Source organism: Durio zibethinus, chromosome 9, assembly GCF_047325235.1.
Source record: "Durio zibethinus cultivar Kanyao isolate XHJ-2024 chromosome 9, ASM4732523v1, whole genome shotgun sequence".
NCBI lineage: Eukaryota > Viridiplantae > Streptophyta > Magnoliopsida > Malvales > Malvaceae > Durio > Durio zibethinus.
The window spans coordinates 28,758,057-28,830,145 of record NC_143170.1 but is presented as its reverse complement, the minus strand read 5'-3'; the positions used below and the strand labels follow the sequence as shown (position 1 = coordinate 28,830,145).

Sequence of the window (72,089 nt, the reverse complement as noted above, 5' to 3'; positions counted from 1 at the left end):
ACCAATACTAATTGCTAACTTGGATGATCTAGAAGAGAAGGAAAAGTTAAAGCTAAGGGAGAAAAAGGCTTAACAAGGCTCAAGAGTTGAATAAAAAATGAACTTGTTAGAGGACAGGTTACGAGCAATGAAAAGAATTGGTTTTTATAGTTCAGTAGATGCCATTGGGCTTCGTTTAGTCCCATACGTGGTTATTCCTCCAAAGTTCAAGGTTTCGAAGTTTGAAAAATATAATGGGACAAAGTGCCCAAAGACCTGTATTACCATGCATTGTCAAAAAATGGTTGTTCATGCTAATATGAGAAACTATTGATGCATGTATTCTAGGATAGCTTTACAAACTTTGCTGCTAGGTGGTATGTCCAGTTAGACAATACTTGTATTTATTCTTAGAGTGATATGGCCCATGACTTCATTAATCAGTGCTGATATATCATAGATCTAGCCCCTGATTGCTTATCTTTATAGAATATGAAAAAGAATGAGATTGAATCATTCAAGGAATATGCCCAGAGGTGAAGGGACATAGCTACTCAGGTGCAACCTCCTTTGACTAAGAAAGAGACCACAATGTTATTTATCAGCACTTTGAAATCTCTTTATTATGAAAAGATGATAGGGAATACAATAAAAAATTTTGCTAACATGATGATCTCAGGGGAAATCATTAAGAATGCCATTAAAAATGACAAGTTGAAAAGAGGGAAAACTAAGAAGGTGTTAGAGAAGAAAGAGACTAAAGTTCAAGTCATGAGCTTTGACAAACAGTTTAGGGGATATCAACCTTATCCACGATGGGTTACTCCTTATACTATGCTGTTGTGAACAATACCTTATCCTACCTATACCAGCCAGCTCCACAACCATTTTATCCATTAACATACCAGCCCGTTTTTAGCCCATAAGCTTTTATATATAGCCTTAACATTCAATCTTTCGTAAGACCCCAGATTCATCCTGCTAACCCAACAATTGGTTCACGAGAGCCACGAGCTACCCGAGAAAAACTTTTATTTGACCTAATCCTTATGACTTATACGAAGTTATACTGAGAGCTCTATAATAACCACTTGATTGCCCTCAGTCGTCTGGAGCCATTCAAGCCACCTTATCCTAAGTGGTATGATCCTATAGCTCATTGTGACTACCACTATAGAATTATCGGTTATTCTACAGAGAATTGCACTGCCCTAAAATATAAGGTGCAACGATTGATCAAGGATGGAATGATAAACTTTGATCAAGGAGGGGTAACATCACCTAATGTTAATGGCAATCCATTACCCAATCATAATGTCAATGCTTCAAGTGAAGATTAAGAGCGAGTGTTTTTTAAAAAGACTTAGTGAGCTTCGATGAATCAAGGGGGTAAGATGTCAATAAAAATCCTTCACTTGATTACATAGGGGCATAATTTTAAGAAAGATAAGGTTGGTTGGAAATTGCTTGTCATTTTATGTTTTCTTTAAAAGTAATGTTAGGAATTCTTTCATGCAATAAGATTTCATTTGTTATCATTTAATAAAAGACAAGTTGATGCATTTCATTACATTTTCTCTTTCATCCTAACCATAATTTCGTACTTTGTTATTTTCATATCTTTTTATTCCCATTCTTGAATTCATAATGATGAATGTTTAGACAATGATAACAATAATTATAGGTTTTAATTTTGAGAAGTCGTTTACATTGATTTGAAAAGATTATTTAAAAAAAAAAGTAAGTTGTTGATAAATGTGAAATAGATATATCTTAAAAATGTGCAGTCATTTATAAAGATCCATGGGCTTGTTTTTGTTCAATAGATGATTTTCATGGAAAGCATTCATATTTGAGATGAAAAATGGCCATATTTCCTTTACCATTCAAAAAACCATTCATTGCTACCCTTTTGAACTTATTATGATTTCTTTTTCTAGAGAACCCCAACCAAGGATCACCCTCTACATTGAGGGTTATTTTTGAAAAAGAAAAAGGTAAAAGATCACAAAAGGTCTCGAAGATAGCAAAAGAGAAAAAAAGAAAAAAGCAAGAAAAAAGAGAATGCCACACATGAGTTGGGGTAAAGTAATGAGAATCCTTTTGTGAGGAATAAGATGAGTGAAAAAGGAAAAAGTAGTGAAATAATATGGAATGGGGAAAAATGCCAAGTTGTTCAAATGATGAGAAATGATCATTTAGTTTTGAACCCTTTAAACACATGTTTTAGGTCTATTTTATCCATTTCTTTCATGGCCCTTCACCATGGGCTACATTACAACCTTTAAAAATCCATTTGAATCAAATGTGAGTGCTCGAATTAAATGATCATATTTGGGCTAAGGCATGCTCATGATGGAACAATGGAATTGTGCTACATTGCTCTAGAGATTAATGTATGAGAGATATCACTAATGGATGAAAAAAATGAAAAAAGGAAAAGTTCACTTAGCTCAAAATGATTTCAAAAATCAATGGAATGAGTTTTTGAGAAAGAATTCTGGACTAATGCTAAGAATTGTCTAAGTATTCATTGTTTGGATATTGTCACACCATTCAATAAAATCTTTATTGATATGCTTCGAATTCATTCCTTTGCCAATTTACTTTTACCAAATTCACTCTTCATTGATAACCTATCATCTAATTCACCTTGTGCTCTCTTATTATTGTATCCCCAAAATAAATCGAGCAAATGTATGAATGCATTAAACTTGGCATGATTTGAAATGATGATGAATGAATGACAATGTGCATAAAAGATTCTTGCATTCTTTTGAAAAGAAATCAAAGATGATAGGGGATAAAAAAATAAATGAAGAATGGAAAAAACTTTAAAATGTGGTTTAAAAGAATACATGGTGAGACCAAATGATGAATATAGTAATGGGTTGGTCAACATAACTTGTGAAATGTGATCAAATGATGAAAATGATATGGATCAGTTGATAGAATTTATTTTGAAATCGGTAATCCTAAGAAACTTGTGAGTTGTTATTAATATGAATCGATGGACGAAACTTGCTTTGTGATTGCTGAAAAGCCTATGAATGGTGAGCAAGTGATGAAAATAATGAGGATCGGTTGACAAAACTTCTTCCAAAGTGTTGAGAAGCTAAACAATGAAAAAATGTGAGATGGTGGGGTCTTGAGAACCATGTTACCATATTTAATTGGAATTTTATGACATTAACATATGCATTATAGGCATTGCATTTGCCTTATTGTTTAGAGAAAATTTAAAACTTTGGTTTGCTTATACGCTTGCATCAGGCAATGGACATATAAATCATGATTTAGAATGTGGCATTTGTAGTATTATGAAAATCTAAACAATTATATTTGCATCATTAAAAGATATTTGCATTATTATCATGACAAAGTTTTGACTTGGATGAAAGATTGAGAATTTTCATGACAAGAGATTTTGAATTTTTGAAAGAAGGACTGACATTTGCATAGCATGTATTATGCATAACATGCATTACATGTGAAAGTGTCCAATGCATGAAGTAAGAATATTTCAAGATTCCCCATGGAGAAGATAAATATGAAAACTTTCCAATAAAAAGGATTTTAACTTTTCATTTGAAAAAAAGAAAACCTCTGAGGTAAGATTTTAATCCCTAGAAGAGGACATTTATCAGTATTAGGAATGATTTGTAAGACCTTCGAGTATAATCTCCTAAAATTCTTTCAGACATGATTTATGATTCCTTTCGACATGATTGCCAATGAGCTTTTATTTTTAAAAGTTGTTGTGCCTATGTTTAGAAGAGCTTTTTATTTTTCAAAGTTTTTAAGCCTCTGTTTAGATGAGCCTTTTATTTTTTAAAGTTGTTGTACCTCTATTTAGAAGAGCCTTTATTTTTCAAAGTTGTTGTGCCTCTGTTTAGAGAAGCCTTTATTTTTTAAAGTTGTTGAGCCTTTGTTTAGAGGAGCTTTTTTTTTTTTAAAGTTGTTATGCCTCTATTTAGAGGAGCTTTTATTCTTTAAAGTTGTTGAGCCTTTATTTAAATAAGCTTTTATTTTCTAAAGTTGTTGTGCCTCTGTTTAGAGGAGCCTTTTATTTTCTAAAATTGTTGTGCCTCTGTTTAGAGGAGCTTTTATCTTTCTAAAGTTGTTGAGCCTTTGTTTAGAGAAGCCTTTTATTTTTTAAAGTCGTTGAGTCTTTGTTTAGAAGATCTTTTTATTTTTCAAAATTGTTGAGCCTTTGTTTAGAGGAGCCTTTCTATTTTTCAAAGTCGTTAAGCCTTTGCTTAGAGGAGCCTTTTATTTTTCAAAGTCATTAAGCCTCTGTTTAGAGGGGCCTTTATTTTTCAAAGTCATTGAGGCTCTATTTAGAGGAGCCTTTTATTTTCTAAAGTTGTTGTGCCTTTGTTTAACGGAGCCTTTATCTTTCCAAAGTTGTTGTGCCTTTGTTTAGTGGAGCCTTTATCTTTCCAAAGTTGTTGAGCCTTTGTTTAGATGAGCTTTTTATTTTTTAAAGTCATTGAGCCTTTGTTTAGAGGAGCCTTTTATTTTTCAAAGTCGTTGAGCCTCTGATTAGAGGAGCCTTTATTTTTCAAAGTCATTGAGCCTCTGATTAGAAGAGCCTTTATTTTTCAAAGTCGTTGAGATTCTGTTTAGAGAAGCCATATTTATTATTTTCAAAAGTTTTAAGTCTTTGCTTAGGGGAGTCTTGTGTCATTCAATTGGTTCAAGCATTTGGTTTTTAAAAAAATGAAAAAAAATAAAAGAAAAGAAAAAAAGTGAATATGTTAGGGAGGATCATCTGAATAGAAGGGGTGTCTACATCTTTGCACAACTCTTGTTTCACAGAAAATATGTAAAGAAGGGCAGCTATGATACTCATTTTGGACTAGGCCCATACCAATTAGGCTTGGTTCCATAGGGTCCAATTCATCTAGCTCAACTATTTTTTTAATTATTTATTTAATTATTTTTTGGGTTAATCTTACTTATCTGATTTTGTTTTTATTTGTTTTTGGTTTTCTTATTTAATTTATCTTTTTTATTAGATGTTAAAATAATAAAAATGAATAATAATTTTACCGTGAATTAGAGGTTGGTAGGGTTGGAGTTGGATTCAATCTGTCTAAGGATTGATTTCATGTTTTTTGATAATATAAAAATCCTATCTAAAAGGAGAGTCAGGGTTAATCAGAAACTCTTCTGATTTCACCTTATATATACCTATGGATTAGAGAAATATAGATCACACACAAAGCAAAAAACATATCAGAAATTAAAGAAAAATTAAAAAAAAAACACTCACGAAAGGTAGTTAAAAATTTGTTGGAAGGATTTTGGGGTGAAAAAAAAAATTTTTTTAAAAGTTTTTCTAGAAAAATTTTGGTTTTTTGGTGAATTTTTGACCTCGGTTGAATTTTTCAGTGAATTTTCAACCTTAATTGAATTTTTTAAAGAGTTTTCTACCACATTCCCAGATTTCAACAAGCTTCCCAGTTTTTAGTGGTTACTTCTCGAAAATCAATGAACTTTTTGATGAACTTTTGGCAAATAACCTAGATTCTGATAAGATTTTTTTGAGTCTAGTGAAATTTAACCAGTGTTCTTGGGGGATTTTAGAGAGACAAGGAGAGAAAAAGGGGTGAAAAAAAGAGAGGGGAAAGAAGAGGTCTAAAGGAAAAGTCGAGATTTGGGCTTATATACTCTCTAAAAACGACGTCATTTTGGCATTAAAAGACCCATCAGGATCCGCGTTTCCATTCAAGCGACCTGACCCGTAGTGCTTACCTGCTTTTGACCCACATTTGACTTGTGTACTAGTCAACCCCTTGAGTTGAGCCAAGCTCTATTCCCCAAGCCGTTTTTCATGCTTGGAGCCAAGTTGAGCCGAATCCTCCAGTTGAGCTATTTCATTTTTTTTGTTATTTTTTGTTTCTTTATTTTTAGGGGTATTATTGTATGATTAAATTTAGGAAAAAAATAAAATTTTTTGAGATAAGTATTAATTATCCAATGATGGAATTTATAAAAATTTTAAATGATAAATTTCTGTAAAAATTCCTAGGTGAGAAATTTTGTCTGAATTTGTCCCAAATTGTGGAATGATTTCGATAAAATTTCAATAACAATAATTAATATTTATTTTCAAACAAAAAAATTAAAAAATGTTAAAATTTTTGAATTAAATACAAATTACCCAAAGATGATACTCGTAGCAATTTCAAATGGTAAATTTCTAAGAAATCTTTAGATGAGAAAGTTTTTCTAAATTTATCCCAAATGGTGGAATAATTTAGGTGAAATTTTAATAAAAGTAATTGTATTCTTTTCCAAATAAAAAATTTTTGGTTGAAAATATTTGATAATTATCCAATGATGAGATTTTTAGAAATTTCAAATGGTAAATTCCTAAGAAATCTCTAGATGACTAGGTGAGAAATTTCTTTAAATTTGTCCCAAAGGCTGAAAGAATTTAAATGAAATTTGAATAAAAAATAATTGCCATCTTATTTTCTTTCCAAAAACAAAAAAAAAAAGAAAAAAATTTTCTAAAGCCCAAATGGTGGAAAATTTAGAAATTTTAAAAAAGAAAATATTTCTAAATTGACCCAAGTGGTAGAAAATTTAGAAACCCAAATAAATAAAAAAATAAATAAAGAGAATTTTTAAATAAGCCCAAATAGTGGAAAATTTAGAAATTCAAAAAGGGAAAATATTTCTAATTTGACCCAAATAGTGGAATAATTAGATATATTTTTGACAAAACCAACAAAAAATTTTTTTTCCAATGGTGGAGCCTCTTTAAGGAAACAAATGGGATCTTTAAATACTCTTGAGGTGAGAAAATATCTTTAAGAATTCTACTAGATTGATGGAGAATCTTAAGAATTATTTATAATATTCAATATTAAATTTTAAAGCCATTAGAACCATGACTTTAGGATAAATTTAAAATAAAATGGTACTATCCTTCGGATGGGCATGTGGGAGTGCTATAAACTTTCACACATGTAATCGAACTCCTGAACCTTGTTCTAGTTTGTAGGCCCAAACCCATTCTTTTAGGGACCCTTAGTTAAGCTTAGGAGCTCCTTAAAAGGATAAATTCCTTAGATGGCCAATCACACCTAGTGAAAAAAATTGGTAGTGACTCCATTTTGTTAAGTGTAGCTATAGATTTACCGATCTATATGTTATGACACTATTGATATTTTGCAAGATGATATCAAGATACTGTATGACAACCAAGGGTAATAGCTTTGGAAGAAAGATAAATATGAAATACAAAATGGGGGATACAAAAATTAAGTTGACAAGACATATTATTGGAATTAAGAAGTTTAAAAGCTTGCACTTCTCCCACCCCACCAACAAAGTATGGTAATGACAACATTCTAACCTACTTTTCTCGAATAATTATGCACACACCATCTTACAAGCAAAGCATTAATATTAGACCCTACAAACTTTTGTTAACTAACATCCTATTTCAAACAAAAAAGATACATCATTATAACTAAACCTAGTCCGAGTTCTTATAGAGTAATTAGTGATCCAGCCCATAGGTATCATTGGTAAAAAAGAAAAAAAAAGCTAAAGGAGAAGAAAATAAAAAGAAAACTTATCAATAGTTTTTGTCGATAGCTTTCTCGGATAAGAAAAAAAAAAGATAAACTTTAAAAATCACTCGAGAAGAAGATGAAATGAAGAGATAGGGCAAATCAATCCTAGAAATGATTGATTAATATAAGATTTTGCTTAAAACTCTTAGAAATATCAAGTTTTATGCAAATTTCTAAAAATTTCAACCTATATTTTTATATTTTTTCAACTTCAAAAATATTTTGGCTACTTTTCGATGGCAATTCGATGAAATTATAGGTACTAATGGAAAGGTCTCTTCAAGACCTTTCTAATGGTATGTGTAACACTTCATTTAATTGAGTAATTTAAGAGAATTTAGAATTTTAAATTTATGATTTTTAGGTTTCTAACAATTACAGATGCCCGACTTTGAATTGTCAAAATTCCTTACTCTGGTGGTCGATTTGGTCAAACTTTAGGTATTTTTTATAGTACAAAAAGTGAAATTTCGAGTGGTATAATTGATTTGTTTAGATTATTTTGATAGGCTAAGAGAATGGAAGCCCTAAAATAGGCTTCATGAATCTAAAACCTAAAAAATCTGGGGTTGGAAATTAGGCTTTTGGAAAAAATTTTGGCCATCGAAACTTAGGCTTTTGGAAATTATTTTTGTTGAAACAAAATTCTAGGTTATAGTATTGCATCCTTACTTTAAATTCGTGCTTCCCTTTGCCATTAGGAATTGCAAGATGTTCGAGCTTCTGTGGCTCAAAGTAAGCCAAATGATCACAAAATATGAAAATTTTAACATTTAGAAATTCTTTTTTTAATTATTTTAGAAATTATTTTCAGCCAATATTTGATGTATTTTTTTATAAATTACTTGTATTTTAGTTATATTATTTTTAATGAATTTTTATTTATTTTAATATATTTTTATGCTAATTTCATGTTATTAGTATTGTTAAAGGGTTATTAAATTATATTTAGATTTACAAAAAGATGATTACTATTAAATGTTAAAAATTGAATATTTGTAAAAATTTATATTGTTATTAATTTTTTATATTTTAATCCTTAATTTCATATTTATTCTCACTTCTAGGCATTTTACTATATTAAAAAATTTTTTGTTTTATATGCTAAAAAAATATTTTTAAATAGTTTCGAATTGTTAGAAAGGTTACCACACAACCCAATTTGCTTAGGGGTGACCCACGAAAGGTTTGCCTCATTAAATTTATGTTTTTGGGTTGAATTCTAATTTTTGAATATTTTTTAAATTATTAGGATATTAAAAGAATTGAGTGATTTGCTGCAAAATTTTAATTTAGCGTATCAAGTAAGTGACTTAATATACCTTTGGTTTTTATGTCCCTAAAAATTAGCCTTAATATATTTGGAGTTGAAATATATAATATATATTGTTCTGCCTATTTGTTTTGTAACTTGGGTTGAGCATGCTGTGAAGACCCACACCAAACTGTAAAGTATCATTCGATTTGACTCAAAAGTCTTACGATTTTATCTCACAAAAGGCGTCTCACAAGTTTGAGTTTAAATCTCTACATATATATCATATCATATCCACACATTCTTTTAATGTAAGATTTGAGGTGTTACAATCTCTCTACCTTTAATGCTTGATGTCCCTGTTAAGTCGAGTCCAACAACAGGACTAAAATCACACCAGATGTTGAAATTTAGTGACTCCTATGGCCTTACCGTGTAGCACTTAATGACTCATCTAGCCCTACTATACAACACTTAGTAACTTTCATGATGTAGCACTTAGTTCCTGCTGACTAGTAACCATTCTGATACTATTTGTAGAGACCTGCACCTAACTGTGAGGTGCTATCTTCTTTGATTTGAAGGTCTCATAGTTTTGTCCTACAATAGGTGCCTCTCAAATTTGAGTTTAGATTTCTACGTATATATCATACCATATCCACACATTCTTTCAATGTAGGATTGAGGCTGTTACAATCTCTCCACCTTTAAAGCTTGATGTCTTTATCATGCCGAGTCCAACCATAGGAACAAAATCACATCAGATGTTGAGATTTTAGTAACTCACTTGGCCTTATCGTGTAGCACTTAATGACTCTCATGATGTAGCACTTAGTTTCTACCGACTACTAATTGTTTTGATACCATTTGTGGAGACCTGCACCCAACCTGTGAGGTGCTGTCCACTTTAATCTGAAGGTCTCATGATTTTGTCCCACAAAAAGTGCATCATAAGTTTGGATTTAGGTCTCTACATAGATATCATACTATATCCACACATTCTTCCAATGTGGGATTGAGGGCGTTACACATGCAAAATGTATATATAATTTCTTTGCTATGAGTTTGGAATATGGTTTTATATTATTTTGATTTTTTAATATTATTTTGTAATAATATATTTATATATCCATTGTTTGTCAAAATATGAAATTTTTCTTTAGAATGATTATGGAATTTACTTTGTATGGATTATGTTTTGAGAAAATTTAAAACTATTGAATTTGTATATGGTAGGCAATATGAAAATATATTTTGGCTTTTGTCTCCTAGTATAACTATATTCTGACCTTGCCAATAGGTGTTAATTATTGGCTATGTCGATATATTCTTTGTGATATTGATATCGATTTCGAACCATACCATCGATTGAGAATAGTAATTTTTGTTTACCGTGCCACTGGTGATATACTTTTATGCCATTGCACTAAATGAATTACTATGATTTTTGTTCTATCCCATTGCATTAATGGATTAATTAGGATTGTCAGTGCAATAATCTAGTTGCTTCTGATATATTTCTATCCTATTGTATTGGAGGAAAAATTCTGATTTTGACTTATGCCATAAGGGTTAAGTTTGATCATAGTATGTTACGAAAGACTAAATAAATTTATAATTTTGTGATATTTGATTCTGTTTTGTGATCTGAAAATCTAGTTTTGAGAATATGTTTGTAAATACAAAATTACCCAAAATATTTTTGAATCATTTAGTTAATGTTTTGGCCTAAATATTTTATGGAATGCTTAATCCAACTAAGGGGATGTCAGTTACTTGCTTAGTCATTGTACTCATTCTTTTATTTTTCTTTACTTTTTTAGATTTTGGTATTTGTGTCTTGGAAGACTTAATCTTGACAACTACTTGGATTAGTTAGATTAGCATCTATCTTTAGTTTGTTATTACTTTTGAAGTGAGTATTTTATTATTGATTATAAAAGATTTGTTAGTAAGAACTTTAGTATATTCGACCAACTTGCAAAAAGTATAATTTTGTAGACTTAAGATTCTGTAGAGTATTATTTTAAAGATTATTGGAGATTTTGATTTAGTTTGACATATGTCGCCTTGCATGTTAGTGAGATTCATCTCATGAGTTTACAACATTGTTACGTTCTAAATCTTTGAGTTTGGGATATAACAAATTAGTGGTATCAGAGCCCAGGTTTGTGATTCTAAAGATTTTGAGTTATTTTATTCAATTAAATATGAAGGTATTAGTTTTGAAAATTTGTACAAAAAAAAATTAGATTAGTTTGATAAAGAGTATTGGTGGTTGTAAGTGAAATGATTTTGATGTGAATTTGGTGAAAATGATATCTTAAGCTCAATGATTATTCTAGAGAATGATTTTAATTTGTCAAAATTTTATAAGTTTGAGACAAATTAGATTTTTGATCCATGGAGATTTTGATATTTTGTGATTTTTTTGGGTCATAGATTTCTTAATCCGATTGATTTTTAGACATTAGTTTTGAAATTATGATGAGGAAAAAATTTGGTGAAGTTGATTATAAGTAATGATAAGTTGTAAGTGATTTTTATATGAAATTTTGATAAGATAGTTACCTTAAGCTTAAGTTGATGGTGGATTTTTTTATCTTTAGAGATCCTACAAAATTGAGGTTGAAATTTTCAATTTTTGGTGGTTTGTTTTGTGTTTGCGTATGGGTTTTGATGAATCTTTAATCATGATATTTATTATACTATTGGAGCCAAAATATGAAACATTATACAAGCGATGAAGTGATATGCCTTTAAATGAAGTGACTTGGTGGGATTTTTATATAAATTGGACACTTTAAGCTGAAGAGTTATTGTAAAGAATGATTTAGACCTTTTGAAGTGTTATAGTATTGAAGTTAAATTTTTGATCAATTAAGATTTCAGAGTTTTGTGATAAATTTTTATTGAATTTTTTTATTATGGATACAAATTATTTCTATTAAGATAAAGTAGGAAAATTTAAATTGATAAGAATTGATATGAGGGTTTGAGATATTTATTATTATTAATTGTAAATTTTTTTTATGGATTATGATCTTTAAACTTACAGTTAGAGCTAGTAAAAATTATGATACAAATAAGGATTACGATAATATTAGTGTGATTTTAATTTCAATGAGTTATATATAACTTGATGGTAGGAATTGACTTTTTGAGAATTTACTAGAATTAGATTATTATATAGGTATGGTATTGTAGTTTTAGAATTTATCTTAATGGATTTGATTTATTATATTTATTGGTGGTAAATACCGTTATATGCATAAATAAGGACATTTGTCTATATTGATATATTTTATTTTATTGGAAATTATTTATCCTTGATGACAAGAGTTAGAATCTTATGTGATTAGCCTAAAGTGTGAAAGATTACAATTGTACTTGGAAGGCAAATGATTTATTAATGGTCATGTGATAAAATAACAATTATGATTTTTTATTAAGATAGAATATGAATTTGTTTGAGTAATGTTAATCGAGAATATCACATATTATGGACATATATTATGATTCTTGCATGGAAACTAAGGTTGCAGTCATTGAAAAATGTCATTAAAAAAAAAAATGGATTTTGGTTGAGTATTAAGAAAATCGAAATTATGTTTTGCTAAGATTAAATCGTTGTGAAATAAGCATAGAGGATATATTGGACTACATGGAAATTTTGGAATATTATGATGCTATAAGCCTATAAGTTTGGTGAAGATTTTGATTGTTATTTGCTAATTAGCTCATTGAAATTGAAAGCTATTTAGATATGAATTTGGAGTTATAATGGGTATTCAATGGACTATGTTGAATTTGTTTGCCAAGGAACTTAAGGTATGATCTATAGCATTGTCTTGATCATTGTTACAATCTATGATTATATTGATAAGAAATATTTTGTCATTCAAAAGACGAAATTACGAACATGATTATGTAACTTGGTGTTCCAAGAAATTGTTTGAAGTCAATCTTTCTATTTTTACTTTGGAATGGTTGGAATTTGAAATGGTCAATGTGATTAGGTTATGATTATAATTTCAAATTCAAAGGCAATATGAGAATTGATCAAATTTTTTTATGGAGATTACATTTTTCATGGGCTTATGATATATTTTATGTATAAAAACTACATGTTATAAGTACAAAGAAAGACTTTTATAATAATATGGTCAACTTTAGAGATGATTTTGTTGTTCGGTAATTTAAGTATGGATGTGATTTCGAAGAATTTAAGAAAATAATGGTATAAAGTGATATATTTGGGTGGTTTTACAATTGTACTTTTGATATGAATTATAGTTTTCAAGTATATTGATTGAAATTCCAATAAAAAGATTCCTCGTCATAAATAGACTTTTGATATTGACTTAAAGCTAATAAATAATGTGCTTTTTTGAAGGAAAATTTGAGATATTAGATTGTTATAAGCTTGTTGAATGGTGAAATGGATATGTGGAATCTGATCATTGAAATTTGGAAAGTAATAATATGTGAATAAGGAGTTGTATCACAAACTCAAAGTTTTATGCTTTGATTTTTGCGTTGAATTTATGGATACAATCAATTGTATTGGTTTGACATTTATCACAATCTTACAATGGTTAAGTAAAAATTTTATTGTAGGAGAAAAAAAGAATCAGTATATGATGTCATTGAGGTAACTAATTGGTGATGTCATTACTAAGATTTAAGGATATACTTGGACATGTTTATAAGAATGAATTAGAAGCTTTATTGTAAGAGGTATGATAGACAAGTAAATAGTTGATTAAAGGAATAAACAATGAAAGCATCACTGTTCATCCTGAATCGTTTAGTATGCAAAATTTGGCTGACCCAACCGATTGGGCACCAAAACCAATTGATCCCTTCTATTGTAATGATAAAAAATTAAGTGAAATTCAAGAACCAATTGATCCCTTGTCAATACCAATCGATCTTTTCATCCCAAACAAGCTCCAATTGCTAGTTTCAAAGGAAGAAAACATGGTTTTTCATTTTCCAAGCATTTCCAACTGTTATTTCCTCAATTCTTTTATAAATTGAGCATTCTAACACATTAAAAAGGTTGATGAATTAAAAGAGCAAGATCAAGCAAGTTATATATTCATTCTTTCAAAGAAATTAAAAGTTTTAAAGCTTTAAAGTCTATATCTTTTTATTTGTTATATCCAAATCACTGTTGTTGTTCATTCATCAAATTTCTTTTTACTTCATTAGCCAAACACTCAACCTTGAGAGGCATTTTAGTTTGCAAAAATCATTTGGGTTGTTTTGTAAGTAAGAGGTGATGTATTGTTGTGATTGTTTAAAGGTAGAGGTTTCTATTTCAAGCCTTAAGAAGAAAAAGATAGGGTTGTATTCTCAATTCAAAATTAGTGGATTGAAGCCTAGGTGTGGATAACAAAGAAAAATGATGTAGGTGTCTTGTGAAGAAGGACTAAACCTTTATAAATCATTGTGTTTGATTTCTCTATCCCTATCTCTTTACTTTGATTATAGTTTATATTTGCTTCAAGTTCATCAATTTATTATTATTTGCATAATATTTTAATATTGGTTTTAATCTTTCATTGAATTATATTAAAATCTATTTTTAGGAAAGAATTTGGAGAAATCTAATTCACTCTCTCTCGGATTACTATTTCACCTAAAACTAACAAATAGTATTAAAGCTTTTGTCTCTTTTTATAGGTTTAACCACTTTAAGTAAAGATCCTATAGCTCACTTTAGGTTCCAAGATAGTGAGAAAGTCCTTAAAACTCTCATGATAAAAAATTTTGAATTTTGTGAATAGAAAATAAGAATAAAAATGTTCATAATGTCACAAAATTTTGGATCTTGGTTAATGATAGAAGGTTTGGAATTCGTTTAAAATGATACAAACTATTTGAGGGAAATAATGGATGATGCAAAGGCCAAGTGCTTACTCTATGAAGCTCTTAACTACCATAACTTCAACTTAGTCTCAAATTCTTACACTTCAAATGAGATATGAAGGAAGTTGGATGATCTACATGAACGATAAATTTTCAATCAACATACATCATGTCTCATGGCTATTGAAGAATCGAAGGTAACTTCTAACTCTTGTAATTCAAACTCGTATACTTTTGATGAGTTACAAGATACTTATAGTGATTTAGTAATTAAGTTTGAAAATATGATTTGAAACATAAGAAAATGATTTCAAAATTAAAAGTTGAAAATGAATTTAGAAACCTCTAAAAGTAGTAATGAACTTTTAGAAAAAGAAAATTTTGATTTGAAAAATAAATTTAATAAGTTAATGAATGAAAAACATAATAGTGTCAATAATTAAAGTATTAAAGTGATTAAATGTAATTTTTATCATTTTTATGGTCATACTATACATACTTATCCCATAAAGAGAAAAGTTTCATGTAGAATTAGGCAAGAATGGTTTCTTGAAGGAATAAGAGACTTGATGACTAACTCTCAAGGACCCAAAGCAATTTAGGTACCAAAAATCAAATTAGGTAGTCCCTTGTAAGTGTGCTACAGCAAGAAGTTGTGATGTGATATTTAAGATTAGAACTCCAAACACATAATGGAGATAGGTAACCTCTAAACTTTTATGAATTTGAATTTGGTTTCCTATTCTTGATGAATTATGAGTGCTAAATTGTTATATGCTTTATTAATAGTCTTGATTGATTCTAAATTGTTTTGAAGGAAATACATGCCCACCTATGCTTGTTGATATTGTGTTTAATGCTTGAGATATATTTTATATATGCTTGATGTGATTAATTGTGTGCCAAATTATTTTTATATTTACGCACAAACTTAGGAGGAGCACTCAAAGCTTAATGAATTTGAAATATTATGTTTTAATGATTTTTGCTAGAGTTAAGCCTAAAAATATGCAATTTTATTTTAGTGAGTTTTAAATTGTAAAATGAATTTAAATATCTTGAATTTAATGATTTAAATTTGCTCAAACAAAGAAAACTTGATAACTTGCAATGCTTTCAATTTTTCATAAGTGCTACATGTAAGTTTTAAAGGATTTTAGGTTTAAAATATCAAATCTTGTTTTTGAACATATATGGGCATAAAAAACATTTGTAGTTTTTCAAAGTGTGATATAAAACTTTTCTAAATGGTTTGAAGAGCTTAAATGTGAGTTTAAACATTTTTGGCCATCTTAATAGCCTTTTTCAAAGAAATATATGGTTTAAGAATTGACTTTTTGATTTTCTTGTTTCTAAGGCCAAATGATCACTTTAAAAACTTTGTTTTCTCATTTGATACTTGTTGAAATAGTTAAAGATGGTTAAAAGTGAATTTGACTCATTTTGAAATTTATTAAGGTATTTTTCAAGCAAAAAATGAGTTTTAAAGTGCAAAAAACAAAATCTTAGACATAATAAGCTTTGAATGGATTATGCTATTATATTTTGCCTAAATATATTTGTTGGTATGATTTTGGCATGATGGAAATGATTTTTGTGATTTTTTATGTGTATTGATTTGTGATTGTTGAACATGCTTATGTAACCATGATATTTGAAATTGCTCCACTTATTGGGAATGGATCTTGTGAAATATTATTTAAACTTAATTATTTTATTCACAATTATTTTAACTCTTGATTTGTGATTTTAAAAATTGATGATCATCTTGCACTTAAATCACATATATTGATGTTTGATTGTTCATCTGTTAATTTTTTATTAAATAGTCTTGAAATATGTTTTAATTTTTTATCCTTATTAATTCAAGATTTATTTCTTCTCATATTTTGATGAGTTGATGAACTTCATGTACTTAAAAGATATACATTGATTCTTTGTTCATCTACGTTTTTGGTCAAGATATGTGCTCATATGGTAATTAACTCAACTTGACCTTAATATTTGTGATTTAAAAGTGCTTAAATTGTTTATTTCTTAATTTGTGAAATACTTTTATGATATAGTTAGTCTTGTGCTTAAATGTTTTATCTATTAGTTTGTGTTTTTACATTGATGAACTACTTGTTTTTAAAATGATGTATTGTTGGTTCATCTATTATTCTTGTCAAATGTGTGCTTATATTAATATGATTGAGTTTTACTTGACATGCTTACAATACGACTTAAGTGAGTGTTTTTCTTATAGTATTTATTTTTACCTTAAGTCATTGTCTGTTTTAGCCTATAATTTGTGTTGACATATTTATTTTTTTTTAATGATGAGATTTTTTTAAATTTGTTTGGGCGATAAATTTGTCTTCCTTGAGTTTTCAGTTTTAACATGGCCTAAAATTTGTCTTGTCATATTCTTGGTGATTTATTCAATATGCATTAATATTAAATATGTCTTGTTTGTGTTCATTATTTTTAAATAATCTAGAAAGGATTCATGTTTTGCACATTGCTTGAGAACTTTTGCTTTAATGCTAATATTGAGTTATTTGATGTTTGATTTGATACATGACCTTTAACATAAGTTTATAAAGTATTTTTGATGAAATATATCTCTCTTGCAATTAGCAACTTGTGCTTAGTAAATAAATTTGCTTTTATCTATAATGACTTAGAATATGGAATTCATTTTTGACAATTAGTATAATTTTTATCAATTGATTTTCTTGATGTTTCTAATGAAAATCTTTTGTCACAAAATTTTCTAAGTCTATACAAGGAGAACTTGAAATGAGCATGAAAGGGTCAATATTCTTTTTGAAGTTTCAAGTATAGCAAGTAAAGCATCTTCATCAATTAAGTCAAAGTACATCAAAGATTTGCTCAAAACATTTGGAATGAAAATTCAAAACCAAATGAGCACATCAACATAGCATGATAAGGATGGAGGTAATTGTATTAACTCTATGCTATGTGTCTATACATGCTTGCTTTGATTGTGTGTGAAAATGAGATATTGTGCTAGAACATATGAACACATTGCACAAATTAATCACCAAGTTACTTGGTAGATATTGTTTTAATATTCCTAAAAGCTTGGATTAATTAATTCACCTTCATTGATATTCATGCCTAGTTCTTAATTGTTTTGATGAGATTAATAGTTTTTTTATTACATAAATATTTGTGTGAGATGAATCTTTGATCATGGATATGAGTTGAATAAATTGATTTCTAGAACTTTCAATTGCCTTGACTCATGAATTATGAACTTACATTTTTGAAATTTTATATACATGTTCATTGATTGAGTCCATTAAGATAGCATGTAACATATTGTGTCTAAAGGTTTGCATTTTTTTTTTGGTATATTGCTATAAGTGATTTAAAATGTTTTGGCATATGCTTGCATGATTTTGATTGAAATATATATTTAGATACTTGCACATGTTTAGATTAAGTTCATTGCTATGCATTGAAATAAATAAGAATATATTTGAATAATTATGCTTTCATTATTTCTTTGTTATAGCAGATGTGTTTATCATGCTAGAAAAATTATGCTCATATAATTCTTTGCTATAATATGATGATTGAATATTTGTTTTCGATAGGATATGCTTATGAAAGAATACTATTATGCATGTATTGATTTAACTTTTCATATGTTTGACATATATTGTGATCCCTGAAAGTTTGTGAACAAAATAGCTAACAATTGGTATCAAAATTACTAAAGAATTTTTTTAATTTTCATAGACATTTGTTTATGTGCCTATCCTTGATATAGTTTGTACCTTTTATGCAAAATTATGTGTGCCTTAAATTGATTACTCCTTATTTAAAAAAAATCGTAGAATACAATTTTGCTTGGATTAAAATGCATTGTTTTGTGATAGCAATTGGTATGCTTTAATGACATATCTTTAACAATTGGTATCCTTAAAATTTGGTATAAGTTTAAATATATGTGCTTGAATTTATGTTTAATTGCTATTAATATTTTATGTTCTAAGCACATCTACAATAACATGATTTTTGAGTAGGTTGCATATCATTCATTATACTTTACTCATAAATTTCATGTAGTAAATTTGAAGACTTGTGCTAAAATGCTAAAATTGGATACATTATAATACTTTTTTGCTCTTGTGTTTGAATACATGTATTTGAACTTGATTGTGAACATCACTTGATACATGCATTCAAAAATACTCTTAATATTATTGGTATCAAGTATTTTGTCACATGCTTTGAATTGATCTCTCTTTTTTTTGCTATGACAAAAAAAGAGAGAGTTTATGAATATTTATTCTTGTATGCTTATAGCAATCGGTATACGAGTTTTAACATTTAGTATAAAGAGCTTAAATGAAAATGGGGAGAAATATTTCATGAATATATTTGTTAATGATGCCTTTTGTATTTATTTTCTCATTAATATGCTTATGCCTTTTTTTGCCTGGACAAAAAGAGAGAAATATCATATGGATAAATTTGCTTGTGCTTGACATGCATATGTTTGATTGTGCTGATTTGATATATTTGAATAACATATATTTGTTGAGTTATGTTGGATTAAGATGCATAAATTGAGGGGAACATTTGCCATGCATTGTTTAAAGTGGAGTTTTTTAAAATGTTTTTTAAAAATTTTAAATGTTTCAAAGAAAATTTTTCATTAAGCAAAGTTATCTTTATATTTTGTCATATCAAAAGAGGAGAGATTGTTAGCCTTGAATTGATCCTTATTTTGAAATGATAAAATAATAAGCTAAATAAGCTTTATTTTGAAAAAAATTTATTTAGTATATGTTCTTAATTTTTATTATTTTTGGTACTAAATAAATAATTTATTTTACAAAGTGTAAACAAACCTTTCTTTGTATTCATATTTCTCAAACCAAATATATCTCTAAAGATTATTTATTTGAGCTTAAATGAAAGTCTAATTGTTGCTTTTAAAGTGAATTTATTCATTATGGACTCAATACAATTTTGATAATAATGGTTTTGAGAAATAGATTAACTTAAGAAAGTTGTTTTACAATAATAAAGTTTTTTAACATTGAACTTGTGTTATTTTTTATATTAACTCACAAAGTTTTAATATTTAAATTTTATATGATTGGAAAGCTCTTTGAGTCTACTTTCTAATGGATGAAATAAAATCAAAATCCAAAATTTTTACGAAATGATTTTGAATTTTTACTAGACATTATGCAGTTATCTAAAAATTGCATAAGGTATAGTTTGAAAATTCACTATAATTCCAATACAATGAATTAGATGATGAATTTTATATGGATAGAAAGCCCTTTAAGTCTAGTTTCTAAATCTTGAAATGGTTTTTAATTTAGATTTGTATAACTCAAGATATGATCAAATTAGTGAGTAAAGTGCAAAACAAAAAACAACCAACATCATTGTTCATCCAAAATCATTTAGCACGCAAAATCTGGTGACCCAATCGACTAGATACCAAAACCAATCAATCCCCTTTGCTGTAATTGTAAAAAATTGAGTGAAATTCAAGAATCAATCAATCCTCTATCATTACCAATGGAGCCTTTTGTCCCAAACAAGCTCCAACGGTTAGTTTCAAAAGAAGAAAATATGGTTTTTAATTTCCCAAGCTTTCCCAATGGCTATTTTCTCAATTCCTTTATAAATTGGGCATTCCAACACACCAAGAAGGTTGATGAATCAAAAGAGTAAGATCAAATAAGTCATTTATTCATTCTCTCAAAGAAATTAAGAGTTTTAAAGCTTTAAAGTTTATATCTTTGTATTTGTTTTTTCCAAATCATTGTTGTTGTTTGTTCATCAAATTTATTTGTACTTCATTAGGCAAACAGTTAACCTTGAGAGGTATTTTAGTTTACAAAAATCATTTGGGTTGTATTGTAAATAAGAGGTGAGGTATCCTCTTGATTGTGTAAGGGTGAAGGTTTCTATTTTAAGCCTAAATAAGAAAAAGATAGGGTTTTATTCTTAATTCAAGATTAGTGGATTAAAGCCTTGGTTTGGACAACCAAAAGGGAGGACGTAGGTGGATGTTGGAGAATGACTAAACCTCTATAAGTCTTTATGTTTGATTTGTCTTTCCCTATCTCTTTACTTTGATAATAGTTTATATTTGCTTCAAGTTCATCAATTTATTGTTATTTGCATGATATTTTGATAGTTGTTTTAATCTTCTATTGAATTATATTGAAATCTATTTTTGGGAAAGAATTTGGAGAAATCCAATTCATCACCCCATTGGATCACCATCTCACCTAAAAAACTAACAGTTCTTTTAAGACTTTAAGTACTACCAACTCTCCTAAAAGCAATTGTTGTTTGGAAGGCACATACCCTAGCCTTATAGTGTATTCAGCACACACAAGCACATACGATGTTCGAGCACATGGAGTTGATGGACACAGTTGACCTTCGATTTGCTAACATGTTCTTTCTTCTTGTTGGTGTATTTTAGAAAATATGAAGGAAGAAAGAGAATTCATACCTTTTAAAGAAGAATAACTTTGTAAGACCAAACTTAGGATGTTTTCTTTTCTATGTTAATACTTGTTAGGCATATAAATTCTAAATTTTTTTCTTTAGGGTTTCCTTGGTACTTTATGCATGTAGGCTACAAAAAGTAAAGTAAATATTTTATTTTAAGACAATTATGAATTCTCCAAAAATAAAATTTGTTTATGATGAAGATTGGTTTAAATAGAGTTCACCTGATCATTTATAAGATAAAAGATGGTGAAATGAACTTAATCTTAAAACTAAACATTAAAATAAATTGAAATCATAAATGAATCAATATAAGAAAGGAAAATGACACTAAAACAAATATCAAAATACATACTAAAAGTGTCCAACTATTCATAGACATATATGATTGACACTTTTAAAATTGAGGTTCAAACTTATATATGCATATTTAAATTATAATTATCATTCAAAAATTAAAAATATTTTACAATTAAATAATTATTTATTATTATACTAATATTTTGAATCGACTTGAATCCAAATCTAAAAAAAATCTTAGACAAGCCCAAGTCAAGTCCACGGATGAGTTTTAGGCTTTCAACAAATTAGATCAACATAATGGTAGAAATCACAGAACACCCGACCAAAAAGCTCACAACCTGGCACCTTCCACATGGCTAATGGGTGGTTAATTTTTGTACCTAAAGCATCATGAAATAGTTGCAACTTTTTTTGATTGTTATAAACTTGGCTTGCCGTTCATATCCTCTTATTTGTAAAGATTCAAAAGTAAAATGAATCAAAGTCTCTCTTCTACGTATAAAATATTTGTTCACCACAAAATTTCCATTTCCAAGATTTTTGGCTAAATGACTTTGGCATCTTTCACTTTTCGATTCTAGCTATCTGTTACTTCTAATGCTCTTAGAGCCTATCTTCTAGTGTTTATCTCCATATTCTTTTATGTGTTTGCAGTTGTTGGTTCAGCCATGGCTTCACATTAGTGCTTTTAATTGCTTGTTTTACTTTCCTGGGGTTTTTCTAAAACATTAGAAAAAAATGATTTCCAACTTGTCATTTGCCAGGGAACGTGACGCAAGACTTGGCAACAAATCTATCATGCCTGGTGTTAGTCACCATTGCAAACACCTTTGCATTGTCCTTCTTAGTATACATTGCTGCAAACGTCACTAACAGACATGTGAAATTGACCGTCACCTTTGGCTTGGCAATTAAAGGCTATATTAGTGTCCTAACTGCTCTATTTTATTGGGTTTCTCAGATGTTGGCCTCTTTCATGGCTTGCCTTTTGTTGAAGGTGACTACTGTTTCATAGGTATGGAATGACTGTTTCATCTGTTACATATGTAGTTCAATTACTTAAGATTAGAAAAAAAGTGTTGCTACTAAAGTTTATGGGAATCCACTTCTATCACAATTGTTAACAGTTGGTAGTTTAGAATATAGAGCATCCTACATTGGATAGAAAGATTTAATTATTGATAAATAAAATTAATTTTTATATTAATTTTATTTATATTTTTAATAATTATTTTAAACAGAAACAATTATCATATGATAAATGATTATAACTACTTGAATATTAATAGATTATTATTCATAAATGTCATGATTATATAGAAAGTCATAACCATTTAAATAAAAGTTTATGTCTATTCATTCATTATAAATAAAATTTTCAATATAGCCATTTTCACTGCTTTGTTTGGAGAGTTTGAGTCTTTATTGTATCTTAAAGACATAATTGCCATTAAGAAAGTGTTCTTCGCACTTCAAAGCCAAAATTCTTTTCTATTATTTTTCTTCTCTTATTTAATTTTTTCTAACAATTTAAAGATAATTATGGAAAATTTATATTTCGCATGAGAAAGATACAAGGAAAAGAAATTGGAATGATTTAAAGATTAATATTAGAGAAGATTCAAGATGTCAAAGGATAAATATTTCTATGGACCAAAATATTAATTTTTATAAAGATCTTCATTAGAGGTATGTATTTTATTTTTTGCATAATTGCTGGTAAAAAGATTGACTGAATGAGATAAACACATTAGCAATTTATTTCATTAGTGTGTAAAGTCAAAACACAAGATGTAAAATAATTGATTACATTACATAAGTTTATGCATATACTGAAACTGACTCCACAATTGGGTTTAATAAATTATATATTTATTTGAAAAATCAATGCTTATAAAGACTAGGATGAGAAATAGCTTGAAAACATAAAAGACAAAGAAATGAATTGATTTACGATCAAAAGAATTATCACTTATTATCAAGTACTAAATTAAATTAGGTTATAATGGAATGACCGATTGTTTAATTGTCGTGTCTTGGTTATATATAGAATAGGCAAATTGTCCCATAGTTTCTATGAAAACAATAAAAAAAATGGGTAAAGGAATTTACAATGAAAAATTAGATGCAAGTAGAGAAGACATGCAAAAAATAAGATTTAGCTACAAAATTTGTTTTGTTATTAAATCATGGCACCAACATGGAGATAATAAGTTGAGTCAAGCTATTTGTATGCTTCTATCTTTGTTGATCATTATAAATTAAATGTTGATATATATATTTTTAAAAATATTATTATTGGTTCAAAATTTGACTAGTGTTTAATTTTCATGAAAATCAATTAAAATTAAATTCACATATGTGAATAATTATTATTAAGATATGCTATTTCATGGATTAATTGGTGGATAATAAACCAAATAATGATTATTATTAGAAACATGGGTAGAGTGACATGTATTTTCCCTACTGGGTGTATTGCATTAGCAGTGATTTTCAAAATAAAATGTTATTGTGAACAATCACAAAGTGGAAATCATAAAAAATCATCAAAGAGTTAATCAATGGTTATAAAAAAAAAGGCATTATTGCTTTTCGCATATGGGACATTGATTAAACAAAAAGGCATGCTATTAAAAAATATTGAAGCATCTATTGGTTACTAGCATTTTAAAGGATGCTCATCAATGTTTAATTAGGCTTGTTTATAAATTAAAAAAGAACATGCAAATTTAAATGTTCCAAAAGCACCAATACATGTATGTGTTTAATTCCATTTTGTTATGACATGGAGAACATTGGTACAGTTTACCATATACTAAAAAAATGAACTAAATGGGATGAAATTTTCTTTCGTATACATATAAGAAAGATATGGACTATGGAGATTGAATGCCACCATTTAATTAATACATTATTAGTTAAAGACAATGAAGGTATTTTTGCTTCTTATACCTAAAACTATGCCCCTTTGTAGGCTGTTAAAATGAAAAGTGAACAAGTTTATGAGGTTTTCAATAATTTCATGATAATGGCAAGGATGTGGCTGGTTATATACCATGTTAACCTATGGGCTTAGATAATAATATTGGTTTGTGAAAGTCGTAAACCTTAGAGTTAGCCAATCAATGATTTAACCAATGCAAATTCTTCATGAATTTTTGCATGAAATATGAGTAGAACTCATATTATAATTATTTTTATACTATTTTATGAAAATGATTCTTTGGATTCTTGTTGCATGACTTACATTGATATGGTGATCTAGATATAAACATATTGGTTACAAAATGATTGTAAAAGTATTTGAAATTGGAGTTAAATATGCTATAGGCTTTTATTGTATATAGGCATATTGGTCCTATAAGTAAAGTGTGGATTTATTATATATCTAAAAATGTTTTGACCAATTAAAAGTGATAAATAATAGAGATATATAGGCTACACAATGGTGGAGAAAGAAAGTTCTCATAAAAATTTGAAATCAAGTTTAAAGGTTCAATAATCGTGAACTTGGAATTGGCCATTGGGCAATTACTATTTGAGATAATATTTGAGATAGCTGATTTACACTAAAAGCCATTATTATAAATGAGATAACTTTAATTGCCAAATTTACATGATTTGTAGGTATGAGGTGGATTATTATGGTTGGCTTAGAATAGCCATAAGCCAAAATTCATGCCACAATCTTGATCATGTTGTGGCAATTTTTTATTATATATATGGTCTAATTCATGGATTATACAAATGATTTATCTTCTATAATTTTATATAGCTAAAATTTCAAAGTGTATTTACTTTGGAAGTCATGAGTGATTCAAAGATCTTGTGAATTTGAAACTTTTATAATAGCAAAAAGAATGCTATTTGATCAATTTGGATGACGAAAATGGTTTTGTTCATGGTAATAAAAAATTATTAATAGTATCCATGATGAAACAAATTCATACAAATTTTTATGAATTGACATAAAAGTCTTAAAAGGAGACTATAGAAGCATGATTATATATGAAATCTACTTATTGATGTAAACTCTTATATTGAGTTAAAATATAAAAGTTTTGAAACTTTTATTGAAATATTAAGATATCAACTAATTATCTTTCACTAAGGGTGGATTTAGAGGCCTCATACTTAAAAAAATAAAAAACCACCAAATAGTGAAAAGATAAATGAAATGGGAAGTTAATTAAGTATATATGATATCTTGATAATTGAGTGAGATATTCTTTAATAAAAGAATGCATATTTGCACATGGTGGGGGTGATAAGATCAAAAGAAATAAAAATTAGCACCATATTGTTGTAAGATTTTAGTATAATTTTTGAGCAAATGATACAAACTAATAAGTTTAAACACTTATTAAAGTAAATCATAAAAAGGCTCTTAAAAATCTTAAATGGACTAAAATCGTTTGGTATATTCATTGAGTTTATTCAATTGAGCTAAAAGTATAATTATAATAAAAATGTATAAAAGTATGGAAATAGAATGGTTGAAATTAATAATATAGAGTTGCAGCCATAACCAAAACCAACTATTTCTTAAAATGATAATAATTAGGCAACAATGTTTGGAGCATATAAATCATACACAAAATGAAAAGTTTAGACATATTAGCCTGAAGTGATTATATTAGAGATTCAATCTCAAGCGGGGGTAATTACCGTAAAAGAAAATTGAATTCCAAAATATTTGGTTAGTAGTATTACGAGTAGAATGGATTTAAAACTTTACTATTAGACACCAATAATGAGAACCCAACTTTGAATTAGTAGTCTCTAATTACAAAGTTTAATGGGTAAAAATAAGTTACTGTTATGTCTGTTAAACACTAGTAAAATCCATTCAAATTTTAGAAACTAGTGTGATCCATTGCATGGGAAGAATGAGTTATTATACTCTTAATGGAGTTTTAAAAGCCCAAAGCAATGGAGATGTAATGGAAACTCTATCTACATAAATATAGAAGTGGTACCACTTCAACAAGAAGAATTAGGGTCTTTCCTATAAATGTTTATAAATAGGATAAGCACATGGTCATAATAGTGTGAAAAGTGATTATAAACCTCTGATAGAAGAATAAATAAGTATTATGTATGTTATATATTCAATTCTAACACTAAGAGTTGAGGTTTAATCTACGAACACCATCAATTTCGTTAAAATTCTAAGATATATATGCTAATTAAAGGTTTAAATCGAGAGATACCTTGTTGTATTCATAATATTTATTTGTGTAAAAGATAAAAATTAAGCACCAACATTCCAAACTAGTAAGGGATTGTTGGTAGTTTAAAATGTAGTGTATCCCATATTTGACAGAAAGATTTAATTATTGATAAATAAAATTAATTTTTGTGTTAATTTTATTCATTTTTTAAATAATTATGTTTGAACAAAAATAATTATCATATAATAAATGATTATAGCTATTTGAATATAAATAGATTATTATTCATAAAGGTCATGATTATACAGAAGATCATAATCATCTAAATAGAAGTTTATGTCTGTTTATTCATTATAAATAAATTTTTAAATATAGCCATTTTCATTCTTTTGATTGAAAAGTTTGAGGCTTTATTGTATCTTAAAGACATAATTGCCTTTAAAAAAGTATTCTTCACGCCTCAAAGCTAAAATTCTTTTCTATTATTTCTCTTTTCTTATTTATTTGTTCTAACATTACTTCATTTACAAGCATAGATGGTTCTCTTGTTCTGTTTTTCATTACCTTTAAATGGTAGACTTTGCAGTAAGAAAACTACAATACAACTTTGTTTAATTATTTAACAATATGTTTGGTTGGACGAAAGAGAAAATGGGATAAAACAAAGGAAAGTTATTGTTATATTTGCTACAAATGATGAAAAATGAAAGAAGGGCAAGTATATAATAAAACAAAACAATTAGTTCAAATTCCATGACAATTTTCTTTTCATTTTTCTCTGATTTATGAAAATATTGGATTTCTTGGATGTGAAGTTGAGTAGAACTATTCATTTTCCTTTCCATTTTTTTTAATGAAAAATTAGTGATATTTTTTTGTCCTCATCTTTCCTTTGACCTATTTCATTTCTTCATCTTTTTCTTCCCAAGAACAACAATGTTTTACAGAAAATCATAGTAAAAAAAAAAAGATAAATGACTTTACACTTCTTTCTTAAGAAACTTTACAAGAACAATCAAATTCAAAGATTTGTGCTAAAAGTTTTTGAAAGATCAAATGCTTCTAACTTCGAAGGAAAGCAAATTTATTTAAAAGTGCTTGTAATTTTTACAGCATGTCCCAACTTATACGATTGCAAATGAAATGATTAGATTCGAAGCATCCATCCTAGATGGTGTGCTTGCATTCATATTGGTATACGCCATTTATATTGTTGGTGACCCTAAAGCTCATCCATTTGGGATCGTTGAACCCTTGGCAGTAGGATTAATGGTAGGAGCCATGGTCTTAGTAGCAGGTCAGTTCTTTGAAAGGTCAATGAACCCTGTATTAGCCCTTGGGTCTGCTGTCATTGCTGGTTGCTTTAAAAGCCAAGTATTTTACTAGGTTAGACCCCTCATTGAAGCCGCAGTTGCAGGGCTTTTACATTACATTGTTGCGTTCCTAGGTGAAGCATCAATTTCTGGAACTAGGGTTTAACCTTTTTTTCTCTTGTGCTAAGTTTATTTTTTAAATTCTTTTTTAGGCCAACAAGTTCCGTTAGGATTCAGCTTCAAGTCAACCATTTAAGACTTGGATTCAGTCTATATCATTTCATTTCTTTTTTAGCTTTAAGACTGATTGAGAGAAATTTTTTTTAACACAATAAATAAATTATGATAAGCCTTCTGACTTGCAAGTGGGGTGAGAAGCCAAGAGTTCATTTATACCCCTTATAAGCAAATCATTCCATTGCCACTGAATAGTAAAACTAGAAAACAAGAAAGAAAAGAAAAAGCCTCATGAAACTATGCCTAATTACCAAAAAAAGTATCTCTCTCTTACTCTCTTTCTAGCTTTATTGGTATTGTTTTCTTCCTGGCATGCCAATTCTGTCCAAGTAGAGAAGCTGAGGCCTTGCTTAAATGGAAAGAAATCCTTGGAAATTAGTCTATTCTCCAGTCATGGGTCACTCCAGCTCCTGTCAATGCTACTACTTAGAGTCCATACAAATGGCGTGGAATAACCTACAACAATTTAGGAAACATAATTGAAATAAATCTTGCATACACAGGTCTGAAAGGTACTATTGAAAACTTAGATTTTTTTTCCTTCCCACATCTTCTTCAGCTTAATCTTAATGTAAAGCAGCTCACAGGCAAAATACTTTCGAACATTGATTTGCTTTCAAAACTCCAGTTCCTTGATCTTTCCACAAATTCTTTTAATAGCCAGCTTCTTATCTTTCTTGCCAATCTCACTCAAGTTTATGAGCTTGACATTTCACGAAACAACATAATGGGTGAATTATACCCGTCTTTATTCCCTGATGGAACTAGTTGATCGAAAACTGGTCTTATTAGTCTAAAAATTTTTCTCCTTCAAGATACTCTAATAAGTGGCAGAATTTCTAATGAGATGGGGAATTTGAAACATCTTTCTTTGCTAGCTCTAGATGAGAGTCATTTCTATGGTCCTATCCCTCTATCTTTAGGTAATTTAGTTTAACTGTTCTACAGCTTTCTAGTCTTCAACTTTTAGGAAATATTCCTGTTAGTTTTGGAACTTTACCCAAGTTAACTATTCTGTATTTGCACGTAAACCACTTAACTGGTTTTGTACCGGAAGAGTTGGGAAATCGTTCATCATTAGTAGTTCTACATCTGGCTATCAACAACTTTAGTGGTAACTTACCATCACAAGTTTGTGGAGGTAGAAAGCTTGCCAATTTCAATGCCTCCTTCAACAACTTCTTAGGTCTCATCCCAAAGAGCTTGAAGAAATACAAGACCTTGTACAGAGTTTGGTTTAAATATAATTAACTTACAAGAAACATAGCCCAAGATTTTGGTGTGTATCCAAACCTCACATATATTGGCTTGATTTACAAATACTTAAATGGTGAGCTCTCATCAAATTAGGGAAAATCTTAAAATTTGACACTGCTGAAAGCTACCTGTAATATGATATGCGATAAGTGTTGAGAAATCAACACGTACATGTAGCACCTACACATAAAATAGTAAGCTCAAATCAAGAATAAGAACCCATAAATATATTTGTTTCGGCCTAAATCAAAATGACCTAACTACTAGCAAATAAATTTTTACAACTATGAGACTTTTAGAATGAGAAAAGTCACCAAAAACTCCTTACTCAAAACTTAATCCAAAACCAAATTACATCCTTTTAATAGCCTACTCACCTAACTATTCTGTTGATGTCTAACTATTTGGGATTGCCTAACGAAAACTAAAAAATCTTATTTATAAGGGTGAAACCCCTTATACCTTTACTAAACTCTCGATGTGGGATACAAAATAAACCTAAACTCATTTAACTTTCGATGTGGGATTATGAGATATAAGGCAAATCCCAATAAATCCTCCCTTGACTTAAATTTTCAAACATTTCAATAGTATCTACAAAGCTGACATGCTTGCTTACTCTTCTTTTTTTCCTTCATTGCAAAAATCTCAACAACTGAGCCTCTATCAAGCATGTACAAGTGATTTTTAACTCTATTCTTATGTAGAATCACACTACCATTCTTTCATACTACCATTCTTGTACACTTTTAACCAATTGTTACTACCATATGCGCACCCCCAAGAAGCTAACTCACCCAAAACAATCAAATTGTAGTTACAACTCGATACATACCTTACATGATGAAGCATTCTAACAACACCATTGTGACATATAAGGCGAACACTCCTAAAGCCTTGAATTTTTACCTTTTTATTGTTGGCAACCACAATATCCTCATACTTCTCAATCTCTTCTAACTCCACCAAGCAACTCCTATCATTGCAAACATGAACTATAGTAGCTAAATCCAAAACCCAATTGTTATCATCTTTCAAAGTCTGAATCTTATTTATGCAAGTTGTTAAAACGACATCATCATCATTAGACATAATAATAGTAGTATCACTATTTCCTTTATCTGATTTCTTTTCATCATTTGCTCTTTTGAAAACAGTCATGTCCCTTCTCAACTTCTTGCAGCGTACTTGGATATGTCATTTTTCACCACAATAATAACATTTTATATCATTATAATATTTATCTCTTGACTTGGATCTCCTTTTTGATCCATCAATCTTCTTTTGAGTCTTCTCTTGATCAAAACCCTTTATAGCTAATGTACTCTCTCCTAGTGATAAGTTTTGTGTTCTCATAAACCTTTTGTTTTCATGCAATAGGGTAGTTACATCATCTAACTTCAAAGTAAATCTAACCACCAATAAAGTTTAAATTAAAGGTCTATAAGACTTGGGCAAAGGTGACAACAAAATTTAAGCCTCTATCTATCTTCTAACTCATCAATAGAAATAGTCAAAAATTAAGAAACCAATAAATTAAACTTATTCGGTGATTATGAAAATTACTACCTTCTTTTATTTTTAGAGAATACAGATCCATCTTCAAACATAACCTGTTAGTCAATGACTTCGATACGTAAATACCTTCAAGCTTATCCTACAAATTTTTCAGAGTATTCTCAATCAACACACTATACTTGACCTCTAGGGCTAGCACCAATCTAATAATACTGATAGCTTTTTTTTTAATTTTATTCCAATTATAGTCAGACATTCCCTTAGGCTTATTACTTTCTAATGCCTAATTCAACTCTTGTTGTACTAACATATATTGGATCGTACTTTGTCATAACATGAAATTACTATTTCCATCAAATAATGGAACCTTAAACTTGGGCATAGGCATACTAGACATATATTCTTCAAACATTTTGAAATACTTGCTTCATGATCTCTCAAGCTTACTTCTTTTTCCTACAAACCTAAAACCTTGCTCTAATACCACTTATTAGGGATTATCACAGCTCTGATACCATTTGTTGAGAAATCAACATATACACGTAGTACCCATATACAAAATAGCAAGCTCAAATCAAGAAAAAAAATACACAAATATATTTATTTCGGCCTAACTCAAAATGGCCTACTCCAAACCTAATCTACTAACAAATAAATCTTTACAACTATGAGACTTTTGGAATGAGAAAAGTCACAAAAAATTTCTTACTCAAAACTTAACCCAAAACCCAATTATATCATTTTAATAGCTTACTCACCTAACTATTCTCTTCATGTCTAACTATTTGGGATTACCAAATGAAAACCCGAACATCTTATTTATAAGGGTGAAACCCCTTATGCTTTTACTAAACTCTCGATGTGGGATACAAAACAAACTCAAACTCACTTAACTTTTGATGTGAATTATGAGATTCAAGGCAAATCCCAACAGTATGATCCTAAATGAAATTAATTAGTTAAACCAATTAGTGGAGCTTGACCTTTCTTCCAACCAACTTTTAGGAATTATTCTTTCACAAGTTAGAAAATTATTGAAATTGTTTTCCTTAAGCCTAGATGATAACAAGCTTTTAGGTAAAAAAACTTGTAAGAATTGGTAGAGTGTCGAATTTGTAGTCTCTAGATCTCTTGACAAATAGACTGAGCGGGCCAAGTCCACATAGATTAGGGGATTATTCCAAGTTGCAAAATTTATGTTTGAATGAAAATCTCTTGAATGGCACAATTCCATAGAATAGGCAATTATGGCTTAATATAAGAAGATTGTTAAGACAAGTTAGATTTTAAAGTAATTTCTAAATTTTATGTTTCATGAAATGATTCTTAATTATTGAATGTTTATACATCTGAAAACACTTGCAATTATGCAAACTTGCACAATCATGGTATTTTTCAATGCCTGAGTTTACTTTTGGCACCATAGTTCTTGTTTTACTTTTTCATATTATACTTTTATTGTTTTGAGTAAATTATTGTCATGAAATGATAATCGAAGTGACTAACTTCTTTATGAGATGGTTGCAACAGGTTGATGTTGCTCTTGATCTAAGCTACACTCAAAACATAGGAAGAAAGGTTAAAGCTCACTTTCCATACCCTCAGGTTTGATGATTCTTATCATAACATATAGATTTGAAAACTTATAGTTAGACTTGATTTTAGGAGTCGCAACCAATCATTTTTATTTAGGTGTATTGGTCACCTAATTGAATTTGTCCCATTTTAATGAGAAGTCAAAAGTTTGACTCAGATAACTTTAAAAATAGATTCATGTCTATGAAACCAGCACTAGGTCCAAGAGTACGATTACATGTGAGGAATGTTATAGCACCCTTACAACGCCCATTGAAGGATGGTATCAATTTGATTTTATGTTATTCAAGCTTTAAAATATTTTTTAATTTTTACCAAGTAAATTTAATTATTAAAAATTGATCTTAAAATTACTCTAATTGTTTAATAGTGATTTAAGACAGTTTTTTTACCTCTGAAGTATTCATGGAGACTTGTGTCCCACTTTGAAGAGGTTTTGTCATTGGATTCATTAACATATTTTTTAAAAAATTATTTTTTGAAAGTAAATAATAAAATCCTTTAATTGTTTTGTAAGATTTATATCAATGCATATCCCCTAATTGTTTGGTGGGATTTTTAATTGAAAACCTCAAAATTTCTTTTTAAAAAAAAAATCATTAAATCTTTCAATAATTTGGTATGATTTAGTGAAAATTTGAATCCTCTAATTGTTTGGTAGGATTGAAAAATTATTTTTTAAAAATTCATTATGAAATTCTCTAATCGTTTAGTAGAATTTATAATTCAAGACTTAAATCCTCTAATCGTTTGGTAGGGATCATGAATTTATTATAAAAATTTATTTTAAATATGCATAAGAAAAGAAAGAGAAATAACTAAGTAATATAAATAAATATACAAATAAAGAAGAAAAAAATAGAAACTCGGGATTTTGCTGAAACTTTGAGTTTTACTTCTTTTCTAACTCCTTCCAATTCCATTGTCTATCCTCCATGAACTTAACATCTCTGCTCACAAGAATTTTTTCATTTTATAGTTGAAAAATTTTGTAAGCCTTAAATGACTGCTACATCCAATAAAGACTCTTGGTTTTGCCTTTTTGTCTAGTTTGTCTCTTTTTACCTATGGCACATAAGAAAACATAAGCAACCAAAGGTTCTTAGATGTTGCAAGTCTGGTTTATAACCAAACCATGCTTCAAATAGAGTTCTCTTCTACAGAACTTTGGTTAGTAGTCGGTTTAGTAGAAAGACTTCTGTATTTGCAGCTTCTGCCCACAATTTCTTTGGTAGCTCCTTTTCATATAGCATACACCTTGTCATTTCCATTATGGTTTTATTTTTCCTTTCACTTACTCCATTTTGTTGTGGAGTATAGGATGCCGTAAGTTGATGCTCAATACTAGCTTCTTCACAAAAATTGTTAAACCTATCAAAAATGTATTCCTTCCCATTATCTGACCTTATTACCTGCATTCTGCAACCAGTTTGATTATCCACCCGTACTTTAAATTTCCAAAATACACCAGCAACCTCATATTTGAATTTAAGAAAATAAATCCAATAGAATCTAGAATAATCATTAATAAAGATAATATAGTACTTACTATCATTTAAAGATGATTTTTTTTAGGTCCTCCAACATCTGTGTGAACCAGTTAAAGCTTTTATGTTGCTTTCCACACAGTTTGAGAAAAAAGACTTTTAACTTGTTTGTCATACTGACAAGCCGCACAATCTACCATCTTCTTTTTTAGCAATGGTACTTTTTTCACCAAATTGTGTTTTTGCATATAAAGAAGTCTAGCTTGATGGAAATGCCTAAGCCTCCTATGCCATAATTTTGCATTGCTTGTGTTACATGGAAAGGTTATATGCTTTTCCTCCATTAGATTTCGAGCAAAGCTTTTTTCTTTCATTTTTATCTTAAATGTATCTATGCCTTTTGCATTTTTTATCTTACACCATTTGTCTTCTAATAATATTTTGAAACCTTTCTCAAGCAGTTGTCCAACACTAAGTAAGTTTTGATCAATGTCAGGCACATATAAAATATCAATAATGCATTTCAAACTTGTTAGGCTCTCTATGACCACTATTACTTTGCCCTTGACTGCGATGTATTCACTATTTCCAATCTTGACTTTGGAAATGTCAGTTTTATCAATTTCTTTAAAAAGTTATTGATCATTTATCATGTGGTTTGTACAACCACTATCAACAAGCTAAGAGTCACTAGAACTACTGTTCGTTGCAAAGCATGTTGCAACAAACAACTGCTCATCTTGATATTGTTCAGTAGTGACTTTTGCTTCATCTCCATGCTTATGTAATTTGTAAATCTTTTCCTTATGCCCAATCTGACCATATTTTTTACATTGAATATCTAGCCTCTATCAGCACTTATTCTGCGGATGGTTGGTCTTTTTGCAGTGTGGACAAGGTGGATAAGTTCCATCCTTGCTTTTGTTGTTGCCTACATTGTTGCCAAGCTTGTTATTGTTCTACTTCCTATTATTCCTTCTTTTTTTGCCTCTTCCTGAATTCTGTGCCTTTGCTTGAAAAGCACCTTCCATAGAATTCTCTTGTCTCATCATCCTTATTTATTTTTGTGCCTGTAATGCATTCACCAACTCTGCAAAAATAATGCTTGATAGATCCTTTAACTCTTTTAAAAAAGAGATTTTGGCTTCATATTTCTCAAATAATGTAACCAAATTTTTTTGCACAATTCTCTCATAAAAAAAATCCTTACCAAATAGTCTTACCTTGTTCACAATACTGAACAGCTTGTCAGAGTACTCTTTGATGGATTCTGACTTTTTCATTCTTTGCATTTTAAATTCTTTGACCAAATTTAGCACCTGTATGTTCTTTGTCCTCTCATTGCCTTGGTATTCCTTTTTAAGATACTCCTAGATCTCTTCGGCTGATTGTAAGTTCATGATTCTGGTGAATATTATGCTTGAAACTGTAGAATATAAGTAATCTTTTGCTTTTGACTTTCTGGTCCTTTTCTCCTTATGATTCTTGAGCTGAGCAATTGTTGGATTAGCAAGTAGTGCAAGAATTTCATAGTCATCCTCCATTGCTTTTCATAGATCCAAAACATCCAAATATATTGCCATTCTAACAGCCTAGGCTTGATAGTTATCACCATCAAAGACTGGTGGTTCACCAGAGAATGTCTTATCTGACTCCATTTGACTAAGGGTTTTGTGTGTTGCTGTGTTTGTGTAGAGGATTTTTGTTTGTAATAATTTTTTTTTTGTTCACTCAACTCATAGATCCCCTAAAAGGCTTGGCTCTGATACCAATTTTGTTGGTTTTTATAGAGACAAAAAAAAACTTATGAGAATGAACAATAAGAATATGAAATTGAAAATGTTGTACCTCTTATTCATTTGATGCAACTTCCTTAAATACAAAAGGATTTTAACCTAAAACTAGAATGACTGCTAGTCACAAGGCATGATCTTCCTATTTGCAAGCCATAAACAAAAACCACTAACACACAATTATCTTCCATAAACCATTAACACACATCTAACGTCCATAAACCACTAACAAACATCTAACTTCTATAAACCACTAACACACATCTAATTGTTCATCACACATTAGTAGCCTATGTCTGCATAATGTAGTTGATGAGGCATTCTTGCAACAATTTAGAGAGAGAAATAAGAAGCAACACCAAAATTTAGATCTTTGCTAAACGTGAATTTGAATTGGTATCTCCTTCATATGCTTCAGTTTAGCGATTTGCAACACATATTATTTACTAAAACAAAACTACAAGCATCTCATGTACAACAAAACTACACATATTATGAAAAAGATATCCTCATTTTTCCTTCGACCTATTTCATTCCTTCATCTTATCCTTCCTACGAACAACAATGTTTTACAGAAATCATAGTTAAAAAGAAAAAAAGGATAAATGATTTTGCACTTCTTTCTTAGGAAGCTTTACATGAACAATCAAATTCAAAGATTTGTGCTAAAAGTTTTTGGCAGGTAAAATACTTCTGACCACGAAGGAAGCCAATTTATTTAAAAGTGCCTGTAATTTTTGCAGCATGTCCCAACTTATACGATTGCAAATGAAATGACTGGATTCGGAGCATCCATGCTCGAAGGTGTGCTTGCATTCGCATTGGTATACACTGTTTATGCTGCTGATGACCCTAGAACTGGTCCATTTGGCACCGTTGGACCCTTGGCAATAGGATTGATGGCAGGAGCCATGGCCTTGGCCGCTGGTCCGTTCGCTGGAGGGTCAATGAATCCTGCATTGGCCTTTGTGTCCGCTGTCATTGCTGGTCGCTTCGAGAACCAAGTAGTTTACTGGGTTGGACCCGTCATTGGAGCTGCAGTTGCTGGGCTTCCATATGACATTGTCGTGTTCCCCGGTGAAGCATCAGTTTCTGGAACTGCGGCTTAACCTTTTTTTCTCCTATACTAAATTTGTTTGCTTAATTCTCTTTCAGGCCATGTCTAATTCATTTTGAGATTCAGTAGTAGGGAGATTTACATGACTTCGGATTGCTACCAACTATATAATTAATTTATTATTATGTCCTTACGTTAACAGTTCCACCTTATTTTTATTTCAATGTGTCTTTGAATTAATGGCTTATACTTTATATATATATATATATATATATTTTATATACAGAGTTAATTAGTAATTACACAATTACTTTTATTATTTTTGCAACCTCTAAATCATTTGTAAATACTGATAGTAACCTTTTCTATTTATTTTTCATAATACATATTTTTATTTTTTAATTAAAATCTTAACTACTTAGTCAAATATCTCTTTTTTTATCATTTTTTTTATTTTTAATTATGTACTACTTAACTAATTACAGTCCATTTAGAAGCTTGGGAGGGTTCTCACCTAATTGAAATATGCTTTTTATGGCTATACCTTCAAATTGAGCTCCAAAATAAAGCCAAATGTCTTTTAAAATCATATGCAAATACGGATAGTAACCTTTAGTTTGCTTTTTTTTTTTTTTTTCACAAAAAAGCCAAAAAAAAGTGTCAATTAAACATCATTTACAAGAAAATTTAACAATTTTTAAAAAATAGTTAATAGTAAAAGAAAATACTTATATATTTGATAAGAATGATCAAGTAAAAGTGACTTACGTTTACTAAGGATACATTTGATATATAGAGTCATGATAAGATAAGATAAAATAATATTATTATTAGGATTATATTGAATAATATCATTTTATTTTATATTTGATGTGTGCAAAGATTATAATAAGATAATTTATTTATTAGCCAAAATTATATCATTTGTATTGTTGATATAATTTTTAAAAATACAATAATAAATTTAAGATTAATCTCATAAATTAAAAATAATTCTTTTTATTTTGGGAAAATTGAATTATCTTATACGAAGAGAACATTTAATTCTTTTTGTAATTTAATCTCTTTTCTTAAATATAAATCAAATATAATATATGATAATTATTATTTTATCTTTTTCATGATCATTTTATACACCAATATAACATAAGAGGATCAACTACAGGCCTGCAAGTTCCGTTGGGATTGGGCTTCAAGTCAACCATTTAAAATTTTGATTCAATCTATATCGTTTCGTTTTTTTTCTGGTTTTAATACTGATTGAGGGAAAATTCTTTTGACACAATAAATAAGTTGTGATAAAACTTTTGAAGAAAATATGCTGATTAAAAGACTAGTTTCGTTTTGCAAGGGATGATTCAACTGTGGTTTTACTATCTTGATGGGAATTTGTCACAAATGTCAATTCAAATCGTTGTCTGTATTCCACATTAGCGTGGGATTTGGGAGTCTTAACAAACGTCGTCTTCTGACTTGCGAGTTGGGTGAGAAGCCAAGAGGTCACTTATACCCTATATAAGCAAATCATGCCATTGCCATTGAATACCAGAACCAGAAGGAAAAAAAAGAAAAAAAGAATAAAAGAATAAAAGAAAAGAAAAGAAAAGGCCTTTGTGAAACTATGCCTAATTACCAACAAAAGTATCTCTCTCTTACTCTCTTTCTAGCTTTTTTGGTATTGCCTTCTTCCTGGAAAGGCAATTCTGCCCCAAGTAGAGAAGCTGAGGCCTTGCTCAAATGGAAAGAAAGCCTCGGAAATCAGTCTATTCTCCAGTCATGGGTCACTCCAGCTCCTGCCAATGCTACTACTCAGAGTCCATGCAGATGGCGTGGAATAACCTGTAATAGTGCAGGAAATGTAATTGCAATAAATCTTGCATACACAGGTCTGAGAGGTACCATTGAAAAATTAGATTTTTCTTCCTTCCCGCACCTTCTTCGGCTTGATCTTAAAGTAAACCAGCTCACGGGCAAAATACCTTCCAACATTGGTTTGCTTTCAAAACTCCAGTTCCTTGATCTTTCCACAAATTCTTTTAACAGCCAGCTTCCTATCTCTCTTGCCAATCTCACTCAAGTTTATGAGCTTGACATTTCACGAAACAACATAACGGGTGAGTTATACCTGTCTTTATTCCCCGATGGAACTAGTCGATCGAAAACAGGCCTCGTTAGTCTCAAAAATTTTCTCCTTCAAGATACTCTACTTAGTGGCAGAATTCCTAATGAGATAGGGAATTTGAAACATCTTTCTTTGCTAGCTCTAGATGGGAGTCTTTTCTATGGGCCTATCCCTCCATCTTTGGGTAATTTGAGCAGTTTAACTGTTCTACAGCTTTCCAGTCTTCGACTTTCCGGAAACATTCCTGTTAGTTTTGGAACTTTACGCAAGTTAAATATTCTATATTTGCACATAAACCACTTAACTGGTCATGTACCGGAAGAGTTGGGAAATCTTTCATCATTAGTAGTTCTACATCTGGCCGTCAACAACTTCAGTGGTAACTTACCGTCACAAGTTTGTGGAGGTGGAAAGCTTGTCAATTTCAGTGCCTCCTTCAACAACTTCTCAGGTCCCATCCCAAAGAGCCTGAGGAATTGCAAGACCTTGTACAGAGTTCGGCTTGAAAAAAATCAACTTACAGGAAACATAGCCCAAGATTTTGGTGTGTACCCAAACCTCACATATATTGACTTGAGTTACAACAAACTGAGTGGTGAGCTCTCTTCAAATTGGGGAGAATGTCGGAACTTGACACTGCTGAAAGCTGCCGGTAATATGATAGGTGGTAAGATCCCTGATGAGATTAGTCAGTTGAACCAATTAGTGGAGCTTGACCTTTCTTCCAACCAACTTTCGGGAATCATTCCTTCACAAGTTGGAAAATTATCGAAATTGTTTTCCTTAAGCCTGAATGATAACAAGCTTTCTGGTCAAATACCCGCAGGAATTGGAAGACTATCGAATTTACAGTCTCTAGATCTCTCAACAAATAGACTCAGCGGGTCAATTCCATATCAGTTAGGGGACTGTTCAAAGCTGCAGAATTTACGTTTGAATGAAAACCGGTTGAATGCTACAATTCCGTATCAAATTGGTAATCTTGTAGCCCTACAAAGTTTACTAGATTTAAGTTATAATTCACTTTCTGGAGAGATACCATGGCAGTTTGGGAAGCTTACAAATTTGGAAAACTTAAACCTATCCCACAACAATCTTTCTGGTGAAGTTCCTTCTTCGCTTAGCAATCTTTGGAGCTTGGTGTCCGTTAATCTTTCGGACAATAACTTGGAGGGTCCTCTTCCCAACAGCAACTTCTTCCGATCAGCTCAACCAGAGGCTTTTAGGAACAACAATGATCTATGCGGCGAAAGACAAGGTTTAAAACCCTGCAGTGCCACATCTACAGAGAAGAACGGTGGAAATGATAAGAACAAGATTGTTGTTATTGTTGTTGCATCCTTGGCAAGTATATTAATCTTTGTAATGGTTTGCATATGGATTTTAGCATTTCTCCATCAGAGATCAGTAAATCAGTCCGAACTTGAAGACATACCAATAAGAGAAAATCTTTTCCCAATATGGCAGTTTAATGGGAAATTCATGTACAAAGACATCCTTGAAGCTACAAAGAACTTTGACGAGACATGTTGCATAGGAGTGGGAGGATTTGGAGAAGTTTACAAAGCAGAAATGGCAGATGGCCAAGTATTTGCCGTTAAGAAGTTGAGCTCCCATGGTGACATAGAGATGGAGGAAGTGAAAAGTTTCCAGAATGAGATTGCAGCTCTGACAGAGATAAGGCATCGAAACATTGTAAAGCTCTATGGATTTTGTTCTCAAATTAGACATTTATTGTTGGTGTATGAGTTTATGGAAAGGGGAAGCTTGGCTAAGATCTTGAGCAATGACGTAGGAGCAAAGGAATTAGATTGGACGAAAAGGATTAGAGTTATTAAAGGGGTAGCTCATGCTCTATCGTATATGCATCATGATTGTGTTCCACAAATAATTCATCGGGACATATCGAGCAAGAATGTCTTATTGAGCCCTGAACTTGAGGCCCGTGTATCAGATTTTGGCACTGCAAGGTTGTTGAATCCCAACTCATCCAACTGGACTGCAGTTGCAGGAACTTATGGCTATGTTGCTCCAGGTAATCTGCATTTGCACTCTCGCTTTCTCTCTTAGTTTCTTCGCACTTGAGTATTCATGATCTAAGAATCCTGAGCCATTTATCACTTAATCTTTAGCTGATTTCGGAAAATCCATTGTTAAAACTTCCATGCTTATAATAGCGGTAATTTTTTCAATATTCTCAAACGAACTTTTATGTGAGAAATTGGATAGTTAGTGGCAATGAACTGTTCTTAAGTTCCAGTTTTGGTTTGAAAATAAAATAGCAAAACAACATCATCAATATAACTTAGGGGACCATTTATATCTATATTTATTGCAAAATAAGGTTGAAAATTTCCATCATCAATCAAAGAATGTTTGTTGCTGCAGAGCTTGCTTACTCCATGGCAGTCACAGAAAAATGCGATGTATATAGCTATGGCGTTTTAGCACTTGAAGTTTTGATGGGAAACCATCCTGGGGAACTTATATCCTATCTCCATTCATCCCCTGATCATAAAATCGGCTTGGAAGATGTCTTAGATCCCCGTCCCTCTTCTCCTGTGGACCAAAAACTTGAAGATGAATTATCATTCGTGTTAAATATTGCAATCCTATGTTGTGGTGCCAATCCCCAGTCTCGACCAACTATGAGTAGGGTATCTCAGCAACTTGAAGTAGGCTGTTTCTGGTAGATAGAGATATTGGTATTCAACTAGATGTATCTAATTAAGCTCTAAACAAGTGAATAACACTTCCTCATCAGACAAGCATTAGTCTGATGATTCCCAAGTGGATGGCAGCAATACACAATTTGTTTTCCTTTTAACGTGGCTTATTTTGCTGTTTTTGTTGTTTCCTCCGAGTATTACATTTACATGAAAATCCTTGATTGTATCTAGAGGTGTAATTGATATAATATTAAGTTCGAGTTCGAGTTTGATTCGAAATTTGAGTCTCGAAACTCGGTTCGAATTCGATCGAGTTTTATTTTTTTAAGTCGAGCTCAACTCAATATAAAAATCGAATTATTCGAACTGCTTAATTAGACTCGATTAATATGTAAAAATAAACTCGATTCTTATATTCAATAAAATCTCGATTATTTGTGCTCAAGCTCGAGATATTTTATTAATTAAAATAATAAAAATATATTTAAATATAAAAACTCAATTAGATTCACGAGCAATTCGAATCGAATATAAGAATGCTCGAATTTTGTTCGATCGATGAGTCGAGTTATTCGAGCTCAAGTTCGACTCGATAATAGTCGAGTCAAATTCGAGTTTTATTTGAATCGAACTTAAGTAATTTATGAGTACTAATATATCATTTACACTCTTAATTATATCAACTACTTAGCCTAAGTAGTTAGCAATTGAGTTATGTGCTTCAAATGGGTCGGACGACAAATTTTTTTTAACATTTTTAATTGCACGTCATGGAGAGAAAAAGATTAAAAAAGAACTTTGAAATTGAATCACAAAGGAAATAATATATAACGTCTCTTATGGGGGTGCAGAGTGAGGTCTGTGGAGGTTGCCCAAACCTAAAGCTTAGGAACCTCCAATTCGAAATAAACTGCTAAACTTGGATTTTATGAAATTGGAAATTTAACAAAAGTTTAAATTGTTTGACTATCTACATATGCAAATAATATACAACTAATATTGTGGGGGTGCAGAGTGAGTGAGGCCTGTGGAAGTTGCCCAAACAAATAAACTACTAAAGTTGGACTATATGAATTTGGAAATTTTGACAAAAGTTTAAATTATTTGACCATCTACATCTGCAAATAATATATAACGTATCTTGTGGGTGGTGCAAAGTGAGTGAGGTCTGTGGAAGTTGTCCCAACCCCAAATAAACTGCTAAACTTGGACTATATGAATTTGGAAATTTGACAAAATATATAACGTATCTTGTGGGGGTGCTAAGTGAGTATGGTCTGTGGAAGTTGCCCCAACCCCAAATAAACTGCTAAACTTGCACTCTATGAATTTGGCAATTTAACAAAAGTTTAAATTGTTTGACCATTTACATTTGCACTGAGTTTGAATGGTCCACATTTATGATTTTTGTCAAACAATGAAACCCATTTGAAGCTGTTGGTGGAGCAGAGTGTATCATGGTTTCAAGTAATCTGATAATTCATATATTCATGTGACATAAAATATTAAAATTTTTGTATTTATATTATATTTTATAGGAAAATTGTATGCATAATTTGTATTGTTACGAAAACACGAAAAATTTTTTTGATTTTGTTAAATTCATATATAATTATTACTAAAATTTTAAACCATCTTACTTTTATATTCTATTTTTCTTATTATATTCATAATTTATATTGTAAGTTTTCTCACTAACCTATGAACTAGCTGAATATTATTTACAAAATTCTCATACATTGACACTCGGTTGAGACAAAATTAGTCGAGTGGCAGAAGCTACAAGAACGTTATTTGTAGTTTCACAAAAGAATCTAGTCATACGCATTTTTGTTATTGAATTTTGATTGTTAAAACTAAAAGTTTATTTCCATATCAATGTACCGTATAGAATATTAGCATATCTAATTTACGCGTTAAACATGGATTAAGTTCTGAAGCTTTAGTGGTTCTCATTCCTGATTTTTGTCGGCAATTGAGAGCAGCGTATCATGGCCGTCAACCTCCCATTCCCGCTGACCTTTTCAACAAGCTAGCGACGTCCAGTGTCAAGGGACGACAGCGTTATCTCAGATCTCACGAACAAATTGTACGTGATGAAGAATTGTGTTCAAAGTTGAAAAATATACATATCAACCTTTTTGAATAGCGTTCTTCCAAGTCTTGTTCTGCAGGCCCACTATCTAAATTCGGTGGGAAATTTTGACAAAAACTTGGTCGGCATCAGATGGATGGGTATGGGCCTAGGGGCACGGTTATTATAAAAAGGAAAATGATCCATAACCTGCTGCTGAATATGGTAAAAAATAAGTGTAATAAAAAAAAGGAGAGCTTAGGCTGAGGCTGATCCACTTCATTTAATTTCATACATTTGCCTGCCCTCTGCTTCAACATCTAGCTTCTTTGGTTCAGTACTTAAGTTGCTGAAATAATTTGGTAGATATTGCTGCAGTAATATTGAAAGTAGAAATTTTTGTGTACTAATATACAACCTAAAATTTGATTTTTGAGTAAAGCGTATGAATGAAGTAAAGCGATTTTTTTAGTTCCTTTTGTAAATGCAACTGGAACGATAATGTCAGGACCCTACTTGATCCAAGTTTTGAATTGGTCCATTACCAAAAAAAAAAAAATCCTATATAGAATAAGTACGGTACAGGCTTTGCCAGAAGAGGAGGTTGAGAATTTGGTTAACCTGCAATAGATTTGTGGTAGGGGAGACAATGTTCCCCGGTAATCCATTCCAGCCAAAATTGGATCGCATAAAGTTCACTAACTTTATCCCTGGAGTTGCTTTCAGCATCCATAATATCTCATTCGTTCTTTCCAGCTCTGAACAGATCATCATGGAACGGAAAAACAAAAAAAAAGAAAGGGCTTAACATCATATAAAAACAGCTCAAGTTGGCTAAAGAATGGTCCTGAGATGGCTAGGGAGAAAAGTGTTCCTATTTAAGATAGTCTTACGATTTCTGGTAAGGTAGCTAGGATAGCTCTTATGCTCTATATAGGAGGATGATTGGTGTCAGCTCTCCACCACCCCTTTGGCTAGCACGCAAGGGAGGCTTGGCTAGTCTAAAGTAAGCTACTTCTAGGCACATGTGGTGTTTGGGTGGGCAGGCATCGTCAGATCATGAATGTGGCATGATATCTCTTCAGATCATGGTAAACCCGGAGACGGTTAGGGCTAACGGACCTCGCATCGCACCTTTGCGTTAAACCATGGGGTTAGCAGTAGTGTTCATTATGCCCATCGGTTTCCCTTTTTTATGCCAGAAGGATCATGAGATGTTGTTTGTGTAAGAGGGACAGCATCAAGCTTGATAGATAAGTGGCCTAGCAGGTAGGCAAGCTACTAGACTCTTGTGGCCAATTGGTAAAGGTGTGCTACGACTGGGGTAGCACACCCAAGTCCCTAAGGTGGGATAGGCATGATACTAAGTGTCCATCATGTGTGCAAGCAACCTAGAATAAGGCTAATGGTTGAGGCCTTGAGATATAAGTTTTGTGGGATGAGATGAGCCCAATGTGGCTCTGGACTAGCTGCTGACCAGCATATGTTATGCCTATGAGATCTAGACATGAAAGCTTGTGTATGATGCAGACAGGTATGGTGTTGGGTTATCACCATGCCAGAATGAGATAATAACGTGAGAACTGAGGCTACACACCCTTATGAGCCAGATAGGTTAGTGCTTGGGAGCTTGATGCCTATGAGTAAAGATGGGTACTCGAAGCCACGTTGAGAATCATGGGTTGATGAGATAATAGGAGTTAGGTTCCACCCTATTAAGTTTGGAAATGTTGTGTGTGACCCTACGAGGTATGAGCTAGGAAGAGCTCATGATTATATGGCTTGAAGATTCAATAACGATCTGTCCATGAAGAAATGGACTCGAAAAAGGTTGACTTGACTAAGAGTAGTCTTGGTGCCGCACGGAATCGAGGTTTTGATCTAAGGAACACATGGCTCATAACACGTGATATCAGAGCTTGGTTTGGCTTAGTGGTGGGATTAACATTACCCTAGGTGGGGGCATGATAAAGTGAAATTAAGGCAGTGCTAAGGTCAAAGAGAGTTATCCAGATGCCAATGCGATTTTGTGGCTATGAGGGCTTGGGAATAAGCCAATGATGTGTGCTATGAGAAAATTTGGCCTAGGTGAAAGGTTTTTGAGTAGGCTTTTAGATGCCAAGCGAAAGGGCATGGGAGTCTAACTTTACCTAGCAGAAGGTGTTGGCGCATACAAGCATGTGATGCCCTTACGGTGGGAAAACCATAATGTAACCAAAATGTAATGGGGGCATACATCATGAAATGGTGTTGAGTAAGGCCATGAGGGCAGAAGCAAGTTTTGTCCTGAAGGACATAAGTCATGCATATTGAGATCAATTACTAACACATGCACTTGTTATGTGGTGCAGGTGCCCTAGTGGGGATATGAGTTGAGTAATTTGGGTCGAAGCATGGAGCCACTTTACAAAGGTAGATGAGTATGACTTGACTGAAGCTTGAAACCATGAGTTTGTGATGGTCAGTGGACCATAAGTTCTTATGGTCAAAGAATTATTAGATTATGGCAGTTAGTGGACCATGCTTATGTTGGCTAAGAAAGATGGCCTTATGAGATGTAGTGGTCAATGGACCATGACAATGTGCAGTTCAGTGAAACGAGTAATCGGGAATTGGCCAATTGACAAGGCCTTGAGTTTTGGGGTTAAAGGACTGATTGAGTTGAGTAAGCCGATGGTATTGGCATTTGAGTTGTACATCCGATCAATAGACTGGACAAGTTTGAGCATGACAAAATCGTGCTAATTGGCATTTGGGTAAGATGCTGGCCAATGGGATGGCCATGAGTTTGAGTAGGTCAACGGACTTTGAGTATCAAGTGGGTTGGTAAACCTTGAGATGGAGCTGTAAACATCAAAATTTGTTTGGAGCATTTTTAACATGATTGATCCTGGGCTCATTTATAAACATGAGTTGAGACCATTTAGGAGGATCATTTACAACCCATAAAGATCCTACAAATTTTCTCATTTAGAAGCCCAAAGTCAACTCGGGTTAAATTCGATTAAACAACGTTAAAATTGCATAAAACTTGATCAAAATAGATAAAGTGCAAGTTAATTCTCAAAATTCAAAACCTAATTGGAATCAAAATGGTTTAAAATTAAATTTAAGGATTTTGTAAAACAATACAATTTTTATTACACCTTGAGAAGTATAAAATTACAAAAATACCCTTATAAGGGTATTTTTGTAATTTAACCTTCTAGAGCTCAAATTTTTTTGAAACTTTTCAAATCTTAATTTCATAATATTTCATGATTTTTGGTGTATTTAAAATCACAGCAATCCCCAAAAAGTATGAAATTACTAAAATACCCTTATAAGGGTATTTTCATAATTTGGCCTTTTTCAAGCTTGAAATTTTGTGAAACTTTTCAGATCTTAATTTCATAATATTTCATGATTTTTTTTGCATTTGAAATCACAACAGTACCCCAAAAATTATGAAATGACCAAAATGCCCTTATAGGGGTATTTTCATAATTTGGCCTTCCTGAGCTCAGAATTTTGTGAAACTTTTCAGATCTTAATTTCATAATATTTCATGATTTTTTTTTATTTGAAATCATAGCAATACCCCCAAAAGTGTGAAATTATCAAAATACCCTTATAGGGGTATTTTCATAAATTGGCTTTCTCGAGCTTGAATTTTCATAAAACTTTTTAAATCTTAATTTTATAACATTTCATGACTTTTTATACTTTAAAATCCAAAAAATGAGTATGGGAACATTGATTTCTAAGAGAATGGCCTAAACACTGAAAAACTTTATATTAAAGGTAAAATGGTCTTTTATATGGTTTAAGGGCTATAAAAATCTAACTTTTACAGTGAATAATGTGGATCATTAGATCTCATATGAAATCTTGATCCAATGGTTAAAAGTTGCACCTAAAAAAAAAGAGAAAAAAAGAGGAGGAAAACATAAAGTTGGCAAGAACTTGAAACCCAACCAAAAACACTTCACGAGCATGCATAAAGATGCAAGTACGGGGAACATCTAGTAGGGAACAAGTTATGGGCTAAGTGGAGGAATAGCACCTGCAACCAATGACAAGAGATAGGGTTAGTGGAGCAAGAAAAAGGAATAAACCTTGGAGCCTTGAAGAAGAAGGCTAGGGAGCTTTAAAAAAGAGTGTTGAGAAAGGGAGAGAGAAGAGCAACCGAAAAGATAAGGAAAAGGCTTTAGAAAACAAGAAAGCTTACAACCAAAAGGGGGAAGTCTGTCGAAAGAGGTGGATTGGTCTTGTAGTAAGGAAACCTTCTTTTTTCAAAAACAGGTGGATTGAAAAGGTAGCTCTTCTACTTCTATTTTTGTTTGCTTTCATGCTTGTGAACACTATCATATTTATTTGTATTCAATTGGTGTGTAATGAAGGGAACTTTTCAAACCAAAAACTCCTAAGAAAACCTTTTCTTTTAAACTAGTTTTATCACTTTCTATTGTATGGAAGTTAAAGGTTTCCCATGAACCCGTTTGTATCTGTTGATGTCAAAGGGTGTGGTTTTACCATTTACATATCTAGTACTCTTTCTTTTGCATAACTTGTTGATGGAAATCTAAAGCTTCATACTCCTGGCTAGGTTTAACACACATAAAGTTCTTGTTTAAGCTTTTCGTTTTGCTTGGTGTTGGCACCTTTCATTTTTTTTTTCTCTTTCCTTCTTCTTGCATGGGTCTTTCATGAAAATGTTAGTTTTTATTCAAGCCTTATGTGTTGATTGCTATTGTATGTGGGCTGTGTTAATTCACAAATGTAAGGTTGTTGTCCTTTGCCTATTTATGCCATCTCTCCTACAAAAGCCTCATACCATATTGGGTTCTCATTCATGTTGGTGTGTTTTACTTAGATGGAGTAGTACCTTTTTTTAAAGACAAAAAAGAAAATGAATGAATGTTGGTGTCTAGAGCCTTAGAAACCATTGAAACCTTGCAAGATTAGGGCCTAGAGAACTTTTTCATTATCAAACTATCTCATCCTTTGAATTGTCTAATCTAAGTTTTTTGTTTTTCGCATTCATTAACATGAGAAAACTTCTAAGCATGGAGTACGAGTTGACTTTGCTAGGTGTCATGCATGCTTTTTATAATATATGTCCATACTTATTTATTTCTTAGTTAGCTAAAGTTGAAATCTCATGTGTTGTGATAGATTTAATATTTACATTATTTTATGCTAAAGTTCATTTTATACAACTTATTCTCATGTCATAAATTATTATTGTTATTATTTTGGATGCAATTTATTTTATTTGCACTCTTGCTTCAAAAAAATAATGATAAAAAAGGGAGGAATAATAATAGTAATAATAAAAATAAAAAATAATAATCATAATAAAGAAAGCAAGAAATATATATGAAATATAAAAGAATATTAAAAAATTCAATTTTAGAGGAACTATAAAAATAAGCTTGCTCTGAAAGTCTACCTAAATATTGGAGATTTTTAGAGAGGTTCATAAGTTCTTAAAATTGGAAGCCTAACCTACCCAAAACCCCAAACTCATTTTAAATTTATAAGGATTTGCATGAAAGCCTTTTATGAAGTAAATTATTCTTAAATGTCGCCTAGATGTTGGGGTATTTAGGAAATGTTATTTCATTAAGAATTTTTATATATTTCCTCAAGCTCAAAATAAATTCGTTTTATTAAAATCATGATTATAAAAATACAATAATAATAAAAATAATAGGATGGGATTTTAAATATAAAAACTTGCACCCAAACTCTGCTTAGCTGTTGGAGAGTCTAGATAGTTTCTTTATATTTGAAAACTCGATTCTTAAATTTGCATTTGATCATCATTTTGCATATGTTTCAATTTTAAATTAATGTCTTCATTTATAACGCATATATATATGTTTGCTCAAGTTATGAATGTTTAATATTAATTATATTATATTTCATTTTTTTCTACATCAAAACTTTTCTTAAAATTTTTAGTTTCTAAATAAATAAAATTAAAATCGCATTTCATTAAATATTATTATTGATACTCAACCTAGATGTTGGAGAGCTATCAATGGTTATCATTTACAAAAAGTTTTATTTTATTATTTTAGATAATAATAGGGCCTAGAGAACTTTTTCATTATCAAACTATCTCATCTTTTGAATTGTCTAATCTAAGTTTTTTGTTTTTTGCATTCATTAACATGAGAAAACTTCTAGGCGTGGGGTACAAGTTGACTTTGCTAGGTGTCATGCAAGCTTTTTATAATATATGTCCATACTTATTTATTTCTTAGTTGGCTAAAGTTGAAATCTCATGTGTTGTGATAGATTTAATATTTAAATTCTTTTATGCTAAAGTTCATTTTATACAACTTATTCTCATGTCATAAATTATTATTGTTATTATTTTGGATGCAATTTATTTTATTTGCACTCTTGCTTCAAAAAATTAATGATAAAAAAGGGAATAATAATAGTAATAATAAAAATAAAAAAAATAATAATCATAATAAAGAAAGCAAGAAATATATATGAAATATAAAAGAATATAAAAAAATTCAATTTTAGAAGAACTATAAAAATGAGCTTGCTCCAAAAGTCTACCTAAATGTTGGAGATTTTCAGAGAAGTTCATAAGTTCTTAAAATTGGAAGCCTAACCTACCCAAAACCTTAAACTCATTTTAAATTTATAAGGATTTGCATAAAAGCCTTTTATGAAGTAAATTATTCTTACATGTCACCTAGATGTTGGGGTATTTAGGAAATGTTATTTCATTAAGAATTTTTATATATTTCCACAAACTCAAAATAAATTTGTTTTGTTAAAATCATGATTATAAAAATACAATAATAATAAAAATAATAGGATGGGATTTTAAATATAAAAATTCACACCCAAACTCTGCTTAGATATTGGAGAGTCTAGATGGTTTCTTTATATTTGAAAACTCGATTCTTAAATTTGCATTTGATCATCATTTTGTATATGTTTCATTTTTAAATTAATGTCTTCATTTATAATGCACATATATATGTTTGCTTAAGTTATGAATGTTTAATATTAATTATATTATATTTCGTTTTTTTTCTACATCAAAATTTTTCTTAAAATTTGTAGTTTCGAATAAATAAAATTAAAATCGCATTTCATTAAATATTATTATTGATACTTAACCTAGATGTTGGAGAGTCATCAATGGTTATCGTTTACAAAAAGTTTTATTTTATTATTTTAGAAGAAATATTATGATAAATCTTAAATGGAAATACTATCTTTGAATTCTGCCTTTATGTCGAAGACTTTGAAGATATTTCTTTAATTTGAAGATTTTTCTTTATAGTCCTAAATAAATGATTTTTTAAAACTAATTTTATTTCTTACAAAATGAAGGGAATTGTAATTAAATTTAATATAAAAATCATTTTGTCCAAAATTATAAATAACGCATGATTAATTGGTGCCATTCTATAGGTGTTGTAGGGAAGCTAATCCTTCCCCACATGTAATCAACTCCCAAACCCAATCTGTTTTCATAGACTAAAATTATCTTTTTAATTAAGTTTTAAACCTATTTTATAGTTTTATTAAAAAGATAAATTTGTGGGTGGCCAATCACACCCTTAAAAGATTGGTGGTGACTATTATTGTTTTTTCACGATTTTTAGATTTTTTACATCTAACGATCGAATCTTCGGACCAATACGTTATGATAGCTTAGTGACTCCACTAGGGATTTTTGAGAGTTGGGCTAAGAATTTTAATTATGCGTTATTAATAATTGTTGTGTTTAATTGGTTTTATTTGATATTTAATTTAATTTTCTTTATTTTAATTTTTCAAAAATATATATAGGTTAATAAATAAAATAAATTGTATGTTAGTTATTATTTTATTTTGATTTTGTGTTTATGATTTATTTATGATATTTTGATTAATATGTTACTTTGCACACTTTTGCATATACACTTACATGCATGAGCTCTAGATCCGAACTCCATCCTTTTTAGGAGTAAGTGAAGTATCTATGCTCTCGTGAGGTGATAACCTTCGTATTTGCTAGTGAAATACTTTCACTCAGATTGAACCCTTTTCGTTAGTAGCTTGTAATGGATGAAGATCAAAGAGCCTTACTAGTCTATAATGAATGATTATGTAAGAAATAGTCTGGGAACCTTAGATAAATAAATCCCAACTTGGCATATTAAGAGCCATAGGAAGCCTGCCTAGTGTAGAACCATGCTACATTTTTAGAAAAATTATGAAAAGTTAGGATTCTATATACATTATATTATTTTGTTGTATGGTTGCTATATTGTTTCTATTACTTCTTCATTTTGAATTATTGAGTCATTTTATTTTTTATATATTTTTTGATTTTATTGCTTACATTACATAGGTATTATATTTTAAGAGAGGGTATTTGTTTTAGGCCAATCATTGACAAGACGGAAAAAAAAAAAAGACAAAAAAACAAAAAGGAGAAAAAAAAAAACAAAAAAAAGGTGCTCATGGACCCATTTACGGTGTCGACATTTCGTAAAAATTATTCAAAAGTCTAAAGCCATGCCATTTTTTCTTTCATAAAAATTACCCAAATTAAGATATATGGGCACTTTGGTACAGTTTGTGTTTAAGGGTAATAATAGTGCAAAGAAAGTTATGATGAAAAAAGAGATGAAAAAAGGCAAAAAAAAGAGCAAAAAAAATTATGATAGGTAAGAAATTTATTTTCTTTTTGGAATTTAGTCAATCCAATTCATCATTAAGTTGGTTTGTACATTTTTGTGTTATTCCATTTTTATCATTATCATATTCAACATTCATAGGCATGTCACATGCAAATTAAAAATTGTGTCATTCATTTAGCAAGAATAATAGTATAAGCATTATTGGTATTAAACCCTTGAGATAATATTTTTGTTAGTGGTATAAGAAGCTGAAAATATGGAAGATCAATTGGAGGCTCGAATTAGAACATTAGAACAAAATCAAGAGGAGTTTGGTCATGATATTTGAGAGGTAAAAAAATAGCTCGTTGAGTTGACAAGACTGTGGATAGACTTAAGAGATTTATTTTTATGCCTTCTCAAGAGTCCTTACCAATTTTAGCCTAAGTGAGTCTTATGAATTCATGGAGTCATGATTAACCAATTTTTGCTAGGCTTAGCACACTTTTAGACATGCTGAATCATTCAATGGTTTGAGTAATAATGAAAGTCTGGACAAGATTATGAAAGGGATGAGTGATCTGACCATTTAAGTGTATGAGCTTTAAAATTTGATTTCGAAGATAGGGTTACCAGGTTCGGTGCAGCCTTTACTAATTGTTTCAAGCTCAAACTTGTATTCAAATCCTTTTCATGACTATTTTTGGCCTCATTTCCAAACATTTACGATCAAGCTCTAAAACTTCAAACAATCTTCAAGCAGTCCAAATCTAAACCAAAATCTTTGACCTTTCATTCCTTAAGCCATTCATGAAGCCATAAGAGAAAAAAAGTCAAAATGTATCATTTACTTCCAATGTTTTATACTAAGCTCTCCACTTTACTGGTCAAGAATCATATGATCTTTGTTATTCCTATAAGACCTAAAAAGCTTTCTTACCTGGAGTGGTATAATCCTGATGTTAAGTGTGAGTTTCATGATAGGGTCGAAGAACATTTTATAAAAAGATTGTACTACCTTCAAGGATATAGTTCAGGCTTTGGTTGACACAAATCCCATAAAATTTAAAGAATTGATTCTTGATTTGATGATTGATAATGAGAGAGTTACAGGTCAATGATGCTAAAATTGAATCATCAAATGGAAAACCTTTGTTTGTAAGTTTGAGTGTCATCTTGAGAATATTATTAGGAATGTGAATTTTTTGGTCATATTTGAGTGTTTACATTGCATGAATAGATCTTGTGCATCAACTGTATTCTATGGATTTGTATCATTATTTGATTTTTTAATTTTTGTTAAAATTTGGACTTGTAATTGGTAAAAAGGGAAAAATGTTAGATTTGAATAAAGTCATACATAGTTAGGTACCAAGGTTACAAAAAAGAGTACTATGAAAAAAAGTGAAAAAAAAGACAAAAAACAAAAAAAAATGAAAAAATTTTTTGAGTGTCATATGAGTTGATGATCAATATTAGGGATTTGTCAAATACCTAAACTGTCTTTCTTAACCCTTTCAATTGATTTCAGTCAAGAGCCATGACCTTCAAAAGTCATAAAGTTAAATTTGTGAACCTTGCTTTCACCCGATAATGTTATGATATCAAAACATGATATTCTTTTCGATGGCAATGAATAATGAAACATCTAATTAAAAAAAGAATAAAGAAATTTGGATTGCCAGAAGATAAAAAAAATATGACATTTTTCTTAAGAATTTAGATGTAGTAATTTGATGTGTCAATATTACGCTATAGTTCAAAGCCAACCTAAGTCCTGTAAAAAGACCTCAAATTTATCAACATTTTCAGCACTTTATTCCAAAAATTGGCCTAACTCATATGTCTTAGAGGCATGTTGATCAAAAAAGAAAGACTTCATTACCCTTAAGATAACATAAGTTATGATCAACCATTTTATTTTCTTTTTATGGAGTAACTTAGATCATCATTTACCTTAAATGAGTTTATTCCACATGGTTCTTTCCTTGTTCATTCACATGATCATTTTCTTATAACAACTTTCATTAAAGGTGGTTTGTTAAAATGGAGCATTTTCCATGAAATGCATTATTGGTAAAATGAATTTAGATATGAGTTATGAGAGGCATGTAAACAAAAACAAAAACAAAAACAAAAAAAAAGAGAAAAATAGATAAATGAAAAGAAAATAAAAATGGTTATCATATCATACACTTAAGAAATTTGAACAAATTCTAATAAAGTCTTGACAAATTTAAAGTTTTGGAAAAGGGAAAAAGAAAAAAGCCCAAAATAGAAAATGCAAAAAAAAAAAAAAAACTGTTGAAATGAAAACTTTTCTTCGAGATCATTTTTTTAAAGGGAATTGCTCTTCAATTTAAGTGTTTATACTTGAAATGACAAATGGTCATCTTTCATTATCTTTTCACAAATGTAGAAGTTTATCCTTTATTACTCCTTTAAGATTGATTAAATTCTTTCAAAATAAATCCTAACTAAGGATCACCCTCTAGATTGAGAAGGCAAAAAAGAACACATTTAAGGGTTAAGAATGGGGATTTCCGAATGAAATCCTATATGTTGGGGCAAAGGCTCAACATAAAAGTTCACAATAAGTTTTAAATCCACTCAATGAAAGAATGTAAAAGAAAAGAAAAAAAATGAAAGAAAAGGAAGAATAAAAGAAGGAAAAAGAAAAGAAATGAATAGGTGGAAAGCAAAAAGGAATAGATCTCAAAGTGTATCCTTCAAATATAAATGCCCTTAAATACTTGTTTTGAGCCTTTTTATCATTTTCTTTTGACAACCCTGAACCTTAACCTACGTTGCAACCTTTGAAAAGTCCATATTGGATCAAGCATGAAGGCTTAAAATTGAAGAGTTTATCTTGGAAAATTGACCATGAATCATTTGAGTCCCCATTTATTACATAATTTCCTGTTTGGACCGTTAGTGAAAAAATTCTTTCCCTCTTTCGAATTAGTTTTGAATTTTTTAAAGTGCATGGTGTGTTAATAAAAAATAAAAAAAAGAAATAAATAAAAATAAAAGTGGCTTTAAGGTGAAAAACTGAAAAGGGCAGTCTAGAGCAAACCTTGAAGGCATTTTTATTGCTAAATGTGGTAGGTGTTGAACCAAGATAAGCCAAACCTTATTGAAAGATCTAAAATATCAAAGTCACAAAAGTTTTACATGAATTCAATTTTAAATTCTCAACTTTTGCCCATTTCCAAATAACCTTTCAAAATCTCAAACCCTTACAGCTAATCTTGAGATATATTACAATGTAGCTTTTGGAGACTAAGGAAAACATTGAATATGTTTGGTTTTCAAGGAATTCATGTTTTGAGAAATGCTTATGTTTCATTTGTGAGCTTGCATGAAAAATTAGATGCCTCTTTTATCTCCTTCAGATACTGAAACCCTTTTGAATAAATAGAAATCTCCATATACAGAACCATTCAACCCATTTGCAATGAATTTTTGCCTTTCATTTCTAACATCAGTAATTCTCGAGCATGCAAACCCAGCTTAGCTGGCACCTAATAAAAATTTTAAGCCTAGTTTTATCTGGCACTAATGAAAATTTAAGCCCAGGTTACTTGGCACTTAATGAAAAGTTTAAGTCCAACTTAGCTGGCACCCATTTAAATTTTAAGCCTAGTTCATCTGGCATTAGTGAAAGTTGAAGCCCAGCTTAGTTGGCACTAATGAAAATTTAAGCCTAATATACTTAGCACCTGATGATGATTTTAAGCTCAGTTTACCTGGCACTTGTAGAAAAGTTTAAGCCTAGCTTGGCTGGCACCAATGAAAGTTTAAGCCTAGTTTACTAGGCACCAGTGAAAATTTAAGCCTAGCTTGGCTAGCACCAGTGAAATTTTAAACTCAGTTTCTTTGGTACCAAAGAAAGATTTAAGCCTAGTCATCTTTATTTTTTGATTTGCGGTTCAATTTCGATTATCTTCATTTTTTAACTTGTGGCTCGGTCCTAGTCATTTTTATTCTTTAACTCGTGGTTCAATCTTGATTATTTTTATTTTTTAAATTACGACTCATCCCTGTCATCTTTATTTTTTACTCATGGTTCAATCCTAGTCATATCTATTTTTGGACTTGTAGCTTAGTCCCAATCATTTTTATTCTTTGACTCGTGGTTCAATCTTAATCATTTTTATTTTTTGACTTGCAGCTCAGTCCTGATCATATTTATTTCTCTACTCACAGTTCAATCCCTGTCATTTTTATTTTTTGATTTGTGGCTCAGTCCCTGTTATATTTATTTTCAACTTGCGATTTAATCCCGATCATTTCTATCTTTTAACATACGGTTTAATCTTGGTCATATTTATTCCTTCAACTCACAGTTTAATCTCGATTATCTCTATCTTCTGACATATGGCTTAGTCTTACTCATGTTTGTTTCTCAACTTGCAATTTAATCCAATCATTTTCATTTTTTGCTTATGGTATAGTCAGGTTATATTTATTTCTTGACTTACAATTCAATCTTAGTCATCTTTGTTCTCCAACTTATGGCTTCGTCCCTATTATATTCATTTCCTGACTTGTGGCTCAATCCTATTCATATTTATTTTTTGACTTGCATTTCAATCCTGATCATTTTTATTTTTTGACTTGCAGCTCAATCTCAGTCATATTTATTTCTCAACTCATGGTTCAATTTCGGTCATTTTCACATTTTGACTGGCATCTAAATCCTGGTTATATTTATTTCTCGACTTGCAATTCAATCTTAGTCATTTTTACTTCTCGACTTGTGGCTTAATCCTACTTATATTTATTTCTCAACTTGTGGTTTAATCCTGATCATCTTTATTCTTTGACTTATGGCTCAGTCCCGATCATATTTATTTCTTAACTAGTGATTCAATCTCGGTCATTTTCACTTCCTGACTTGCTGCTCAGTTTTGGTCATATTTATTTCTTGACTCATTGTTCAATCCCAGTCATATTTATTCTCCAACATGTGGCTTAGTCCTAGTTATTTCTAGACTCGTAGTTCAATCCTGGTCATTTTTATTTTTTGACATGTAGCTCATCCCAGTCATCGTTATTTTTTGACTAGCGATTCAATCTTGATTATATTTATTTCTTGACTCGCAGTTCAATCCTGGTCATTTTTATTTTTCGACTTCTGATTTACTCCTAGTCATCTTTGTCTTTCGACTTGCCGTTCAATCCCAGTCATTTTTTTTATGGCTCAATCCCAGCAATCTTTGTTTTTTGATTCACAGTTCAATCCCGATCATTTTTATTTCCCTATTTATGGCTCAATCTCGATCATATTTACTTCTCGACTCCCAGTTCAATCCTTGTCTTTTTCTATTTTTGGTTCGTGGCTTAATCCTAAACATTTTTTTCGCTAACTTGTGTAGTAATCCTAATTATTTTTTGTAGTTTATGAACTTTTCAACTTAAAAAAAAAAATAAACAATAAACAAACAAAATAGAAAAACAAAAACAAAACACTAAAAGGGAAAAAGGGGAACAAGGGCATCATCATGACAAAATTGTCATCTATGTCTTTGCATTATTTTTATTTCTCAAAAATATTCAAAAAGGGGCAGTTGTAGATACCAAATTTTATCCGAAATATTTTTAACATGATTGACCCTAGACTTATTTGTAAACATGGGCTAAGACCATTTAGGAGAACTATCTACAACCCATAAAAAGCCTGCAAAATTTTCCATTTAGAAGCCTAAAGTCAGCTCTAGTCAAATTCGATCAAACAACGTCAAAATTACGTAAACTTGATCAAAATGGATAGAGCCTGGGTTAATTCTCAAAAATTCAAAACTTAATTGGAATCAATGTGGTTTAAGATTAAATTTAAGGGTTTTTTAAAACATTAAAATTTTTATTACACCCCGAGAAATGCAAAATCATAAAAATATCTTTATAGGGGTATTTTTGTAATTCATTTTTTTGAGCTTAGATTTTTGTGCAACTTTTCAGATCTTAATTTCATAATACTTCATGATTTATGGTGTATAAAAAATTACAGTAGTACCTTAAAAAGTGTAAAATTACCAAAATACCATTCTAAGGGTATTTTTGTAATTTGGCCTTTCCAAGCTTAGAATTTTGTGAAACTTTCCAAATCTTAATTTGATAATATTTTATGATTTTTTATGTATTTGAAGTCATAGCAGTGCCTCAAGAAGTGTGAACATCCAGCAAGGTACAAGCTAATGGACTGTAGTGAAGGGATAACACTTGTAACCAATGACAAAAGATAGGGTTAATGGAGTAAGAAAAAGAAATAAACCTTGGAACCTTAGGGTGGAAAGCTAGGGAGCTTTAAAAAAAATTTAGTTGAGAAAGAGAGAGAGAGAGAGAGAGAGAGAAAAGCAACCAAAAATAGAAGGAAAGGGCTTTAGAAAACAAGAGAGCTTACAACCAAAGGGAGAAGCTGCTGAAAAAAATGGATTGGTCTAGTAGCAAGGGAAGCCTCCACTTTTCGAAAAGAAATGGATTGGAAATATAGCTCTTCTACTTCCATTTTTATTTGCTTTCATGCTTGTAAACGCTGTCATATCCATTTGTATTCAATTGGTGTATAATGAAAGGAACTTTTTAAAAATCAAAACTCCTAAGAAAACTTTTTCTTTTAAACTAGTTTCATCACTTTCTGTTGCATGAAAGTTAGAGGTTTCCCATGAACACGTTTGTATCTATTAGTGCAAAGGGTGTAGCTTTACGATTTACACATCTATTACTTTTTCTTTTGTATAACTTGTTGATAGAAATATAAAGCTTTATACTTCTAGCTGGGTTTAACACACATAAAGTTCTTGTTCAAGCTTTTTGTTTTGCTTGGTGTTGGTGAATTTCATTTTTTCTTCTTTTTCCCTCTTTCTGCATGGGTCTTTCATGGAAATGTTAGTTTTTATTCAAGCCTTTTCTGTTGATTGATGTTGTATATAAGCTGTGTTAATTTCGAAGGTAAGGTTGTTATCTTTTACTCATGTATGCCATCTCTCCTGCAAAAGCTTCATGCCATGTTGGTTTCTCATTCATGCTAGTGTGTTTTAATTGGGTGGAGTAATACCTTTTTTTAAAGACAAAAAAGAAAATCAATGAATGTTGGTGTCTAGAGCCTTAGAAACCATTGAAACCTTGCAGGATAATAATAGGGCCCAGAGAACTTTTTCATTGTCAAACTATCTTATCCTTTGAATTGTCTAATCTAAGTTTTTTGTCTTTTGCATTCATTAACATGAGAAAACTTCTAGGTGTGGAGTACAAGTTGACTTTGTTAGGTGTTATGCATGCTTTTTATAATATATGTCCATACTTATTTCTTAGTTAGCTAAAGTTGAAATCTCATACGTTGTGATAGAGTTAATATTTAAATTATTTTATGGTAAAGTTAATTTTATGCAACTTAATATCTCATGTCATAAATTATTATTGTTATTATTTTGGATGCAATTTATTTTATTTGCACTCTTATTTCAAAAATAATAATAAAAAGGAATAATAATAATAATAATAATAATAATAATAATAATAATAATAATAATAATAATAATAATAGTAATAATAATAATAATAATAATTTTAATTTTAATAATTTTAAAGAAAGCAAGAAATATATATGAAATACATAAGAATATAAAAAATTCATTTTTAGAAGAACTATAAAAATGAGCTTACTTCAAAAGTCTACTTAGATTTTGGAAGTTTTTAGAAAGGTTTGTAAGTTCTTAAAATTGAAACCGAAATCTATCCAAAACCCCAAACTCATTTTAAATTTATAAAAATGTGCATGAAAGCCTTTTAGGAAGTAAATTGTTTGCCTAGATGTTAGGTTATTTAGGAAATTTTATTTTATTAAGAATTTCATACATTTTCACAAACTCAAAATAAATTCATTTTGAAACCATGATTATAAAAATACAATAATAATAAAAATAATAGGATGAGATTTTAAATATAAAAATTCGCACCCAAACTCTACCTAGATGTTGGAGAGTCCAGGTGGTTTCTTTGTATTTGAAAATATGATTTTTAAATTCGCATTTGATCATCATTTTGCATATGTTTCTTTTTTAAATTAATGTCTTCATTTGTAATGCATATATATATATATATGTTTGCTCTAGTTATGGATGTTTAATATTAATTATATTATATTCCTTTTTTTTCTATATCAAAAGTTTTCTTGAAATTTTTAGTTTTGAATAAATAAAATTAAAATAGCATTCCGTAAAATATAATTGTTGGTACTTTGCCTAGATGTTAGAGAGTCATTAATGATTATCATTTACAAAGAGTGTTATTTTATTATTTTAGAAGGAATGTTATGATAAATCTTAAATGGAAAGACTATATTCGAATTCTACCTTTATATCGGAGACTTTGAAGATATTTCTTTAATTTAAAGATTTCTTAATATTCCTAAATAAATGATTTTTCTTAAAACTAATTTTATTTCTTACAAAATGAAGGGAATTGTAATTAAATTTCATATAAAAATCATTTTTGTCCAAAATTATAAATAGCACATGATTAATTGATACCAATTCTATGGGCACCTAGGTGCTAATCCTTCTTTACATGTAATCGACTATCAAAACTAATCTATTTTCCTAGACCCATACTACCTTTTTAATAAAGCTTTTAACCATTTTATAGTTTTATTAAAAAGATAAATTTTTGGATGGCCAATCATACCACTAAAATGATTGGTGGCGACTTTTCATGTTTTTTCATGATTTTTAGATTTTTTACTTTTAGAAGCCAGATAGGAGACCTTGTGTTTAGAGTGGTTCAATGGATCTTTAAGTTATATACGGGCTTTGGGTTTTGCCCTTCTAATATATGTTAGAGTCAAGGCAGACAAGTTGTGGAACCATCAGGCAAACATGGTTGCACGCAAAACTGAGTTGAGTTTGAGTAAAAGTGGGGAAGAAAGGTGATTCCTTGTGGAATTGAGCCAAAGCAATAGAGCCTAAAAAGTTATTAAGCATGAGTTGAGTATGAGATAGCGAGTATTAAAGTGCTACCACGAGGGCGGTTGGCTAGAGGGCCACACTTAGAAAGGTGACCTTGGAGGGGCTAAAAGGACCTAAGTTGTGAGATGGCCAAATTGTTTGAATATCACCATGTTAAGGTCTATCGTGGGTGGTGCCATATGAACACAGTTTACCTAAGCACCACGTCCAAAAAGGTGTATTGAAGAGTCGGTGTTGCAAGCGTACAATTTCTGATATGGGTCATGTACAATGAGGTATACCAATGTGTGGCAAAGTAGGTGGTCATTCATTCTACTGAGGGTCATGATCAACAATGATGCATCGAGGTCACAAAATGATGTGATCATGGATGAAACAGTGCAGTGGCACTTTTCGAGTAATAGTTTGAGTTTAGTGGTGAAATGTGAAGATAGCACGATGGTGCATAAAGCTAGGATGAGACCCATCTACATCAACAATAAACGAGTACTGTGGGCAGTGCCTCATGTGACGAGATCTTAACCCAATTCTTGAGGGCCCAAGTGAGGGACATATGAGAAAATGCCAATTGTGAGCAACAAGAGTGTTAGGTATGGCCTTGGGATTGATGAGGGCATCGATATAGTGTATAGGGGAGAGTGTCATGGTTAGGCTTTAGTGTGCCTTGATCTAGCCATGACTGACTCTAAGCTAAATAACAGTCAAGGTGGGATAGTAGTTTTAGAGTTGTACATAGGTAGTATGAGCTAAGAAACATGATGCTGATAGTGCATGCAAGTAGTGTGAGCCCTAGACCCCAAGATGCACGGGAAAGTGTGAGCTAGTGGTTGGGTGCTCTGGAGCTAAGTTGTTAGTCTAGTACTATTGGTTGAAGCTAACCACAGCACCCTTGAGTGGGTTGGTGGAGCAACAAGTGGAATGCCTGAATTATTGTGACTAAGAGAAAGGTCACTGGGCCCTAAGTTGGCTAAAGAAAGACCCTGAGATGGCTGGGGAAAAAGTGTTCCCATTTCAGACAGTTTTATAGTTCTTGGTAGGATAGCTTAGAAATGTTTTACACTCTTTATAGGGGGATGACTGGTGTTAGCTCTCCATCACCCCCTTGGCTAGTAGGTAGGCGAGAGCCTAGCTAGTTTGAAGTGAGCTACTCCTAGGCACATCTAGTGTCTAGGTAGGCAGGCATCGTTGAGTCATGAGTATGGCACGATGTCTTTTCGGGTCATGGTAAACATGGGGATGGTCGGGGTTGGCAGGCTTCGTATCGCACTTCACGTTGAACCCCCGGGCCTCGTATTACACCTTTGGGTTAAACCATGGGATTAGGCTGTAACATTTGCTATGCCCCTCGATTTCCCCTTATTGTACTAAAAGGATCATGAGATGGTGTTTGTGTAGGAGAAGTACCATCAAGCCTAAGGGATGAGCGAGCTAGTAGGTAGATACACTACTAGACCTTTGTGGCCAATTGATAAAGGTGTGTTGCAGCTGGGGTAGCACACCCAAGTCCCTGAGATGGGACGAGCATGATGCTAAGTGTCCATCATGTGTGTGGGCAACCTAGAATGAGGCTAAGGGTTAAGGCCCTAAGATATGAGTTTTGTGGGATGAAATGAGCCTAGTGTGGCTTCGAGCTGGCTACTGACCAGCATGCATTGTGCCTTAGAGATCTAAGCATGAGAGCTTGCATACGATGCGGGCGGGCATGTTGTTGGGTTTTCACCATACCAGAATGAGATAATAATATGAGAATAAGGGTTGTACACCCTTATAAGCCAGTTGAGTCGGTACTCAGGATCTTAATGCCTACAGGCGAAGATGGGTGCTCGTGGCCACCCTGAGAATCGTGGGCTAATGAGATAATGGGAGTTAGGTTCTTCCCTGTCAATTTTGGAAATGTTGCGTGTGACCCTACAAGATCTGAGTTAAAAGAGCTTACGAGTATAAGGCTTGAAGGATTTGTAGCGATCTATCCATGTAGAAATGAACTTGGAAAAGGTTAACCTTAACTAAGAGTAATTTTGGTGCTGCATGGACCGAAGGTTTCGGTCTAAAAAACATGTGCCCATGACACTAGGGTAATAGCTTTGGAAGAAGGATAAATATGAACTAAAAAGGGGATACAAAGATTTAGTTGACAAGACAAATTATTGAAATTTGGAAGTTTAAAAGCTTGAACTTCCCCACCCCCACCAATAAAAGCATGGTAATGACAACATTCTAACCCACTCTCCTTGGATAATTATGCACAAACCATCTCACAAGCAGAGCATTAATATTAGAACCCACAAACTCCTGTTAACTAACATCCTATTCCAAACAAAAAAGATACATCACCGTAACTGAACCACCAACCAATAATGCTACCTATATAGAACAGCAATGAGAGAACAGGACAACCCCAGCAGTAGATTTTTTTTCTAACCAGCAAAGCAACTTTATCAGGTACAAGAAACAAAGAAAAGAGAAGAGAAAGAAGTCTTCTACAAACAGAGAAAAAGATAACCAGATACGAAAAAAAGTCTACACCCTAAAGAATTCAAGTGGATTAAAAGACCCATTCACAGGTTTTCTCTCTTAGCCAATTAGAAAGAGCTTTATAGACCCTCTTTTAGTAATCAAAGAAACACAAAGTAGTGCAAAGTAAAAGCCCAACCAGTAAAGCTAATATGCCACCAACCCACTACTCTTCCCATAAAAGATAAACGATCACACTCCACTCAGACAAATCACATAAATAATTACTTAGATGTCTTTCAGATGATGGCGGTTGATCCTTGCTGCCCACCTTGGGGTGGGAAAGACAGCTTGTAGTGAAAATAAATCATAAAATAGAAGTTTTAGCTGAGACTTAATCTGAACTATTTCCTTTTCAAATGTCTAACTTGTTAACAAACTTTACTGTGAAAGTTTATGAATGTTATACACTTTTAGTTTTTTCCATTGCCACAAACTTAAGAGAGCCCTCTTGTCTCAAGTTTTAACTGTACCAAAATCTTTGGCGTATCATTCAACAAATATGATGTGTTTTTCACATGAGAAAACTTTGTGCAAAGCCAAAATATTCACTATATACAAATTTATTGCACAATAGTATCTCGCTGTCATTATAAAGAAGAGAAAAACTTTTAAACTGCTTCCATGGCTTAAGTGGAAAATCTAGTTGCATACTCGTCTCATTTTCCAACTAAAATATCCTTTAAATCTAGAGCTAAATGAAACGAAATGAAGTACCAATAACTCGTTTGACTGCAACTTGGAAAATTATCCATGTTTTCCAGGTTGAAGAAGGAGTCGGATGGCAAGATCAATTCCGACTTTTACTATTAACAGTTAGTTATCTGGTGTACCTGAAGAAGATATCCATGCAGCCAATCCAATGTCTGTGGGAATGTGGTCGCTGATACATTGACAATTCTTAAACCCTGTTCAAAGGGACGATGCACCAAAAACAAAAAACCAGAAAGTTCAACAACACTTCAATTTTCAAACAAACCAGTCAAAAAAAAAAAAAAAAGAGATGAATGAAACTACACCTTTAAAATTATAACAAGTGGGGGTAGAAAATCCCTGTTGACTTTCTTCCTCTTAAAAGAAAGGTGACACCTTACTCCACACTCTTCATACCATACTAAAAATTTTAAATGCCTAAAATGATGGGGCAATCCAAGAAATTTGAAGCATAAGCCTAAAACATCAGATGGTACTACCAACAAAGGTAAATCCATGAGATTATCTTGGAGAATGCTAGATAAAACAATCACGAAGCCCCCTCTATAAATACCAATGGACTTTCTAGATATGACCTACTTTCTTTATCAGATATCTAAGAGCATGTTTACCCAAAATATGATGTCTATAATGCTTATGCCTTCACACCCCACACGGTCATAGCCGACTATCTTTTCCTACTAAAACTGGTTTTACATCAAATCTACAGATACCTCAATACGATGTTATATTGCACTAGACTTAATACATAAAAGGTTTTGATAGAAAATGGCACATAACATACAAGAGGATACAAGCATATGTTTCATCCTAACAACCAATAGAAACAAGCATGAAATGGCATACCCATGACATGAAAGAGCAAAGATAGTCTTGAATGGTCTTCAAGTTGGTTATTAGACTGTCTGTATCTTGTAATGAAAAATAAAAAAAAAAATTTGATTTTTGTTATAAATTCTTCACAACATGAAACAGAAAAGTCAATCAAGTAATAGTTAATTAAAGGAATAAACAATAAAAGTATAAGTTTTTGTGTACAAGTATACAACCTAGTGATTCCATTAAAAAAAACGTAATTTTTGAGTAAAGCTTATGAATAAAGTAAAGCGATTTTTGAGTTCCTTTTGTACATGCAACTGGAATGATAATGTGAGGACCCTACTTGCTCCAAGTTTTGAATTGGTCCATCTAAAAAAAAGAAAACTATATAGAATAAGTACAGTACAAGCTTTACCAAAAGAGGAGGTTGAGAATTTTGCTAACCTGTAATGGATTTGTGGTAGGGAAGACAATGTTCTCCAGTGATCCATTCCAGCCAAAATTGGATCGCATAAAGCTCACTAGCTTTATCCCTGGAGTTGCTTTTAGCATCTACAGTATCTCATTCCTTCTTCCCAGCTTTGAACAGATCATCGTGAAAAAGAAACAAAAAACAATAGGCTTAACATCGTATAAAAACAGCTCAACCAGGAGATGGCAGATTTAGGGCTACACTACGACAAAAATAATACACACAAACAAACAAACATGCATATAAAAATCTTCTTTGGCCAAGAAACAAAGTAACTACTTTTATGCTCATCCTAAAATTCAAGCACGTGCTAGAGGAAAGTTAGATTTTGTATCTCCTTCCTCACCTCTTATTCTCTTTTACTTTTTTTTTTCTTTTGGTTTAGCACAAAATTTTTATTTTTATTTTTATTTTTTGGCCAAAACAAATTTTTTATATTTAGATACACTTAAAATGCATTATCGTTTATATTTATATGCTTCACAAAATTTCAAAATTATTTAAGGCAATCTTCATATCTGGTTGCAAGTAACCTATTTTTCATTGGACATGAAGGAAATGCCTTGCTCAATATAGTAGAGAAAGCATTATTAAGAAGAGAGCATGTATAGCATATCAGTTTATGCTAATCATGTAGCATAGAAGGCAACTACTATTTGTAGACACTCATTTTGGTCCAAGCCCATACCAATTGGAGCCTGGTTCCATGGGGTCCAATTCGTCTAGCTTAACTATTTTTTTAATTATTTAATTATTTCTTTTTTTGGGTTAATCTTACTTATCTAATTTTGGTTTTTTATTTAATATATCTTTTTTATTAGATGTTAAAATAATAAAAATGAATAATAATTTTGCCGTGAATTGGGGTTGCTAGGGTTGGAGTTGGATTCAATCTGTCTAAGGATTGATTTCATGTTTTCTAATAATATGAAAATCCTATCCAAAATGGGAGTTAGGGTTAAACAGAAACTCTTACGATTTCACCCTATAAATACCTATGGATTAGAGAAACACAAATTACACACAAAGTAGAAAACATATAAAAAATTAGAGAAAAATAAAAAAACACCTATGAAAAACAGTTAGAAATTTGTTGGAAGGATTTTGGGCTGAAAAAGGAAATTTTTTTGAAAAATTTTTAGCTTTTCGATAAATTTTTTGAGGCTAATTAAATTTTTTGGTGAATTTTCTAGCATCGATTGAATTTCAGCGAAGTTTTGGCCATATTCCTAAATTTTGGCAAGCTTCCTAGTTTTTGGCAATTACTTCCTAAAAATCAGTGAACTTTTTGGCAAACTTTTAGTGAATACCTCAGATTCCGAAAAGATTTTCCAGAATCCAATGAAATCTAACCTATGTTCTCGGGAGGTTTTAGAGAGAAAGGGAGAGAAAATGGGGTGAAGAGAGAGAGAGAGAGAGAGAGGAAAGAGGAGGTCTGAAGGAAAAGCCAAGATTTGGGCTTATATACCCTCTGGTAATGGTGTCATTTTGGCATTAAGAGACCCATTAGGATCCGTGCATTTCCATTAGCGCTGACCCATTTTTAACCCGCGTTTGACCCATGTACCAATTGACCCTTTGAGTTGAGCTGAGTCGCCAAGCCACGTTCCCCGAGTAGCTTTTCATGCTTGCAACCGAGCCGCGCCAAATCCTCTAGCTGAGCCATTTCATTTTTTTGCTATTTTTTATTTTTTATTTATTTATTTTTTGTTTGTTTATTTTTAGGGATATTTTTGCATGATTAATTTTAGGAAAAAATAAAATTTTTTTAGAATAAGTATTAATTATTCAATGATGAAATTTATAAAAATTTCAAATGGTAAATTCTTAAGATATCTTTAGGTGAAAATTTTCTTTAAATTTGTCACAAATGGTGGAAGAATTTAAATGAAATTTCAAAAAAAAAATTATGATCTTTTTTCTTTTTGAAAATAAAAAAAGAAGAAAAAAATCTCTAAATAGGCTTAAATGGTGAAAAATTTAAAAATTCTGAAAGAGAAAATATTTCTAAATTGACTCAAATTGTGAAAAATTTAGAAACCCAAATAAATAAATAAAGAGAATTTCTAAATAGGCTCAAATGATGAAAAATTTAGAAATTCAAAAAGAGAAAATTTTCTAATTTAGCCCAAATGGTGGAATAATTATATATATTTTCAACAAATTCAAACAAAAAAAATCTTTTCGATAATGGAGCCTCTTCAAGGCATCAAATGGGATCCTTGAATACTTTTAAGGTGAGAAAATATTTTTAAGAGTTCTACCAGATTAATGAAGAATCTTAAGAATTATTTTCAATATTCAACATTAAATTTTAAAACCATTAGAACCATGACCTTTCTAAAATAAAATGGTACCATCTTTCAGATGGGCATGTGAAAGTGCTATAACCTTCTCCACATGTAAATGAACTCTTGCATCTTGTTTTGGTTTGTAGACTCGAACCTATTCTTTTAGGGACCCTTAGTTAAGCTTAGGAGCTGTTTAAGAGGATATATTCCTTAGGTAGCCAATCACTCCTAGTAAAAAAGATTGGTGGTGACTCTATTTTGTTAAGTCTAGCTATAGATTTACAGATCTATATGTTATGATAGTTTGGCAACTCCATTGGGGACAGCCATAGAAAGTCAAGCCATAAACTTTTAACTTTATCCTATTTTTTAGTCTAATGGTTTTAAATTGTAATGATTCGTGTTATCTGTTTGCTAACATTTTTGTCTTTTATTTTTGGGGCACGAAACTTATATGTTTCTTCACACACGGTATCACATGCATTTGCATTACATAAGCTCTATACCCAGGCTCTATCCCTCTTAGGAGAAAGTAAAGTACCTACGCTCTCATGAGATGATAATCTTCATAATAGCTAGCAAAATACTCTCACTTAAACTAAATTATTTTCGTTGGTAGCTTATCATGGGTGAGGATTTGATTGCCTTACTAGTTTGTGATAAACGATGATGTAAAGAACAATTTGGGAACCTTTAGTGGTCAATATCAGTTAACCCTACATATAGTGTACACTTAAGAGGCCAACCCTAAGATAGAGCCCTTCCTACCTAGTGATAGATGTAACCTAAAACTAAGACACAATAAGGACCAATCTGTGTGATATATTGCTTATCTAATCATTTTGTTTGTTTGACTTTGTGCATCATATTATCAGGCATCATTTTCATTGTCATAGGAAATATTATGCATCTACATCATTTTCATATTAGATTTCATCCATGAAAATGTACATTTCATTCATTGATCAACATATCATGCATAAAGCATAACATTTTTTATAATAATTGTGGTATTCAAGGTTCAAGGATAGCTCCACTAATCAAGAATCCTACATAATCAACTCACCAATACAATACAAGAGCTCAAGCTAGACAAATGGAACAAGAAAATTTCAATCATCTTGAAAGAATAAAAAAAGCTCAAGAGAAGCTAGAAGAGGAGTTGGGTAAGATTTTGGATGCCTTGAACAAGTTAAATAAAGAGAAGGGGATAGAAGAAAATACTAGCCAGCATGATCATCCATCACAAATGGTGACTGACCTTGTGTACCCTCCTGGTCTTGGGCCGTAGCAAGCCTAGTCCACACAAGATCCACCACCATAATAGTTTACATATCCATTAGGGTATACATACCCTAAAATGCCATCAACTTCAAATCCAAGGTAGTACTAGAGTTATGTAAATTCTATATTTATTGAAAAGGTAGTAGAACCAATACCAATCACTAACTTGGATGATCTAGAAAAGAAAAAAAAAAGTGAAGGCAAAGGGAGAATGAGGCTTTACAAGGCTCAAGAGCTAAACAGAAAATGAACTTGTTAAAGGAAAGGTTGCGAGTAGTGAAAAGAATTAGTTTTTATGGTTCAGTAGATGTTGCTAGGCTCTGTTTAGTCTTAGATGTGGTTATTCCTTCAAAGTTCAAGGTTTCAAAGTTTGAAAAATATGAAGGCACAAAGTGCCCAAAGACATACACTATCATGTACTATAAAAAATGGTTGTTCATGCTAATATGAAAAGCTATTGATGCATGTATTTCAAGATAGCTTCACAGGCTCTGCTGCTAGGTGGTATGTCCAATTGGACAATACCTATATTCGTTCTTAGAGTGATTGACCCGTGACTTTATTAATCAGTACCGACATATCATAGATGTAGTCCCTAATTGCCTATCTTTACAGAATATGAAAAAGAAAGTGACTGAACCATTCAAAGAACATGCCCAAAGGTGGAGGGACATAACTACTTAGGTGCAACCTCTTTTGCTTGAGAAAAAGATCATAGTGTTATTTGTCAGCACTTTGAAATCTCTATATTAAGAAAATATGATAGAGAATGCAATAAAAAATTTTACTGACATGGTGATCTTAGGCAAAATCATTAAGAATGCCATTAAAAATGGCAAATTGAAAGGAGAAAAAACCAAGAAGGTGCTAGAAAAAAAAGAGACTAAAGTTCAAGCTGTGAGCTTTGACAAACAGTTCAAGAGATATCAACCCTATCTACTATAGGGTTACTCCCTATATTATCCTGTTGTGAACAATACCTTATCCTACCTATACCAGCTAACTCCACAACCATCTTATCCATCAACATACCAGCCTGTTTTTAACCTCTAAGCTTTTATACATAGCCTTAACATTCAATCTCCCATAAAACCCCAGATTCATCCTGCTAACCCAACAAGTGGTTCACGAGAGCAATGAGCTACATGAGAAAAACCCGTATTTGACCTAATCCTTATGACTTATACAAAGTTAAATTAAGAGCTCTATAATAACCATTTGGTTACCCCCAATCGTTTGGAGCCACTTAAGCCACCTTATTCTAAGTGGTATGATTTTACAGTTCACTGTGACTACCACTATGGAATTGTCGGTTGTTCCATAGAGAATTGCATTGCCCTAAAACATAAGGTGCAACGATTGATCAAGGATGGAATGATAAACTTTGATCAATGAGGGGTAACAACACTTAACGTTAATGGCAATCCATTGCCCAATCACAATGTCAATGCTTCAAGTGAAAATCAAGAACGAGTGTTATTTGAAAAGACTTGATGAGCTTTGATGAATCAATGGGGCAAGATGTTAATAAAAATTATTCACCTGATTACATAGTGGCATAATTTTAAGAAAGATAAGGCTGATTGAAAGTTGCTTGTCATTCTAGGTTTTCTTTTAAAGTAATGTTAGGAATTCTTTCATGCAATAAGATTCATTTGTTATCATTTTAATGAAAGACAAGTTGATGCATTTCATTACATTTTCTCTTTCATCCTAACCACTATTCCATACTTTGTTATTTTCATATCTTTTTATTTCTATTCTTGAATTCATAATGATAAATATTTAGACAATGATAACAATAATTCTAGGATTTAATTTTGAGAACTCATTTACATTGATTTGAAAAGATTATTTGAAAAAAAAAAGTAAGTTGCTGGCAAATGTGAAATAGATATATCTTAAAGATGTGCAATCATTTATAAAGATCCATGAGCTTGTTTTTGTTTAATAGATAATTTTCAAGGAAAGCATTCATATTTGAGATAAAAAATGGTCATCTTTTCTTTACCATTCAAAAAACCATTCATTGCTACCCTTTTAAACTTACTATGACTTCTTTTTTTAGAGAACTCCGACAAAGGGTCACTCTCCACACTAAAGGGTAATTTTTGAAAAAAAAAGGCAAAAGATCGTAAAAAGTCTCAAAGATATGAAAAAGAAAAAAAAGTAAAAAAAAAAAATGCCATACATGAGTTGGGGCAAAGTAATGAGAATCTTCTTGTGAGGAATAAGATGAGTGAAAAGGGAAAAAGTAGTGAAATGATATGGAATGGGGCAAAATGCCAAGTTGTTTCGAATGATGAGAAATGATCCTTTGGTTTTGAACCATTTAAACACATGTTTTGAGCCTATTTTATCCATTTCTTTCATGGTCCCTTACCATGGGCTACATTACAACCTTTAAAAGTCCATTTGAATCAAATATGAGTGCTCAAATTGAATGATCATATGTTGAGTTCAGGCATGCTCATGATGGAACAATGGAATCATGCTACATTGCTTTAGAGATTAATGTATGAGAGATATCACTAATGGATGGAAAGAAATGAAAAAAAGAAAAAAAAGAAAAAATGATGAAAA

The 72,089-nt window shown here is 31.0% G+C and overlaps 1 protein-coding gene and 2 pseudogenes across 1 annotated transcript; all 3 read left to right on the top strand.

Moving 5' to 3' along the window:
• Positions 1-22,061: 22,061 nt before the first annotated feature.
• On the top strand, positions 22,062-37,000 carry LOC149516937 (putative aquaporin TIP5-1 pseudogene; annotated as a pseudogene).
• LOC149516938 (uncharacterized) lies at positions 27,834-32,251 on the top strand (annotated as a pseudogene).
• Positions 37,001-38,498: 1,498 nt separating the features above from the next.
• LOC149516936 (uncharacterized) lies at positions 38,499-41,897 on the top strand. Its single transcript, XM_089766156.1, has 2 exons — positions 38,499-41,105; positions 41,459-41,897. The coding sequence occupies exons 1-2, from the start codon at positions 38,570-38,572 to the stop codon at positions 41,761-41,763; spliced, it is 2,841 nt and encodes a 946-aa protein (XP_089622282.1). The 5' UTR covers positions 38,499-38,569; the 3' UTR covers positions 41,764-41,897.
• Positions 41,898-72,089: the final 30,192 nt, after the last annotated feature.

Bases quoted from the DNA above. Each gene is read 5' to 3' on its own strand.
- LOC149516936 (XM_089766156.1), top strand. From the start codon at position 38,570: ATGCCTAATTACCAACAAAAGTATCTCTCTCTTACTCTCTTTCTAGCT. The intron at 41,106-41,458 runs GTAATCTGCATT...TTGTTGCTGCAG, and splicing joins TTATGGCTATGTTGCTCCAG to AGCTTGCTTACTCCATGGCA.